The 70,145-nt window shown below is 36.8% G+C and overlaps 1 protein-coding gene across 2 annotated transcripts; it reads left to right on the forward strand.

Moving 5' to 3' along the window:
• The first annotated feature begins 27,025 nt into the window (after positions 1-27,025).
• On the forward strand, positions 27,026-52,471 carry LOC132557088 (monocarboxylate transporter 4-like). Of its 2 annotated transcripts, none has more exons than XM_060221574.1 (7): positions 27,026-27,140; positions 41,161-41,478; positions 41,858-42,001; positions 42,334-43,458; positions 43,721-44,002; positions 44,505-44,630; positions 45,164-52,471. In XM_060221574.1, the coding sequence occupies exons 2-7, from the start codon at positions 41,199-41,201 to the stop codon at positions 45,376-45,378; spliced, it is 2,172 nt and encodes a 723-aa protein (XP_060077557.1). In that variant the 5' UTR covers positions 27,026-27,140; positions 41,161-41,198; the 3' UTR covers positions 45,379-52,471. The 2 variants fall into 2 exon arrangements, with proteins under 2 accessions (XP_060077557.1, XP_060077558.1); XM_060221575.1 differs by lacking the exon at positions 27,026-27,140 and adding an exon at positions 32,113-32,152.
• Positions 52,472-70,145: the final 17,674 nt, after the last annotated feature.

Genomic DNA, 70,145 nt, shown 5'->3' on the forward strand with positions numbered 1-70,145 from the left:
ACGTTAAATAACCGTAAAATCTTGCGATAAAAAAGAACAGGTCCGCTGTATTTCACTACTATATCACAAGAGGTAACTTAAACCTACCTTTCTCTTTATAAGCCAAGTCGACAACAAAGAGACCAAAAAGCCTGGCTTCATTACAACTTTTTGGATCTTCATGTTTTCCTGACTTTCCTGTCTATTCTTTCATTGCTTTTTTCCATTCCTTGTGTCCCTCTTGACACCTCCATTTCTATGATTGACTGTTGCAAGGACGTTAAACTCGGTAAAAACAAAAACAAAAACAAAAGTAAAACTCTTACTGTAAAAAAATGTATGTTAGAATTCGAAGTGAAAATATGCCTGTCAGGATTGGGTGATTAGGATGAATTACGAAAGAGTTTAGCAAGTAGCATAGAAATTCACAAAAAACAGAATGACATGTGACGTGTCCATGGCTACACGGCCACCTTCATCAGATATATGACCAGTGAGAAGCGTACTAGCACTGACTCGCATCATGTCCGAGATGGTAAGTAATACACTGTCTTTTTCGGCTGTACTATACTCCTATTTAAGCGTAGGTAGAAAATAGTGTGACGAGATGGTAAAAAGATTATGGAAAACCAGTACACAAGATGGTACCAATATACTGTAGTCGATTCGGTCCCGTTTTGCTCGTTTGTAAATGTACAGCGTCATGTTTGGTTTGGACATAAATTTGATACCCTGTATCTGTTCAGTATTAACAGTGTTTGAAGGACTTTTCTCTTAAAACAACGAACAAAATAACCAATTCTTCTTGATATACACGTTTAGATAACAAACATCATGAAGCTGACAGTTGTACTACTGATAAATGGTACAACTGGAATTTTTCGCAGTTCTTTAACGATCCATGGACGTGTTTTATATTTGTCCCATTTTCCTGAGAACGTCAGAAGCATTTCGTACGTCTCAAAGCATGTTTGGCCACTTGACCTTCAGACAACTGAGATTTGTCGGTGTTTCCGGATAAACGATGTCGAACATACGTATGTTTTTCACTTGGCTGTGAATGATAGTATAACTTCTATAAGTTCTCTGTCGGTGTATTTTGTTTCATGCTGGCGTGAACATTCGTATTATTATGCATCATAAACATACCGTCTGTTCATCACAATTGATGCTATTGTCCTCCTTTCGAGGACGAAATCACAATTGAAAAAGTTGTAACTTCAATTGTACAAAATATAAAATGTATTGATCTACACGATAATGTTAAGCGTTAAGAATTTTAAGTCTGAGGTCATCACAACTGGAACACTTTCGGTGAGTTATTTCCGCTTAAAAGGAAACGGATTCCGGATTTCATCAACTCAAGGCCGACAACTTCCGGTAGGCCATTCATATCCCGCCGATGATATCACCAAGAGAACAATCACATGACACGAGGGTCAAAAGGTCAGGATTTTTTTTTTTTTGTGCGCACAGAAGGTGACTTTGGACCTAGACTATCCCTTTGTCCTGTTTTATCGATATTTGTTGTTATGAACAGTTTGCTCTCAGAAACACTTTGAAATATGTTGCTTTATATAGACTTATAAACTTGTTTTCTGTAAAGAGGTAGACGATCAAGTGAATATTCTAATTGTGTTTTTAGGGACAGAGACAAAAGACAAAAAGGACCGCAAAAGATAAACAAAACTATAGCGATACATGTAGACGTGTGGATCACAACAGCAGACATCTATGTCAATTACAACAACGATTTCTTTTATTCGTGATCTGTAGATAAGAGATTCCTATATATTTATATCCGGGTCCATGAAATGTTCAACTTAATAATTAATTTGCACCCTGAAGTTGTTTAACTTTATTTCATACATTTTTGCTACGACATAAACAACCTACACACAAACACGAAAGTATACAAACATATACAACCTCACCCTCAATCCACTATATACACATATAGACCCTCACCCTCAACCCACTATGCACATATATAAAATCTCACCTTCAACCCACTATACAAACATACAGACCCTCACCTTCAACCCACTATATACACATATAGACCCTCACCCTCAGCCCACTATACACACATATACACCCACACCCTCAGCCCACTATGCACACATATAGACCCTCACCCTCAACCCACTATACACACATATAGATCCTCACCATCAACCCACTATACACACATATACACCCACACCCTCAGCCCACTATACACACATATACAACCTCATCCTCAACTCACTGTGCACACATATAGACCCTCACCTTCAACCCCCTATACACACATATAGACCCTCACCTTCAACCCACTATACACACATATACAACCTCATCCTCAACCCACTATACACACATATTGACTCTCACCCTAAACCCACTATACACACATATAAACCTCACCCTCAACCCACTATACACACATATACACCCACACACCCAGCACACTATACACACATATACAACCTCATCCTCAACCCTCTACACACATATACACCCTCACAATCAACCCACTATACACACATACAGACCCTCACCCTCAACCCACTATACACATATATAGACCCTCACAATCAACCCACTATACACATATATAGATCCTCACCCTCAACCCACTATACACACATATACATCCTCATCCTCAACCCACTATACACACATATACACCCTCAACCCACTATCGTACATATATACCCTCACAATCAACCCACTTATACACACATATAGACTCTCACAATTAACCCACTATACACATATATAGATCCTCACCCTCAACCCACTATACACACATATACATCCTCATCCTCAACCCACTATACACACAGATACACCCTCACAATCAACCCACTATACACACAGATACACCCTCACCCTCAACCCACTATACACATATATAGATCCTCACCCCCAACCCACTATACACACATATACATCCTCATCCTCAACCCACTATACACACAGATACACCCTCACAATCAACCCACTATACACACAGATACACCCTCACCCTCAACCCACTATACACATATATAGATCCTCACCCCCAACCCACTATACACACATATACATCCGTACCCTCAACCCACTATACACACATATAGACCCTCACCCTCAACCCACTGTACACACATATACGCCTTCACCCTCAATCCACTATACACACATATAGATCCTCACCCTCAACCCACTGTACACATATATACAACCTCACCCTCAATCCACTATACACACATATACACCCTCACAATCAACCCACTATACACACATACAGACCCTCACCCTCAACCCACTATACACACATATAAACCCTCACAATCAACCCACTATACACACATATAGATCCTCACCCTCAACCCACGATACACATATATAAAACCTTACCATCAACCCACAGACGCAGGTGCTCATAAGCATTGGTATATATTTATATATTTTTGATATATTTGTCATGAGAAAGTTGCTAATGTGTGAAAATGTTTCAGAAAATGTTATTGTCGTGATCAAGATGGCGATAATCATTCACACAAAAAAGTGTATGCTGTCTGATCCATTTTTAGATATCATGATTTCAAAAGTCTACTTCACAAACTGAAAAACAACCCTTAGCTGTTTATTACATCTCCACCACGTCGTTATCAGCTTTTGTTAATCGATGATATCTGTACATTGACTTCCGTTTGTGATAGGTAGAGTGGCCAGTTGTAGCGTTAGGATCACTCTGTACAATGACATCCGGTTATGACACGTAGAGTGGCCAGTTGTGGTGTTAGGATCACTCTGTACAATGACTTCCGGTTATGACACGTAGAGTGGCCAGTTGTAGCGTTAGGATCACTCTGTACAATGACATCCGGTTATGACACGTAGAGTGGTCAGCTGTAGCGATAGGATCACTCTGTACAATGACATCCGGTTATGACACGTAGAGTGGTCAGCTGTAGCGATAGGATCACTCTGTACAATGACATCCGGTTATGACACGTAGAATGGTCAGTTGTGGTGTTAGGATCACTCTGTACAATGACATCCGGTTATGACACGTAGAGTGGTCAGTTGTGGTGTTAGGATCACTCTGTACAATGACATCCGGTTATGACACGTAGAATGGTCAGTTGTGGTGTTAGGATCACTCTGTACAATGAATTTCGGTTATGACACGTAGAGTGGTCAGTTATGACCCCTCTGTTCAATGACTTCCGGTTATGACACATGGAGGGGCCAGTTGTGATGTTTGTGATAGGAAAATTAAGAAAGATAAAAGTTTGAGTTTAATACTTTTTGAATTTCCATATCAAATATATATATAATGTATTTAGTCATTTGTAAGTATTCCAGTCATGTTCAAATTGATCCCTGTCCTTTTCGAGTATTTTGTAAGGAAACAAAATGAACAGTTTTTGTTTTAAATACTAAACCCGTCTGCACAATATAATGCTATTTTTATACTCTATTATCCTTCTCGCTCCTCAACTTATTACATTTCTCGGATCGATGATTTCCAATAGGAAAGTAGACTTTAGTATGGCGGGCAGATGATCGATTGCCTAATTAGACACTTGTGGGAACATGTAATAGTTTTATATAAAAACTGCTTCGTTATTGAAAACAGTGCTCGCTCGTTGTACATGTATATATATATCTGGCGTCATGCACAGTATCGGTCTATTGTTAGATATAACGCAATCGTTTCGAAGGAATGTATAAGCTAGATTGATCTTCCTTGTTTAGTAAGTGTCCACTGCTAAACCAATAGTATAGATGGATGCTTATAAAATCACTCTACCTATAAAAAATATTGTGTATAAACCGAATCGCTAATATATTAAGATCTTTAATTCAAGTATTTTTTATAATTATTCTGTATCAACAGCAATTTAAATGTTTTATCTGTTGGTACCATTTATAAATTATATTTGTTCGGAACGTGATATTTCATCAAATGCTTGCTTAATCTTGACATGCATATTTCAAAATCTCAAAAATGATACACACTCATACTGTCCTCGAGAAACATCATCATCCATAGGTTGTGTTTTACAGAGAAAATTGGCCATTGATCCGAATGGCTAAATATAAATACTTTCATTGGTCAGTTTGAGTTGTGTAGTTAACTACTACAAGAGGGTATATATTATACAAAATCTGGCATTAAACTCGTTTGTTATTTCTATTTGGAAGGATTCCTTTTAATTAACAGGGGCGTGGCATAGATCACATTAGGTAATGTATACAAAATCTTCATTCTGTGGTTCACAGCGATCCTGTCTTATCGTTAGCGCCCCCTCTGTAAACGATCTACTTCAATCTCGTCACCCATGTTTTTTTCAATACAAGCAATTCTTTTAAGTTGTTCTGAACATTATTGTAAAATTAAAATCTTAGAGGAAGACTCCGTACCACATAACGAGGTCCGTAACTTAGCAGAGCTGTCCAAACAAGTTTTAAATAACTTCTTAAATAGTTCGTCAAGATGACAATTCTGTGACAAAACCCGCTGCCATAGTAACGCGTTGATCTGTCCATGTCTGCGGTTTTCAAGTTGTTACGCACCAAGACTGATTCTACCGTAAACAAATTCCGACAAAAATAATTCATAGTTCTTCTGTCAAGTCTGATGCAATTCTGACACTCCTGTTGGGTGTATTGTTCTCAATGCTCGTGTTACTTCGAACGACTATTGGGAACCACAGGTGTCGCATGTTCGTTACACAAACGTCACGTGATATAACACACGATGGCCTTACCAGTATATTGCGTCATGTGTTTTTCTTTCCAGTCTGTTAAATTTGATCAATCTTTGCGTGTTTAAGAGTACAAGCAAACTCGGTTGATGATAAACTTTGCCGACAAAGTTTGTGTGAATTTACACCTTGACAGAACACTTCTCGTAAAGGAATGTCTATTATGATACTAATTTTCCAATGCGTTTTTAAAAATGTTGTCACGTTTGTTTTCAGAAAGCGATACAGAGTTAGTAACATATTTCGCTTATAAGTTACATTTCAAATTGAAAGCATTCATAATACTGTTTAAACAAATAAATAGATAATATTTCTTCTGACCAAGGCTTACCGTTGAATCGGTTTGATCGAAAGAGATCAATTTCCTTTAAAATGTTTATGAAAGTTTCTCCCATTATCTGTCTGCAAATCGTTAAGCACTTTAAGGATTTCAATGAAACATATCTCGATAATAAAGTCACACCTTTGTGAGATGTGTGACGGATAAAGTTAGTTTGTGACGAGAAAGAATTTTTCTCGGACAACCAGTCATCAAGCAGAGGACACTCGAACTTGATCAATGCACGAAAACGAGGACAGTCACCTGGTCAGACATCTGGTATAGTTTATACAATAAGGTTATAATTTTTTTCTTGAATTTGCCTCTCAGGTCTATCAATTTATTACAAATACTGTTAAATACTGTACATGCAGTCAGTCCTCTCTGCGGGAAAAGAGGGAGAAGAGTATTTAACTTCACCGACAGAACAAACTATTGACCAGTGTCAGATTTTTGTGGTGTGGACATTCTTGTAATACAAGTTGTGTTTTTTAACAAATGAAAATATTTTATAAAGTCTGTTAAATAGCGAGATTGATAAATGATCCTCCAAAGTTGATGTCCAGTCTAGAGAATGCTCGTTATCAGAAGTCAGGGCTTGCTTTGGTCGTAGATCAAAGATAAAAACAAATATATTGACCAAGGTCGATCACACGGTTAGATCTGACCACTGCGACTCTCGTTATTTCAGGTCATTGATATCATTTGTTTTGTGTCCGATGTATTATGCCTATGGTCGATGGTGGTCAATGCCCGGTCTGTTTACCTAACAGGTGAAAACGACGGTGCTTTATCGCAAACTGACCTCTTGTCATAGGAGTAGTCATTTACCATCTTTGTGTAATGTTAAGGCTTTGTTCCCGAGATAAACTTTAATTTTTTCAGCAAATAGATTGAGATTTTGCAGCGTTAATATACCTTCGATTTAATCTTTCTGTATAAAAGTTTTGCGTGTTTAAAAAATCCTTTGCATTTCACGGTGTGCCCGACTTTGCTGGAAATGTAACACCAACCAATTCGGCATCACCTTTTTCAAGATGTTTTTGATAAGTATTCATGCTTAAACAAAACTATTTTAAATATCTCCATGACTTCTTAGAAGCTTAATTTCTGAATTTCAAAATCTATTATAAGAACAAAATTGACAGAAGGTAACAAACAAATTATCTCGAAACTTTCATTTAATGTTTATTCTTCAATATGGAGTAAGTTTTGTAAAAATTGAACAACGTATGTTGCCTTCAAAGAACGAATTTAATCCAATTACATGTGTATTGTTCGGAGTACTTAATTTTCAGTAAAAGATAGATGAAATTTGATTGCATCGCTGTGAAAAAATATTCGGGCACATTTTTTGTAAACGAAGCCGGCTTGTAACAATCCAAAATTAGAACATTCTAGTTCCCATCAACCTGTGAAATGTAGAACATGCTAAAAAAAACCCAACGAAATGGAATTGTTGCTATGGTTTTTTGATAGGGTTCACAAAGAAACTGAGAAATCTCCAGCATTCAGTGTAAGCTGAAGAGAAAGGACAGACACATTGGATTAGACGATTTCATGTCATGAAATTGAATCACTGTCTGTTTCATCACCTCGGGTAAACACATCTACTGGTCATTCACTGGATTACACTGTTGTAAGCCTCTCTCTTATAGAAACCTTCAATAAATATTTAAGTAGAGATTATAAAATACATCAATACTGCGAGGTTAGCATTCGTTCATGACCTCGGTCTGAGTTCACCGTACTCAATCAACAGCGAACGTATTTTCTGTATACAGAAGTACAATTCTGCATACAAAACTAGTAGATATTCTCTTTGCCGGAATATTCTGATATTTTTTAAAATCACAGTCTACTCGGATATTCTGAAATTTGTATGCATGTATTTCATCTTAAAGTTAAAGTGTTTTGTTTACTACTGTACTCCCCACCAAGTCAGTATGTGCCGTGTATCTGGTAATATGGTGTTTATTTTGCATTCTGACATAGTAATGACGTAAACAATAACAAGATGCATGGTAAGAAATAATTAAATATAATTAAATGGACATTTGAGGTCTTGTTAGTTTTGTCGATTAAAGTGTTTGAGGTGTGTGGTTTGACTCTCCCTACCAGTAGTGGTTTGTGTTAAACAGGAAGCCGTGACAAAGTCTATGTTGGCGTGGTTGTGTCATGGGACATGTTACTTTGTAGTCTAACTGCTTTGTTTATATGAGACGGTCCTCCCGTACAGTGTTCTGTGAGGCAGCCAACCGCGCAACTACATTGAGACTCTGTCTTAAAATGACACTGTTTGTTCGCGGGATTATATTTGCTATACATAGAAATTCCCTTACAACTAATATTCAAAATCAAGACAGATAATCGCTAACCTGTTTTGGCTGAAATTGTTTGATCCTACTCAAAGAGAAAGATTTTCAAGGTTAACATCTATTTGGGACTATCCCCTTTGTCCTAAAGGGAGTCAAACTCACTGTTATTACAAATTCACTAATTTCAATTTTGCTTAAGACTAACTCTTAACAAAGGCCATTTATTCCCACAAATTAAAGAACGTGCCACAAACGGCCCCACCCACCAGTGATACTGAATGGGTTTCCCCTTCTCCCGTTAGAAGAAGATGCTGCAGACCATATTTGGACAAAACCACAAAAAAAATTCCTTCAGACAAAAACAAAATGGACTTTGAAGATTTAACACGGTTAACCATATCAGGCCCTGCCCCTGATGGTCAGACCCATCTTTTACACCGAAGATCGAGTCCCCTTGATAACTCAGACCGATTTCGGATCAAATCTTATCATTTCTACTGAAGCAGATCTAATGATTTTTTTTCTCTTGTTCTCAAAGACAAATTTTAGCACATCCTCAAACACTAGTTTTGAATTGAATTTCCCCTCACCAAATGTTAGGACAGGATACGAGAGATACAAGAGGGATCTTAACGCCCACCATTGTTTGATCTTTATTTGTTCTTTAAAAGTTGGATCTTTTTCCATCTTTTTTCTTGTCCTCTGTTTTTGTACTTTTTGTGATACGAACATTGAATATTCCTTTGCAAGAATAGCGATGATTATCTTTAACTGCCAAATCCAGCCTAGGATCGTCGCTTTTTAGCCATATTGTTTTCAATCAGTCCCATAATAAAATGGGTACAAGTACGGACTAAGGGGAACTTACACGTGAAATCTGAGAGATTCATCAAGTGTTTTTCAAGACAGCGATGACAAGCGATACATGTAGAAATCAAAGAAGATTGTCTGTCGGCCATTTTTTTTCTATGATCTGTTCCAAAATCAATTGGGGCACAACTTAGTATAAAGGGAAGCCCACGTATGAAATTTGAGAGAGAGTTTTTCAGAGCTTCTTAAGAAATAGCAAACTTTGCTTGGCAAAATCCAAGATGGCCGTTTGTCTGTCGGCCGTATTGTTTTTCATGTCAATCCCGAAATCGAACGGCCAAAACTAAGTACAAAAGGACACCAAAGTTTGAAATCTGATAGTGATCTATCAAGTATTTTTCAAGAAAACTATTTAAATTTAAGATGGCTGCCGGATGGCTATTTTTTTCTGATCAGTCCCAAAATTAATCTGATGATGGTGGGTTAAAATACTATTCAGACACCCCCAACTCCCTGCCGCTATATGTCCAGTTACCAAGGTGGTCTTAATAGTGAGGCTTCATTGTACTTGCTTGGATTGACAGGATTTACATGACAAGTGTCTTGGATAAAGCAGAAGACACCCATCCTTCCGGAACGCCCCGTCTTACTTTCGCTCTACTTTTGCTGTGTGTAAACTTTTCTTTTTTGGTGTTTCTCCATTTCTGTTTCTCCTTGTTTATTCGGATGTTAAATACTGTTACGAGATTCTCTTTAAAGTCTGACTAGTAAACAAAAAGCTTTTATCGTATCTTAAAGATAAATTAGTATGATACATTTTGATAAGAACTGATGTTGATCAATTCGTGTTATCTCACACGCTTGACCCATGATGACAGGCACAGATTGTAAAAATGTGTTTACCGACATCAACTACCAGTCAAAAGGGACATAAACATCTGTCATCCTATTTACTGTTTACTGATGCCGTAAACTGTTTGTTTTCTAAATTCCAAATATATATTGGTTTTATTTTCTAGACAACACTTATATGGCACAATTAGCATGACCTATGTGTACAGCTGTGGTAACGTAGAACGCAGCAAAAACTCCGTGCGCACATCTTAGGCAGATCGTGCGTACAAACGCTCGATACAGTATCATGCGCACAACGTGCGATAGGGTCGCACATTTTGCGATCTGGTGAAAGTGGTTGGCTAATATTACGGACTGAAAGTTAAACGGAAAATTGTGAGGTTATTGCAAAATAGCGATCACATGAACATTAAAATTGATCTCGTTTAGTCTTATGGTATAGAGTTTCAACATTTTAGAGTGGCAAGTAGTGGTGCGTCCGGCAACAAAGGTTTACACGTATACGGGTATATACGTGACAGGTCCAGATCCGTACTGGTTGGGTCACCCGTGTAATAAACACAACACTTAAGATTTAACTGAGCATATATTTTTTGTTTACAAATTGAATGAAAAACGAGAGTAATACAAAAGTAATGAAAATAAAAAGAGGTGTCCATTTAATGTTTACACGCACTAAAGCTGGTCACGTGTTGCTCTTTGTAAACAAAACACTTAAAATTACGAGTGTATATATATTAATGGCTTAATTAGGAAATATACTTCATTGTATTCTTATATATTTAGAAAATAAATCCTATCCCACACTTATTTATAAGTCGTTTCTAAATTTATATCAACCTTAGTAAAATAACACATTTGTGCGATAGAAGTGCACAAAGGCGTGATCGCTTGTTTCGTCCAATTTTCCTATCATGCGCACATCGTTCAAACATCTTGTGCACATCACACATCGTGTAATGTTGTGCCATGCCACAACTGTACTTATAATACAGTGTGAAGGTGTAGCAGATATCGTAGTTCATGTCTCATCATCTGTTCCACACAATAGAGATAATTAGTCCCGATGTTCTCGCTACCTGTCAAACAGATTCACCCCCTCGTAAAATGTATATATGCACGTGAACAGCCTGAACGCGTGCTGATAAACATGAATTAGATGTTTATCATAATTTGTACATAATAACACTCCCAAACGATTTTATGTTCGTTTGTCATGTGCGTGGATTATGAATTAAGAGTTTGATTGATTTTAAATATGTTTTAAAATTTTATAGTATATATTTTTTAAACTGAGCACAGGTTGTCTGAATTCTTAATATTACACGATTTCCACGTAAAGTTTTTCAATATACATGTTTACAAGATGACTTATGTTAGAAATGGAATACGCCGAAAATAGTCCGTACAACATAAGCACTATGACGTCACATCATTGTTGCGCCAAATCCAATTATAAGTTCATAATTACATTGACTTATCGTGCTGTAGCAATTAAACAGGACGGGCTGATATATACCTTTTTCTGGGGATCATCATAGGCATATTGTGTATCTCATAATCGTTTAAATAATCAGACGAGCGGTTTGTTTTTTTGGCTGATTGGAAGAAAATGCTTTAAAATCATTAATTTTTGTTGAATGCGTAGGTGCTCTAAACCCACGATTTTTTAGTCCACGAAATGATGACCAAATACAAATTAGTACCAGTGGAATTTGTGAGGAAGATTTATCCAAAAATATCTAGTGCCGATAAAAATCATGGTTTTGGGAAATCATGAAATTTGAGCCCCGCGAAAATGTATGATTTTACAGTATACAGATTACACTGAAACTTCTGGGGATTAATTATACATACCAAACATCGGAACTCTTATTTTGTTTTGAATAGCTGTAAGTTTATATATATTTTTACGACGGTAAAAATTTTCGCGATTTTACCAAATGTTTGGACCAAAAAGCACGTATTTTTTATTGGGATCTTGAAATAAGTATGAGAGTATGTTCTCAATTAGTTTCACAATTGATATTATTGGGGAAAATAGAACTCGAAATTAACAACTTTAACGGTATTTTTATCAATAATTTTGTTGAGAGAATTTATAATTTGGAACGCCACTCACTTTCCACTATTAAAGATAAGACCGCCCACTCTTCCTAGAGGCGGGAAGTGAAAGGCAAGGCATGTTTTTAAAAGCGACAGAAAACGAAGACGATCATGGTTCCACAATTGCTTTCGAGTTAATTAGAATTTTTAGAATCTGTCACCTGATGTACAAGGTTTCTTTTATAGGGTAGTGGTGTTAATGTCCTCCGTTGACACCTCAGTTGAAAGTCTTCTTCTTAAAAACCTATGCCGCAGGATTGTGATGAAATTAATTAGTTTCTAAGAACAAAATTCGAGAAAAATAAAAAAACCAAACAAGCAATTGTGTGAAATAGAAGACATTCAGTGAATCATATTGATGATGTTTGCTGCGAGGCTTTCTATCAGTGATAGCTTAAATATAGGTCCAATGATAGTTACAGAATCGTTGACGCAATGCCAGGTGTACTCATTGTTGTAAACATCACTCGTTGAGTCGTACTTCCAGAAGTCGGTGATCTAGTTTCCGGACGTACGCTTGATATTGGTGTATTTTTGGTTGCCTGTGCCACACAGCTCACGCAAATCTACACATGATAGCGAACAGGGTGTGGTGTTTTACATCTATTTCTGTTCTAAATATGGATTTATTGTTTATTTTTAGCTTACTTTGCATTGTAGTTAATCAGTAAACGACTACCTTTGAATTGCTAAAAGTTCCAAGGTAATGATATTTGCCCAATCTTGAATGTAAACATGTTTTTTTTTCTATACGAAGCTAACCAGGGTTCACCGATTTGGCCAGTAGCGGGATGGAATGAAGGACTGAGAATATTCATATAAAGGATAAGCCAAGCGTCAAGGTGAGGCGGTGAGGCCAATAGTTATAATGTTTGACTTAATGGATTAAGATTAAGATCAACGACCGAAATAACAAGAGAAAGTTGTGTGACAAAAGTTTGCGTGAACACATTCCGAGAGAGATGTGATGTAACTATCCTTGCCTGTATAGGTTAGAAAGCTACTAGTAGTTGACTAAGGCGGCCTATGGTGACTCTTATTTTAGTTGCATTCATTGAAGATTTTAATATTTTTGTGACAAAATGTCTTGTCCATGTACATAACTATACCATCACATTTACTCATCACTTCTCCTAAATGACACTACAGAAATGGGATTTTAGCTAGTGCAAAGAACATACTCTCTTCTGTGTCTCAAACAGACGTCGGACCCAGAAGAAAGTCAAGATGGCCGCGATGACAGTCACCGTTGAAATTGGATTTAGAATTAATAGCGAATGAGACTAATAAGTCTAAAGGGTTTGTGTCAATTGATGTTTAACTAGGGTATTTTAGGACGTGCCCGGTGGAGTAGGTAAGGAGGATTTCCCGGAGAAAAAAACGACCTTTCGCCAGTATCTGGCGACTGCTCCACTTAGACACGTGATCGGATCTATGCGGCATTCAAAACGGTCGCAATATAGAGAAAATAAAAAAAAAGTCTGTCAAGAGAGTTAGGAGTCCCAAAACGCAGATGAAATGAAAGTCGATAGTTCGAACAACACTTATCTATGATTTATGTAACCTTAGGCGGCCTTCCTTAATATAACAATCACTTATGGATAAATTGTGGTTCTCGTCCATCTCTAGTTTAGTTAGGTAGTTTAGTTTATTTTAGTTAAGTATCGATTAATGTTGTTTTACGTTCTCGAGCGGCGGAGGAAAGCCAAAGTTCAAAAAAACCCCAGCGACCGGGAGACATTACGTGGCGACAGCCTTCAACCCGCGACCCGGAGGTGAAAGGTTATAAGGATAAAGACAATCAGACGCGTCTTAAATTCAATTCAATTCAACTTTTTAAGCACAATTATAATTACACGTGCAATATAATAACGAACAACATAGAAACAAAGAATTAAAGTTGACAAACAAAGAAAAAAGCCAAATAATACTAAATCAGACTGGTGGCAGGCCCGTCTTCCTTAGTTCTGATGACTGGTTAATAAATAAACAGGTTTGAAGTATGATTTTCATATCGAATACGTAATATTTGTAAAGTTTGAGTGATCAGCGTTAAAGATTTCAGCAACTTGAGAGAGAACTTGAATTTTACATTTTTTTAAAAATGGAGCAATGAAAAAAGAAATGTGATTCATCATTCTATGAATCACAGGCTGTATATAATCTTTGCAATCCGGGAATGTTTTGTTTTATTCTACCATAAATCATTTCAAGGTCGTGTTCGCACAATCTAAACTTGATAAAAGCCTTCTTAGATAAAAATCATTTCTATTTTATAATGCTCTTTGATATGTTTGCATTGTTGTTGTAGGTGTTCGTTGATCACTATATATCTATAAGCCAATCACATAGAATACTGTTAAAACACTAAAATAAGAAAAAAAAACAAGATCGATATTATCACTGTGAGTTATTTATGTGTTAACGGAGAAGAAATGTTCGACAAAGCCCTCGCCTGATTGTCTTTATGTATATACAATACCACTGGTTTCATTATCGGACAAAGACTGACGCTAATGCGTCACGTGTAGATGACATCGTCTACAGTTCCCTTCGCGATCTTCCCTCATTGAACCGTTCGACTGGCAGTTTGATCGTCTGACAGAGGATTCTCGTATCCATTTTCAATTTAATTGAAATCTGACGACGAAAAATAGATCATGCGAGTTCAGATGTGTTTTTATTGTAGGTTTAAACAACACTTCATTTTTAAATTCTCAGTTAAAAAAAATCGTAGAAGATGACTTAAGCGTTTCTAAAGGAAACATTGTCAAGGGCACCAAGACTAGCCAGAAACTCTCGAAATTGGATTGTGTTACCATCCCATGTTTGACAGGTCTTCGTGCCCTCCACCTTTTAAATGACCTATAAGCATGTCATTATCAATGGTCCCTTTATTTCCCCCGATAGAACGACGAGAGCTGACTTGCTAATTGGTTTTTGTGACGTACCGGTATTGTTCGAGAGTTTGATACAATTAATGTATATACTGTAAAATCATTGTTTTTGTGAGGCTTAATTTTCGCAAGTTGAAAATAAAAAGAAAGCCCATTTCGTCGACACTTCATTTTCTGTGAATAGATACATCTCCTATATACATACTTGATACATATGCTTGTCCTAGTTTTAATAGTTCATTGACTTTGAAACGAATCCCAAATTATAATTAACGTTTTAATGGTGGATACAGAGTATACTGCGGTATATGACTTCAGGATCAGAGATATGTGTCATATTTCTCTTGTTCTGATGACAATACAGTAATCCCCCTTTTTAATACTTGAAATACAAAAATAGAATATCGGTGGAAAATCGATTTCCTGTTCTGTGTAACAATAACTCGGTGAGATGTATTAAAAATAATCATCTCTTGTTCATTTGATAGCAGAGAAGTCTCGTTATACAGACTGTATGGAAGACACGTGCGCCTGACATCGATAGTTTATGACAAGCATCGTCTTAAATATAGTGTACCATGGTGAGCTTTATTCTTCGCTCTCTACGGGCATAATTCTGTGATTGATCAGAAACCGGGATAAACATAACATAAACGATATTCGATTTTATTTTTATACTTAATACTTTAGTAAATAAGTAGAACAACATTGATCACCACATGACTCAGCTGTCAATAAATGGGTTAAAAAAGACTAACTTAACACACAGCATGAATTTATTGCAGAGTTGGAGCTAGTGTGTCAACCTTTACCTAAAGTTATCGCTCCTAACAGTCATAAGGTAGCAGGAAACAGTTAATTTGCATTTTCCTGAAAGTATTGGTCATGTTTGAAATATACAGGTATAGCAGCTTGGTTATGAAAAAATACATCATTACCTGTATATATATTTATAAACTACATAACAATTACATTAATAGCAGAGAGATGAAATTTGTGTAAATCAATATTTTCCTCTGATTTCTGACCTGTTACTGACATGGTTACCTACTGAAAAAATGCTAAAAATTCAAAAATACTGCTAATTCCAACCTAACACTACAACTTTAGAAGGAATTTAATTCTAAACACCTATCTTAAAATCAACAACACTGTCGTGGTAACAAAGTACCTACATTTCAGCAAATTCCAACTCGGAAATCCTTCATAACATGACCACTTGTAAACACCAGGAAAATTTAACTTCCTGTAAAGTTAGTTGTTGGTGCGTAGACACAGATTCGAGACTGCCCAAATAGTAATCTCCAACACAAATCTAAAATATTATTATGAAAAAATGAAACCTCACATTGTCCACTTTAACATGACAAGAACAATTTCAGCAAGGATTTATCTCTTAATTTTAATCAAAATCTCTATAACGGGGTAATCTAATGAGCAAAAATATCACCATTTCAACACCGAGACACTGTGTACTGCTACCTAATGAGTAGAAGGAACGATAACTCTGTATTAAGAATCGCCATTATTTCGTTGATGCTTCTTTTTTTTTCAAATGAAGCAATAGTTATGGATTATTGTTAAAAAAGAAAAGTACATTTCCGTTAAATGGAAGCGAAAATAAAACAAGGACAGTAAAGATAAAGAAATAACACAAACAAGCATCTATAAATCTGCCTGTTGCTCCACAGGTATGTTTCGGAACTGGTTTGAGCCAATCGTCGCCAACTACATATCTCATTTGTAGAGAATCCATCAAGAGTTACGATGGGTTGGGTCAACCCTTGTCTGGTCGTTTATGTCTCTGCTCCTGTAACAACCTGGCACCTGTGGCCAATCTCTGTCTCAAGGAGGGAAAATGCTTGACTAGGGAAAACTCGAACCTAGTTTGCAAATAGTTGTATCTTCAGGGATGAAGCTTTAGCACTACACTTTGTCAATCGTCAGCAACCACGTACCTCAACTGGTACAGCGTCTGTTAATGTTCGGAGGGTCTTGTATTCAAACCCCGGACTAACCTTTTCCCGTTCCTGATACAGGTGACATTTTTTAAAGGATTTACAACAAAAGTCACACTTTCATACTGAAATGTAATATAGTCGTCTAGAACTACTTAACTTGCATAAAAGATAAATGGTAAAGGCCCAGCGAGCCATTGAACCATGTCTATTGGAAACAGCCTGTCCGGGTAAAGTCCCAGCGAGCCATTCAACCATGACTATTGGAAACAACCTGTGCGGGTACAGACCCACAGCCATTCAACCATGTCTATTGGAAACAACATGTTTGGGTAAAGACCCAGTGAGTCATTCAATCATGACTATTGGAAACAACCTGTCCGGGTAAAGGCCAAGCGAGCCATTCAACCATGTCTATTAGAAACAACCTGTGCAGGTTAAGTCCCAGCGAGCCATTCAACCATGTCTATTGGAAACAACCTGTGCAGGCACAGGCCCAGCGAGCCATTCAACCATGTCTATTAGAAACAACCTGTGCGGGTACATGCCCAGCGAGCCATTCAACCAGGACTATTGGAAACAACATGTTTGGGTAAAGTCCCAGTGAGCTATTCAACCATGTCTATTGGAAACTACCTGCCCGGCTACAGGCCCAGCGACCCATTCAACCATGTCCATTGGAAACAACATGCTTGGGTAAAGACCCAGCGAGCCATTCAACCATGATTATTGGAAACAATCAGTGCGGGTACAGGCCCAGTGAGCCATTCAACCATGACTATTGGAAACAACATGTTTGCGTAAAGTCCCAGCGAGCCATTCAACCATGACTATTGGAAACAACCTGTGCAGGTACAGACCCACGGCCATTCAACCATGTCTATTGGAAACAATCTGTTCGGGTACATGCCCAGCGAGCCATCTAACCATGTCTATTGGAAACAATCTGTCCGGGTAAAGGCCCAGCAAACCATTCAACCATGTCTATTAGAAACAACCTGTCCGGGTACAGACCCAGCAGGCCATTCCACCATGTCTATTGGAAACAACATGTTTGGGTAAAGACCCAGCGAGCCATTCAACCATGACTATTGGAAACAATCTGTCCGGGTACAGACCCAGCGACCCATTCAACCATGTCTATTGGAAACAACATTTTTGGGTAAAGACCCAGTGAGCTATTCAACCATGTCTATTGGAAACTACCTGTCCGGGTAAAGGCCCAGCGAACCATTCAAACATGTCTATTAGAAACAACCTGTGCAGGTAAAGTCCCAGCGAGCCATTCAACCATGTCTATTGGAAAAAATCTGTCCGGGTACAGACCCATCAGGCCATTCAACCATGTCTATTGGAAACAACATGTTTGGGTATAGACCCAGTGAGCTATTCAACCATGTCTATTGGAAAAAAACTGTCCGGGTACAGACCCATCAGGCCATTCAACCATGTCTATTGGAAACAACATGTTTGGGTAAAGACCCAGTGAGCCATTCAACCATGACTATTGGAAACAATCTGTGCGGGTACAGGCCCAGCGAGCCATTCAACCATGTCTATTAGAAACAACATGTTTGGGTACATGCCCAGCGAGCCATTCAACCATGTCTATTGGAAACAATCTGTCCGGGTAAAGGCCAAGCAAGCCATTCAACCATGTCTATTAGAAACATCCTGTGCGGGTACAGGCCCAGCGAGCCATTCAACCATGACTATTGGAAACAACATGTTTGGGTAAAGTCCCAGCTAGCCATTCAACCATGACTATTGGAAACAACCTGTGCAGGAATAGACCCACAGCCATTCAACCATGTCTATTAGAAACAACCTGTCCGGGTACAGACCCAGCAGGCCATTCCACCATGTCTATTGGAAACAACATGTTTGGGTAAAGACCCAGCGAGCCATTCAACCATGACTATTGGAAACAATCTGTGCGGGTACAGGCCCAGCGAGCCATTCAACCATGTCTATTGGAAAAAAACTGTCCGGGTACAGACCCATCAGGCCATTCAACCATGTCTATTGGAAACCACATGTTTGGGTAAAGACCCAGTGAGCTATTCAACCATGTCTATTGGAAACTACCTGCCCGGATACAGGCCCAGCGACCCATTCAACCATGTCTATTGGAAACAACATGTTTGGGTAAAGACCCAGTGAGCTATTCAACCATGTCTATTGGAAACTACCTATCCGGGTAAAGGCCCAGCGAGCCATTCAAACATGTCTATTAGAAACAACCTGTGCAGGTAAAGTCCCAGCGAGCCATTCAACCATGTCTATTGGAAAAAATCTGTCCGGGTACAGACCCATCAGGCCATTCAACCATGTCTATTGGAAACAACATGTTTGGGTAAAGACCCAGCGAGCCATTCAACCATGACTATTGGAAACAACATGTTTGGGTAAAGTCCCAGCGAGCCATTCAACCATGTCTATTAGAAACAACATGTTTGGGTACATGCCCAGCGAGCCATTCAACCATGTCTATTGGAAACAATCTGTCCGGGTAAAGGCCAAGCAAGCCATTCAACCATGTCTATTAGAAACAACCTGTGCGGGTACAGGCCCAGCGAGCCATTCAACCATGACTATTGGAAACAACATGTTTGGGTAAAGTCCCAGCTAGCCATTCAACCATGACTATTGGAAACAACCTGTGCAGGAATAGACCCACAGCCATTCAACCATGTCTATTAGAAACAACCTGTCCGGGTACAGACCCAGCAGGCCATTCCACCATGTCTATTGGAAACAACATGTTTGGGTAAAGACCCAGCGAGCCATTCAACCATGACTATTGGAAACAATCTGTGCGGGTACAGGCCCAGCGAGCCATTCAACCATGTCTATTGGAAAAAAACTGTCCGGGTACAGACCCATCAGGCCATTCAACCATGTCTATTGGAAACAACATGTTTGGGTAAAGACCCAGTGAGCCATTCAACCATGACTATTGGAAACAATCTGTGCGGGTACAGGCCCAGCGAGCCATTCAACCATGTCTATTAGAAACAACATGTTTGGGTACATGCCCAGCGAGCCATTCAACCATGTCTATTGGAAACAATCTGTCCGGGTAAAGGCCAAGCAAGCCATTCAACCATGTCTATTGGAAACAACATGTTTGGGTAAAGTCCCAGCTAACCATTCAACCATGACTATTGGAAACAACCTGTGCGGGTAAAGGCCCAGCAAGCCATTCAATCAGCACTATTGGAAACAATCTGTAGAGGTACAGGCCCAGCGAGCCATTCAACCATGTCTATTGGAAAAAACTGTCCGGGTACAGACCCATCAGGCCATTCAACCATGTCTATTGGAAACAACATGTTTGGGTAAAGACCCAGTGAGCTATTCAACCATGTCTATTGGAAACTACCTGCCCGGATACAGGCCCAGCCATTCAACCATGTCTATTGGAAACTATGTTTTGGAAACAACCATGACTATTGGAAACAACATGTTTGGGTAAAGTCCCAGCGAGCCACTCAACCATGTCTATTGGAAACAACATGTTTGGGTAAAGACCCAGTGAGCTATTCAACCATGTCTATTGGAAACTACCTGCCCGGATACAGGCCCAGCGACCCATTCACCCATGTCTATTGGAAACAATATGTTTGGGTAAAGACCCAGCGAGCCATTCAACCATGACTATTGGAAACAACATGTTTGGGTAAAGTCCCAGCGAGCCATTCAACCATGTCTATTGGAAACTACTTGCCTGGATACAGGCCCAGCGACCCATTCAACCATGTCTATTGGAAACAACATGTTTGGGTAAAGGCCCAGCAAGCCATTCAACCAAGACTATTGGAAACAATCTATGCAGGTACAGGCCCAGCGAGCCATTCAACCATGACTATTGGAAACAACCTGTGCAGGTACAGGCCCAGCGAGCCATTCAACCATGTCTATTGGAAACAACATGTTTGGGTAAAGACCCAGTGAGTCATTAAATTATGACTATTGCAAACAACCTGTGCGGGTTAAGGCCCAGCGAGCCATTCAACCATGTCTATTGAAAACAACCTGTGCGGGTACAGACCCACAGCCATTCAACCATGTCTATTGAAAACAACATGTTTGGGTAAAGACCCAGCGAGCCATTCAACCATGTCTATTGGAAACAAACTGTTCGGGTACGGATCCATCGAGCCATTCAACCATGTCTATTGGAAACAGCATGTTTGGGTTAAGACCCAGTGAGCCATTCAACCATGTCTATTGGAAACTACCTGCCCGGCTACAGGCCTAGCGACCCATTCAACCATGTCTATTGGAAACAACCTGTCCGGGTACAGGCCCAGCGAACCATTCAAACATGTCTATTGGAAACAACCCGTCCGATGATATCCATCCTACGTTTCAACTCCTAGTCAGCCACCTATACGAATCTTCATTAATCCATGAACTTTTTTTCAGCTCTCTCCTTCGACTCTTCAGTCACCCCTGTACTCTCCGTCACCGCCCTCGTCGGTCCCTTCAGTAAGTTACCCTCTGTACTCTCCGTTAGCGACCTCTTCGACCCTTCAGGCACCTGAACTCAACGACCTTTACGTCCTCTCAATCACCGCTGTACATTTCGTCTACGACCTCTTCAACTCTTTATTCACACCAGTACCTGATGAACACCGCGCGTGTTCTGATGTTATTGTGAATAGAGGACCATGTTATCACACTTCCACGTAACTTGGCGGTATGCGATGTAATGGAATCAAATGATCACTAGTTAGAGATAACCTGTGAAACCAGTAAGATCTCTGTGGAAAGTGTTAATAGAAGGTGATTAACGAGGGCATGGATTGAGTTCACGACTTGTTAGCACTCGCCCCCGCTCTCCTGTTCATCCAATCGACTCTTCGATTCAGTTCAGTCTCTCTCCACCTCTGATTTTCCTTGTATACTGTTAAAAAATTCCTTTGATTTCAAGACATGTATCGTCAATATTCCCTAGCTGAGTAACGGAAAGTCAGCTCGATGAGTAATGAAGCATTTCTGATATTTTGTCCAAAACCACACGCGGATTAGTTGTAACTATGGTGGCTGATTCGGGACATCGTAATATCGCTTCGTTTAATGGGAAGCGATATTGCGATATCACGATACCACGATGCGATATCACGAAAGCACGATGCTATATTACGATAGCGCGATGCGATATCACGATATCGCATCGTGCTATCGTAGTATCGCATCGTTCTATCGTAATATCGCAATCTCGCTTCCCATTAAACGAAGCGATATTACGATGTCCCGAATCAGCCACCATATGTAACAAACGGTCAAGAACGGCTGACATTGTGGATATTTATTTCGGGTAATTAGGATGGAAGGCAAATCCTTCGTGGACTCATTGACCTCCACTCAGCTCTTGGTATCCTCCTGACGAATTCAGAGAACAAGATGGCCGCCTTTGCGCAATTAACGTCTTGTAGAACTAATTGAAGTGCATTTTGTAATGCACATTCTCAAGTATTTGATTGTTTATGATACGCCGTAAACATCGAGTGTGTGTTTTGTTCCCCGCCATATGAGTGCTATAGATTTGTCCTTGGCCATTATTCAGGTTCCTCCATCATAATTTGGTTTCCTCCCATTTTCGCTGACGGATGGAAATAAGTTATGAGTTATGGCCCTTGAAATAAAATATAAAACCTGAAATAATAATAACTGTCAGTTGTTTTGCTTTTGTTTTGTTTTGATTTTTTCTCTCCATTTGCTCACAGCTGGATGGTGATATTGAACTGAAATTTGACATATACAGCATCTTACACCCGTTTGCAACAAAACTTCGTCGAGCCCCTGACGAAGAATAAAGATTATATTTATCATATGACTGGGGAGTTTTAAGTGAAAAAAAGGAGAAAATAGCATTTGATGAGACTTAACCAAAACCTATTTTATTGGTCATATTCTCGGTCTATATCTCTTTCTTTAGAAACGTAACAATATACATGACGTCTTGAAGTTATGACGTCACAATGGAAACGTGCAACACGTGTGTCATAACAACAAAATTAGAATGGATATTAGGACACCGACAATAGGATAGTGGTTTGATAAGTAATAGTATTGTTAGTATGAAAAGAATCATGTAATATTTTATTTGTTACGGTCAACTTATCATTTTCAGAGTTATAGCCCTTGGAAAGGAAAATTTCAAGAATCTCTCAATTGCTGTTAAATTTCTCGATGCCGAGTGGGAATTTGTACTAAAATTTGATCAGTAACTGTATTTTTGCGTAGAGACAGCTATCAGTTAACATTGATTCCCAGCTCTGATCATCCTACGCCTGACTATAATTTTAAGTACACCTCTAAAGATGCTAGTAACACTAGAGACCTTTCTACAATCTACTGAATGTCGACTTCGACATTCGTGTCTCAGGGACACAATGGGTTCATCTTGTATCATTGTGAAGTCAGTGTCCGGCGATCTTGCCGCATGGCACTGTTGTTTAATGAGGTAGCAACGGCTACTACAGAGATCCCGCCCTGCAAAACTCTGTTTCGGAGATTGTAAGCACAGTGAGTTTCGCCGAGGGTTTTTTTTATGACACGCAAAGATATTATCGGCATTTCGTTATCCTTACATATTAGGCGAAATTTCGTTATCATATTAACGAAGATAAACTTTGACCTTTCATTCCATATGAGACTAGTGAAGCGAGTTGAATAATTGATAAAAAACTAATTTTACATTTGTAGCAAATTTTCCCCCTCGTTATCCGTGAAGTAAATTTCCGGGTGCGACTTGCCAATTAATTTCGTCCTATTTACTTTTTTTTTCATTTTAAGCACATTTTCTTGTCAAATTAGGTGTCAAAATGATTGGTCAGGAAGTTTAACCGACTTATAGGCGACTTCCCCCTAAATACAGGTATACAATTAAACAACACAATAACAACAGTCACGTGATTACGAAATACATAGCTCTAATTCTAATGAAGGGGCGTGATTTCTGCCATAAATAAATAACCAAGAAACAAAGAGAGAAAGTCACGAGATGCTGTAGTGAATACAGGTGTTCAGGTCGGAGGTAATTTTTTTCTTCTTATTCAGAACTTTTCAGTTAGATTTTTAGATAATGTTTATTCTCAGCATCTGAAGTTATGAAGCTTGCAGCAATTTTGTCATCATTTGTTCCAATAAGTGACTTATCTAAGGTTTTGTATTCTACACCTGAGAACAATGGCTTCCACTGAGAGCGAGAGACAGGTAAATGTACAGGTGCACGCTCCACCAGAGACCAACTGGTAAGCAAGAATCTTATAACACTTGACCAAGCTCGTCAATACTCGTCACCTGTGACGTTAGATCTCAAAAGACAAACTTTGTTGGAAAGCGAATCGGATGGGTTTTTTTTACCTATTAACCCAACCGAAACTTAACCTCCCAAAGTTTTCCAATGTTATTATGAAATCATGCGATCCGGAGTTTTTCAACAATCTGATACATGTATTGATTGAACTAGTCAGTGATTAATAATCACCAGTATTGCACAAACTTTGACTGCCGACGTTCAGCCGAAACTCGACCAAGTGATGGCAGACATAATCAACAGTGAAACACTTAATTGGATAATGTGTAAACACAAAAGTTAGCTCAGTTGTCGATGACAAAGTGTCTTCCATGGAACGATAAATCAACATTCAGAAAAATAAACTGAAGGTACTGCATGGCAAAATTGATCAGATTCAGAACAATGTTAACGAGCATGCTGATATACCCGACGTCCATGAGCAATACTCACGACGTACGTGCTTGAAATTCCTAAATGTACCGGTCCCCAGCGGCCGAGATGCTCGGTAGCCCTTTGACCCCTAACAGCCGTAGCACATCTTAGACTTAAAGTCCAAAACCACGATCGGTTTCGCGTTGTCACATTCTGGTACCAATGAAGAATGGGAAAGCTTCAATCAATATCCGGTTTCCAACAGACTCTACCAAAAAACAAACATTCTTTCTGGACACGGGACGGATAGATATTCATTAAAAAGACACCAGATGATAGAAGTATGGTGACGTCACGAAAGAGCATCGTCGCAGTTTTTCCATATAAGTCTAACTAGTTAATAGTGTTGAACTGATCACAACAAACTGGTCCATTGAAGCAATCTAAATATTACTGATATCTAATTGTAACCATTTGATATAAATCTACCTATGAGTATTTTGCATTATATGTCGAGACCGTTTTTAATACCAGTAATAGGTAATTTCCCCTCAAAATTTGGCTCCATTTGTTTCTATAAGTATTTTTCCTTGTTCGATCTCAATATCTACCCTCCAAGTATTGTCTGATTGTTATAGAAAAAACTTTTCGCTGTTTTCACTGTGGAAAAAAATCGAAAGTTTGTAACTTGGTAATTTTACGAAATTCCCTTTATGGGAACTTATACCATCCCTGTACGTAAAGAAAGAGTAATTATTGGAATGTGCGAGTAAGCTGCATGTGCAAAGCACTTGTATGACTGTGAGAAAATGTATATTTCCGTTGTCTTGTGTATCTATGCGCCGTTTCTTGGACAGTGTCCTGTATTTTATCCCCAAAATATTCCATCGTGTAGGATTACGGTATGAATCGTACATACACATGTACTTTAAGCATGACGGGTTTGCCTTGTTAAACAAAACCCGTAACATCCTGGTTTAATATAGGTTCGCTTGCCATGTTCTAAACACATCGTCGGCTTGTTGTTGTTGGTTGATCGGGGACTTTTTTGCCTGTATGTTTGTAGACCTACCCAAATGTAACAATTTGTACAAAGGGTTAGCGTGCAGAGTCAATATCTTGGCGTCCACGTGATTCCGACACGTTCTCGTGTTAGGTAATTCAGGTCACCGACATTTTATTTTTTTATTATTATGCTCTCGTTATCCGTGAAGTAAATTTTCGGGGTCCGATTTGCTAATTAATTTCGTCCTATTTACTTTGTTTTTAATGTAAGCACATTTCATTGTCATATTAGATGTCAAAATGATTGGTCAGTAAGTTTTACCGACTTAAAGGCGACCTCTCCCTAAAAACAGGTATACAAATACACAAAACAATAACAACAGTCACGTGATTACATATCAGAATATGAAATACATAGTTATGATTTAATGAAGAGACGTGATTTCTGCAAGAAATAACCAAGAAACAAAGAAAGCTTAATGCTGAATTATTCGGGTAACATCGAACGAAATTTTGCTGTAACGATCCAATCATGGTTAATTGCGTGTCGTCCTTATGTCCAGTAAACGATAATATAACAAAAACGTCACTTGATACTGATACGACGGTCCGAAACACATGCCGTTCATTTTGGACCAGATATATTTAAATCGAAGTCTAGCTATCTAGATATATTTACTATGTCAATGATATACCCTTGTACAGTATTATGTATGCATTCGTTGTTTAGCTTTCACAGATACATATTTTTTTATGAATGTGATATATCATCAGATTTGTTTTCAATCATACAGATATATTTTACGTAGCATGCACGTTGTTAGATATTGCAGATCAGGGTCAGGGTTTTCAGCAATACACTTAGAGTCGTTGTAACATAAGCGGATGAAATGATGTAAAATTACAACATACCGAAATAAAACGGACTGTCTGTGGATACTAAGTGTTTACAGTAGCGCTTCGGAACATAATTACGCTTCGCTTGGTTAGTGAACCATTACCGCTTGGAGAAATGGGTCAGTTCGCATTTCATAACCGGCATTGAAGCCGACCAGCTCTCTCCAGCAAAGCAACTTCGTCAAGTCGTAAGCAATAAATCTTTGTGATGCATGCAAACAATAATGATTTATAAACGTCCAAAATCATTTTATGCATTCGTAAAAAGTCTTATTTTTGCAGGATTTCTTTTCTTTGTTAGCGTTCAGGTAGGTCACCGGCATTTCTAGGGTAATATATGTAGTATAGTGCGACGTCACCGGTGGTATAGCCAATCAAATTGTCGGAATTCGGTTCACTCCCACAAAGGTCGAGGTCATCGCTAGCGATCAGCTGTTCGCAGTCCGTGAGTGTGAGAACAGGCAGGAGAGAAATTCATCCGGTGACGAAGAATGAAGGGATATTATTGTGTTTCTAGAACGTATAAGGGATTATAAGTACTGAAGGAACATATTCAAACTAAGGGGTATGTATGTCTAAATCCATTTTTCTCAATTTCGATCCATTTCAGTCCGATCTCTTTGTTCAGGTTTTGCAGCTGACTTGGAAAATGGGGTCGATACTCGGGGGCTACATGTAGGTTGTTTGTCAACCAAGTTATTCCCAATTGCAGTTATGTTGGATTTTAACGAAATCAAGAGTTGAATTCAAAAGCATCCTCAGGTAAATTAGAAAAAAATACGCCGAGATATTTTTACAGCGTTTGTATTAATTGTGTTTAACCAGTGACATTAATTTACATGAATTTTAATAAATTTATTGAGAAACGATGACATCATTGTAAGACTCGACTTTCATTTAGCAATTTTTGGCTGATATTTTGCAAGGCAGCATTCCTCTTTGTAATAACATTTCATGATTTGATATGTAAAATGATATAAACAGTAATTAATTAATTATTTTACTCTACGTAAATATATGAAAAACTTCCGATCCCTTGTGTAAACGTAACCCAAAGCCATCGAATAAATATTCATATTCAATACTTTTCGATATCAGTTAAGATATTCTAGAAAAATTAAAAAAAAGAAAGATATTGATACCGACTGAAATGAATGGAACAACAACTCGTTTTATTAGAATGTAAGCGTCATGATAACCGTTTAGAGAAACGATAGAAATCGGACATTCCAGCTACTGAAAATTCTCATTTGAGCATTTAAAGCAGTAAATGAATTGATGGACTCATATTGATACTGAAATACTTGAAGAGCATTGTATTAAGTAGAAAAAAATAAATTCTTCTGCTGAAAGAACATTATTTTAATTGCTCGGATATCAATATGCGATTGATATCGGTGTCTTGTTTATTCAATGTAACCCTCCAGAAATACTTAGAAGTTACTGCCTAGAGAATACAGGAAACCGCTATGCTGACTGGACCTAGATAGTCTTTGATTCCTTTGCAGTATTTTCATAGTAACCATATATATATATATTTTTTTTTGTTGCATGTCCGGAAATCGAAATAATTATCACCTGACAATGCATATTCGGTATATATTACCCATCTTCACTGCAACAAAACTTTTTGTGGGGTGATATAATGAGAAATCTATTATTAGCATCCGCAGCTAAAAGCAAGAGGCCCTTACGAGGGATACATTGCTTTTTATCATGAATTTACCGAAATTTAGATCTACGATATTTTCTTGTTTTTTTTTCTCTCTCTTTTTTTGCAGTTGAGATTGATAGTTTTCTAGAATTCGCCTTTGTTACCTTTCCGCCCTAATGATCATATCAAAATTGCAAGAACAGAGTTTAACTGTAGATTTTATAAATCTTGCTATTTTTGATTTGCAGTATCTATTTATCAGTAAATAATCTCCGATAGTTCATTATTCCAGTATAGCTCCATTGTATTGTGTATTTGTTTCTCTGGTTTTGCGACTCTTTGTGCCTGAGCTGAGGTAAACCTGCAAGTTGAAACACATCAGTCTGCTTTTTCTGCTTCGCTAATTTCGGACAAATCCATGTGACGGCATCTTTAAATATTCTTATCATTACAGTTTCTGTTTACAGTTTGTTCAAAAATGTTAAATTTCCAGTGTTATAACGGTACGGGCTCAGTAAGTTTAAAGCCGATCTCCATTCGTATCTTTTAGATCTCTTCAGGAATATCACTCTTGTCTGCACGTCCCGCACAAGTCCGAGTCTATTAACACTTGAAATCATTCATAGAAATGATAATAACCTGAATTGTCCGTTTTTATGGTGTAAAGTTAACGCCTTATTCGAATTCAATATTTCCGACTAAAATGCTGTTGATAGTATTCCAAGATACCCCCATTTTCGATGAAAAAGTGACGTCATGGATTAATTTGAAGAGGCGTGTTCAATGTGACATCACTAGTGCTTGTACATTGCAGCATACCATACCCCGGGGCGGAAAAAAATAATTAATAACTAAAAATACTTACGAATCAATGAAAGGCGGGGAAATTTTTGTTTCTCTGCACGATGTATTGATTTGAAGGTTCAGAACCGAAACGATGTCTTAAGCCTTACTGAAGGCGGACATGACAGCCTCGCTTTAGGATGATGGTATGTACCATCCCATCATGACCTTTTTTTCTTTTCCAATAAACTAAAGCCATTCATTATTTATTGTTGACATATAATGTGCTGATTGAGATAACAATCTGTTCTGTTTGACGTGGAAACCAACACGTACACATATCTCTTAACTAATTACTTATGTGATTGGATTGCTAAAACAAAACAATCCGGTTACCGTATAGTTTAGGCTCAAACACCATGTACTTTTTCTTTATTTCAACCACAACTTGTTTTCAAATTTATAATATAAATATGTAAATATAAAAAAATAGTATATATACTAGAAAAACGGGAGTGTAACAAATTGGCATGTTCTTTGGATCGGATGTCTAGATACGTGACGAAAGGCGGGTATGTTTCTATTTGTGCTGTGACAACACCATGAAGTTGAGTGTGACGTCAGAATTCCTCGGAATGTGCTAATACTGTCGATAAATGATGATTAATTGACACTCTGGTCAGATTACGGTCGATGCGTACAATTTTTGAGATCAGATGTCTAAAAAGTCGCCATTAGGATACATCTGTAACCTTTATGATTAACCGTCATGTTTTCCTACTCTCCTCTTGGATGCACTTGGAATTTCTAGCGGAAAATCCGTTTTAACAGAATGGCAATGAGCCATGTTCATACAAGGTCAGAGGGCGGATTCGGAATTCAATGAAAATTTACCTTTAGTCTAAACAAGTCGTTATTTTGCGTCTTTGCTGGTCCGGAAAGCGCCCGATTAGTTTCCAATTTCTTTGTCATTTTAATTTATCATGATTCGCGAACGATAACTTTTAAAGATATCTTCTAAATATTGATTGATTAAAGTTTTCATGTTATGTAACATTGAGTGTATTTTTTAAAACTACAGCGTATCTAATGTCGATCAATACGCGATATTAAATACTCAGCTGTCATGTGTAAAAGCAGGATGGTCAAGTACAAAATCGGTCAGTTATTGAAGATCACGTGACACGGCGCATAGTCATCTAACTGCTAAATGTATTAAATGAATGAATACAAACCGTGTTAGTGCAATTCATCCAGTTTAATACTTTTGAAGGAAACATTCTTTAGGTGTATATAGATTGGACTTTGAGCTAAAATCCAACTTAAACCGGATCTTTTTCTTCCTCTACGACAATTTTGATAATTTTCGTTCTAAATTTGTCATAATGTTAGGACTGTGATTTTCGGTCAAGGTCCTTCGCCCGAAATAACAAGTAAATGCCGTTTATATTTTTGATGTGAAACACGTGCTCATGCGCGGCGGGTAAGCAGGCAACATAGCATTGGTAAGAATTCGGTCAATGGACCAGTACCTTAAAACCACAAACCGCACACACAGTGACCGACATGACGAATTCTCTGTCTCTCTTGTCTTGTTTCCTCGTCTAGTCATATGACTCCCGATGTTGTGAAATAAACACCAAATTATGTTTTTTATTGTCGACAACAAATCTGAATATTGACGGATACGGACAGACGGAGTGGAGTCTAAGTGACATAATTTGAATTTGTAGTTATAAAAATATATATATTATTATTGAACATTTATTCAGTGTGGCAATTTTATATAGTAATATGGTTGTTGTTCTCGTGGAAATCGGTAACTCAATATGTTCGGAGTGCAATTTAGGGAACAATGATACTCGAGCTAGCGGGGAATATGTTTTTTTGCTCCACAGAAGGTTGAGTATGAGGTCGGGCGTCATTGAGGCAAATCTATACTCCGACTAACCCCGATGTCAACAACTAGAATTTAAAAGGTTTAATTTGGGTCAAACATCTTCTCCAAATGACACATACCAAATACCCCCATGTTGTTGACTACACAGACAATAGATAGGTCAAAAACATCTCCCTGACTTGATCATGTGATAAAGATAAACATTTAAAAATAGCGGCGGTTTTACCTTTGTGTTACCTTGGTTTGATTAAATTTCCAAAAATATGTCCGTGTTATCAACACATGTAACCCGAACTGTCGCGGTGAAAAGTTATATATGATGAACGTCACAGGGATCTCTCTAATCACAAGTATGGTTCTGTTGTGCAATGTCATGTATCAATGTTAAGTTTAAACAAAAGGATTGGGCACAAGTTACAAAAACTTTATTTACGCTCTTTCCTTTAGATGAAATACAATAACATACACACATTTCAAGATGGCTCAAAATAATTATATACATATTATTTTTAATTAAGAAAGAGAGAGAGATTTACTCAAATTTCTTGGCTAAATAAATACGTTTTTACAAAATACATTTTAAATATATATTACGCTATATTTTACATTTAACCGCCCCAACCGAATCATGTTATCACACAACACAGGCTAGCTCGCAAGCCATGAAAATTCGGACACCAAATTAAACTAATTGGAAAGAAATAATGATGCGATTTCATAGAAAGACACAAGAACATGGAACGTGACCTATCAATGTGCTCTTATATATGGATTTGTGTCTACATTGTTATATATATGATATACACGGAAGAAAAGAGACGGAAAATGCTATCGGTTTGGTTGGGTCTTCCCAAAAGCATGAAAAACCCAAGCACTTGATACGTGTAGCAACACATGAAACAGTATGGACACACCTAAATGCTCCACGAACTTTCTTAAACTGAAATTAGTTTAAACTATAAACTAGCAAATTTTGTCACAGATAATTTTTCCCTTTTTCTCCTTTCTCGATTTATCTTTGAAACACTTTTGAATTACTAAAATCGTGCGGAAAGTGTTCGTCCTGTTGGGATAGGAAAACCCCGTTGGTGCCTCTTACTGTACTTATCACGATGGATAAGGTCAAGGCCGGCAGATGTGACTCACAGCGTAACGGGAAATACGCATGCGTGATCAACTGTAAGGCTACCATGCTTAGGGAATACACAGACATGAAGCTATGGAATAGGACAAATACCGCGTACGTATATTTATTTTATTGAATTTAACACCATTATATGTTTCCGGAACATCGTGTTCAACTGTAGGTCACTATGTTATATTAATTTAGTGTTTACTGAGAGAGAATTCAAGGAAATAACGTTTGGCGTAAACAAGTCTTATATCGGCCATCGGGATCTATTTATAGTAAATGGGTCGCTTCAAGTCCATCTCAATACACACATGTACCATATCGACGCCGGGTCTTAAATCCAGAGCAATCTTATTTCATTATTGATTATGTGTGAAATAAGGCCTGTTACAATGACTGACTTGAGAAATGTTGTAATAGTGAAATGTACATAACATAGTAATATTTTGTTAGGGATCCACGTATATTCTAAATATATCATCAAAAAATGCTTATCTCATTCAAAACTACAGAGTTTCGCTTGTCTTCGTTACGAAGAATTAGGTAGATCTGCCGAGGATAATTTTCTCTTACCGTTTGAAATTCTGTCTCAGTCGTCACAGAAGAAAATGGTTGGATTTTCTGATGTAATTTAATTTCAGTTAAAGTGAAGGAAGAGAAAAAAATGTTATTTTTGTTTCGATATCAGTGAAATTTTGATGTTAGAGACCAGTTTAACCTAAGTGACATGTCCGAAAACATTCGTTAGATACATATGTGTAACTTAAAGCTACACGCTTATGTTCAAACTTTTATAAAACTTTAAAAGAAATGATTTACACAAACAAAAAAAATAAGAAAACTATATTATGCAATTATATGATATTTAAGCACGCTGATACACTATTTTAGTTTAATTTTATAGTAACACAAGTCAAAAACATGTCACCGTCTGTCTAAGAAATCGGCTGACTCGGAAATACCGTAAATTTCCAGACAGGTCTTAAAATGACAGCTACGCAATACTAGCCTGTATGTAAGCTATTTTTAGTATTTTTTTGATGTGGTCATCGTTGGCGTGATTTGTGTAATGGATTATTTGTATTATGTGGTCGACGTCTCGTGAGATCACTACCGTGACGGTCTAGTACTCTCGGCTATTCTTTCACTGAATGTTGAAATCCTAAGTAGGTTATTTGTCTGTGATGTGTATGATTTCCAAAAGATCGAGTTATTCTCCTGTTGAGCCACGAGTTCACACCGGTTATATTATCATCTCCTAAGAAAGGCGCTGTTGTTTATTACTCGACATAATTTGGTGAGTTTATATATATATATATTTTTTTCAACATTATCAATACGGTTTGAGATTCAGTAGCAGTACCTGTACCTTCGGACAGGAAACCGTGTATGTCGATTCATCTCTGTATTAGGACTTTCCATGACATTTAAATATGAAATAGATAAATATCCCGTATTTTGTACAGGACTCGGACAAAAGGCCTTGTTTCAGATCTAGTGTAATATTCGATGTATTTGTTAGCGCCGGCCAGGGCGCCGATGATATCTCAAAGTAAAAACCGAGATGATTTGATTTTTTTTAAAAACATTTTGCAGACCTTGATATGATGATGCAACTTTGATGAATGGAATATTGACACTGAATCTCCCGGATCATGTTTGTAAAGAAATGAAAACACTTTTACAGTAAACATGTACATTATTGATAGAGGTTGACTGTTATACAGAGAAGTTGACCGGTATGTGACCTGATGTCTGATCGATTCTGATTAAAGACCGTCTACATCCGTTAGGGAGATAATATTTTTTTTTTATTTCGTTATCAATATTATTAGTACATATGTGTTGATAAAATAATGCCGCCCTCGCCCGGAGATATCTCCGAGCACACAGTGCACAAAGGTCAACACAAAAATAGAAGAGTAACCTTCATATTGGGGAAAGAAAGAAAAAAAAAGAAAAAAAAAGAGAAAAGGATGATGATGATGATGATGATGATGATGATGGAGACATCAGTAATATTATGAACGAATATTATAGCTTAGATCTAAGGGAAGTAGGCCCGCTTAACGGAGAGGTAATTTAAGGCTTTATCAAGAACTTAAACATTATTGCCGCAGGACTCCGAACGGATCTAGAAGGATGTAAATTAGAAATCGGGATTCTTTGAAATCTGTTGAATTCCAGGGGTATAAAATGCTGGGCGTAGAATTTCTTATTGATAAACTTGTAACATGGTAATTGATAGTCTGCACCTTGAACTCTTTTTATCAAGTAGATTGTTTTATGGGGTTCATTATATCCGTGCGACATTTTGAAACCTGAAACTCCAGGCACGTGATCTGTTGACCTGGGTCATCCGTAGAGTTACACGATGTGTAAAACCGTTAGAGGGGTTCTGTATATTAATAAATAATCTCGGCAAACAGGCACGGAACAACATCTGTTAGGTTTCGCTAGACGATACTGTAATTAGGTGCATACGTACCCAGGCTGACACGAGACATATAACATACCTGATCAGGGAGTGATATTGATTAGGAAATGTATCAGTAGAGATCCGTACAGGTTATATACTGTCTCGATCAACTGTTTCACCTGGAAACCTAATTTTCATAGATATTAATCGGATAGGCGTTTAAATGTGTTGGTTCACTTCAGGAAAATATCTGTGTTAATGTATTTCGTGTCGAGTCAATGAATTTTAAGTTCATGGTGCAGAGTTACCTTATGTTGTTATATAAATCAAGTCGCCATATTAACTGTAAGTACTGTGTACCCATTACAATGCATTTATAAGGTGCTTGAAGCATTCCCAGCCCACATCGGCTGTCAAACTTATCGCTGTTCAATCTACCGAAGAGTGAAAACAAAGGGCGGTAACTCTTGTAGATCAAAATACTGAGGTACAAGAATTGAATTCACCCATATGGGGAGTTTTGTACCCTCATTCAGGAATAATGGGGAACACAGTTCTTAGTTTGATAAAAGTCCGTTTCTCGTGGTGCGTGAGAAAATGAATGCATTTTGTTTCATGAATCCAAACATCTTTGACTTAGGATGTACATGTATGATAAGATAATTATACTATACGCCCCCGAAAATCTAGAAGTTGATGTTGAATGAACTCAGTATCTCTGAGCGAAAAGTGAGATACTGAAAATGTTACCTTTTTTCCGAAATCGTTTTCTCGATAAGATGACGTATTTGTGTTGAACAACTAAGGCCACGTGGGTGTCGGGAGTCGTGACTTCTCACTCAGAACGTGCTTAGCACTTTCTGAAATGGTACATATATGCCTTAATTTCATTGGACTTGCGCCATTCTGTCAAAGACCTGTCGAGGTAGGCCTGTGATACTGTAACATTGCCAAGACGTATATACTACTAATAAAATTTTTACGTGACTGTGTCCGACCGGTCATTGATAGTAGTGACCGGGCCAATAGCCACTAAAGGACAGAGATCAATGCAGACATTGTCCGTGTGTTGACCAATTCAGCTGGCAACACATGTCGTTCGTAATCTTCGACCGGTTAAAATATCTTGGTTTTGTTTGTTGACATCGTTGTACTAAACACGACACTTCTTTTCTTACACCGGCTGAAACCTTGTCGACCCGTTTTAGTTCCAGATATATTTTCTATTACAGAACAGCTGAAAATTAGAGAAATATAGAAAATGTTTTGTTTGCGAAACAGTGTTGGCACGGATTTCTGTAAAGGCGATCGTTTATTATGGTCAAGTCATGGCCATCTAACGATTTATTTATGCTTTTATGACGTATGTGTTGACAACTTTGTTACACGAACTCTTTGTTTTCGGACTTTGTGAGACTGGTTCTTTAGTTTTCGGACTGTCCCGTCTTAATCATACGAACTTTTTTATCGCACGTGCTTGAAGGATTACCAAACCTTATAAGCACAACGTCCGTCAACCGTCCTCTGTCGTTCCTAAAAAAATGGTATGTTGGATATCTGTGGCGAGGTACTTGACAATGTAATGTGTACGCATTAATATCGCGGCCTCGTTCTTGCGGAATCACGGACTATTGCTATGATAGTGGTAAAAATAAAGTTTTCATCCCGGATCTGTTCATATAGCTGGGTCGTATTTCAGATTAGGTACAAGCGAGAAGGACGAGGCGAGCTGTTCGGGTTACTAGACACTCTAGAATACGATATCTCTTTGTGTTTGGAGACAGTAGGTGACCTCTCGCGTCGGGTCACTGTTACCGCTTAGGGTCTAAGGTCAAGGCTGCCTGCGTTGTCGGCCATTGCTAGCGATAACGACTATTTGTCGGATTGCCGTGTATTCGGAACAGAAGGAACTGATTTGTTTGTTGCCAAAAATACATCATTATTCTATTAATTGGACTTATTAAATGAATGAGATGAACTTTGCTAAAGCTCATCTTTCAAGTTTAATATAAAAAACGCGTTTGAGCAGAGTTCTAATATATCATTATATAGGTTGGAATTTGGCATTTTGTCTAAAGGTTTCCTATTATTTTTAACAGTGATTAGCAGCTATGGAGGTGAAAGTACTCTTCACGGAAATAAAGTTACCAGTAATATAACGAGATACGGGACTGGGAACGTATACAACTCCCGCTGGCTCAGTGTGTAGCACTTCTCTCTCGTAAAACACTTCCATAATGTTTGAGTTGGCAACAGTAGTATATACCCTCGGACAGAAGTTTGGTTAGCTTAAACCTTACTATTTACCATTCCAGTTGTTTATTTCTGTCAATTCCTCGTCGACACCTTAATAATTTAGCCTTAATGTCACTTAAAAAAAAGACTTCATCAAGGAAGGATGCGTGTCATACTAAGTAGGTATTCCATCACGATGCTATTAAAGCTTGGCCCAGGCATTGTACACGCACTAGAAAACACTAAGTGTATATTGGTACGTAGTACCGTACCGTAGTAGAAATCTACAATGCACGTGCACAAAGCTATATTAAGGTTGATGTAGTGCATTTGTTCCTATGTGCGTAAATGATATATTGATATCACAAGACCATAATTCAAAACATACGATGTACGAAGAAATCTAGAAGATGTGGCCAGCCCTTGAGAGGATTTTTCGGATCTAAATGTGTATTATCAAGTACACATACTTTCAAGATTACACGCATGACAATTATTGTAGGCACATATTAACGTACGTGATTGCGTAGTAAGTGTTCTTTGCGAATTGTTTTTTTAGTTATCTCAATCGCTTCCTTTTTGTTGAGACCGAGACAGTCGTACTCATCGCTTAAGTTGACTACAAGATACATCTCTCCTAAATATCGCTATGAAGCACTTTGCTTGAAAGCACTGCTTGATAATATTCAGATCTCCATGGGCTTCGTCATTGATAATTGACTTTACCTTTAAGAATGATCGATTTGGTTTTGACTAGGTACATATTTTTGTTCAAATAACTAAATCGTCTTCATATTTTCCTAGCTGTTCCAAAGAAAATGACAACATGTGAACGGACCCTTTAAAACAAATTCACGGGATAGGGGTTATCTTGTCGTTAACGGATGTTCTTACGTCATGCACAGAACTAACAGAGAAGTGCCAATATTCTTCCTCTAGTAGACTTCCTCCTCGCGATGTCGTCAGTCAACCACGTGCAGGAGGTGACTATCGTCTCCCCTCACTCAGGGACGTATAATAATCAATTAATATAACTACATTTATCGAAGTATACTTTTACATTACTGCATTGGGCATCAAGTTAATGCTTCTTTAATTAAAAACGTTTATTGATGAATAATTTCAAAATGTATCGGTACACACTGTGGTCGGGTTACGCATCTCTCTTATACACGTGACCGTGTATTAAATTATTTTTGGCCCAGCGACAGAGCTGTTCTACGGAGCCCGGGAAGGAACATCGGGAAAAATGTTAATCCGTGGCCTCGGTTTAGCAATTCGTGGCCTCGGTTTATTAATCCGTAGCCTCGGTTTAAATACAGCCTTTGTTAAACAATTTTACCATTTATAAACACGTAAAGAATATGCACTGGCTGTTTTATTTAACTGGAATAATGGTTTACTTAATGGATTTAGCAGCGATCAACCTCAAGTGTGCAACATGACAAGTCTTGAAATAATCAAAGGAAGATAATTATAATAACACATAATTACCAATTATCTTATTTTTTGTTCTTATTCCATGCATATTGATACTAGCTACTGTGCTTCATGCAAGAAATTTGTTGGAAGAACAATTAGAGACGGGGTGTGGACAATGCATTTGTCCTATGATACAGGTATAATCAACACCAACATAAAATGATACAAGAAAGCCATAATTTATAAACTTTTATTGAAATATCAACACATCTGCAGTAAAATGCAAAAACTTATTTTTAAAAAAATCATTCAAAGGCACTTTTCTATGTGATAAAATAATAGATTTGGTTGCAGAATATGAGCCACAGAGCCACTAAACCGAGACCTCGAATTACTAAACCAAGGCCACGGATTAGTAAACCAAGACCACGAATTACTAAACCGAGGCCACGTATTCCTAAACCGAGGCCTCGGACTTAAGAAAAAAAAAACCCGGTATGTCGCTTCCGGGTCTCCGTACTGTTCTCTTTACGTATATAGGTATATCATATTCTGTGTCGCCAGTGAATTGTTTTCTGTACATTGTAACACGCGTTAGCCACGCACTGAGCGGACCGGTCCAACATATATTATAGGCACGTTAACGTTTGTACGATCGAACACTTAAAAATACTTTGAACTTGAACTAGAACCGAGCGCTAAATATACTCTCAAGGCCGGACGTATTATACCTTTTGGCGCTTAAACAATAGAGTGATTAACTGATAGTTATATATCAATATGCATTCATATTGATCTTTTGGATTTGAAAAATCACGGTACGATCGTAGGACTTCGTACCTATGTACGATAAAATCGATTGGTCATCATGCAAAAAAATTAAAGTTAAACATATTTTATTATGTCACAAACAGTTAATGATTAAGCTTTCCAATTAACCTTAAACGCAACATTTTCAGATTCAAGACGAGCGACATGAAAGACTATCTCGAGATATAAAGTGTGTGTATGATGATACCGACACATGATTGTGAAGGACACGTTTGAATATATATTGGTAATCTAAGAATGTATATTGAATGTTTATATAAAATGAATGACGAGAGTGTAATAGAACTTGTAATCCTTTAAACTTGACAGGATGTTAAAGCGACAGGTCATGGTTTCGGCCGCTCAGCCTTCCTCAATATCTTGTGGAAAATTTTCATTGGAGTACTCTTGTTAGATGTATTTGTTGAAATTCTTAGTGTAGTTGACGAAGAGTGAAAAAGTCTGACAGAAATATTTAGTAAAGTTTTCTCGGCGAACGGACTTGTAATGTGTATTAGTTTGATGTCAGTAAAACAAATCAGTCGACCGTGAAGACAATTCTGTTATGTAGAAATATTAAAATGTATACAATGGACGATTTTCCTATTTATACGGCATAATGCGAGCCTCGTAAATCATCTACATTCTTACTCCGTTTTGTATATAATAGTTTTAGAAGCAAGACTATGTTCAAGGGAGGGAGTTAGTTTCTTTTTCAATCTGTTCGTCTCATCGTCACTCATTGGACAAAGATTCATACCAAATGTACCTGATGCTTACTGACTATTAAGGTCACAAAAGGTCATGTGTTCAGCCTTGTCAGGTTGACCCATTTCAGCTAATTGTCTAGTTAGACATCTAATTTAGCGCCATTTCCATAAAAAAAGAAGAGTGAAATCTTTTTTTTTTTAAGTCATGATTTATTTTCTTATTGTGGAAAGAGACATTGACGTAAAGAACATATTGGAACTCGTTCAGGTGAACGATTAGAAATATCGTCTGCTGATATTGACAGAATGGCGGGAAATTTACGCGCGATAAAGGTGTCGCCTTTGTGTGAATTCTGAACGCTAAAGCAGTATTCATCATCTGATTATTTTTCTATAAATTAAACAGTTTGTGTGAGTTTTGTGTGATCGTAAAGTCCGCGGACGCTGTATGAGTCTAACTCGCTTTACTTTTAGAATCTTGCTCTTCAAACTTCAGATCTCGCTGTCTCATAGTACACCTTCCGTGTATAACTGAAACGTCTGCTGGGATCTGTTCAACAGACCTCTGGACACGCGTGTTTTAGCCATGCTCAGAGAACCTCTCTGTCCGTATTATCTGAGGTCGGGAAACTGTGCTGCTGACTTGGCGAAAAAAAACGAGAATCGATTGCGGTGACTAATATACTTCGAGCTCGACCTACTGAGCAAGGTCTTCGCTGGTGGCCTAAATCTCTGCTACTGACCACAGACATATCCCTGTGATTATCATGGATGGTAGATCGTCCTGTACCAAAATTAAGAGATTAATAGTTCATACCAAGTCCTTGTGGTATATAGTTATCGGTCTTACATGTTTTGGGGTTATAACTGGACCATGGACTTTGATCTACGTGTACAGGGTATGTTGCTAGTGACGTAAATTCGTAGCATACCTTACTGTTGCTATGGAGACGGTTAATTGATCAGAAGTCGTGTGACAGGGACCTTACAGATTTAGTCTCTGACCAATTTTGACCGTATCAACGTTATGTAACTTGACCCATCCTTTCTTCCTCAATCCTATCCACGGCTCCATTATTTCACTATATAACTGTATCCCGTACCATCACGAAAACAAAAAAAAATCGTTATATTATATGTTTACATGATTTACATCTTCTCTCAATTTCCATAGAATATTTTTCATGTTTGGTTTTATCATTATCATCCTCTTTTGTTAAATCACAATCTCTATGAAATTACTTATCCATTGAAGGATTGAAAACAAAGTAATTCATAGCTTTCAAATTTAACTTTTAAAAATTAAAAAAAAAACTTAAAAAAACTTTATAAACTGTTAACACAATTAAGCCCATCTGTCCATTAAAAGTTCTTAAATCATTAAGGTTGGCTGATGTTTGACTACATCTGGTTGTGTGATTTTGTAGGTGAAAATATTTGATATTCTGTAATGTTTCGGCGAGTTGATAAGATCATTATGGATATTAAAAAAAAAATAACTTTGTTTATTTCTTTTGTAGATCTGATCATGTAACTCGAGAACAAGCTGCAGTAGCCAATGGCTGTAGCTGCTACGATGAAGGTCACCAAATTTGATGAGTGCAGCGAGAAGGACCTTGAGTTCGAGCCGGAGCCAGAACCGCGCACGAACTCACGATGTCCAGATGGAGGCTGGGGATGGGTGATTGTGTTCGCCTCATTTATGTGCAATGTTATTGTTGACGGTATATGTTTTACGTTTGGACAGTTTGTACAAGACATTATAACGTACTATGATGCTGGTCATTGGAAAGCGACACTTGTCGGGTCGCTACTGGTGGGATGCTACTTGTTGGCTGGTATGTACAACATTCTGTCAATTTTTTTTATTCAATTTGTTGAACATTCTTGTAGAAACAATTTTTTGCAGACATCTTACAATTTTTCATAGCTAGAATATATACATTCAAAAAAAATTTATGTAAAAATAAAAATAAATCAATTGATTTTTTTTTTATTAAAAAGTGTTGGATAAGTGATACAGTTTTCAAAACTAATTAAAGTAAATTATGTTACATGCAACACAATTTTGATGCAATTTTGTTTTTTATAATTACATGCATCATCTCTTAAAATAATTTTTTTAATTTTAAGAAAAACTTGATTTGGTATAACAAATTTTTCTCCTGCTTCCGAAGTTCTTACAAGATTTTAACACTGAGGATTTTCCGTTTACAGGACCGATTGGTGGTGCCCTGGCCAATAGATTTGGGTGTCGTAAAGTGACAATATTCGGGGCAATTCTGGCTTGCGCCGGGTTCCTCATCAGCATGTCTGCGCCCTCAATAGAAATCCTGGTCTTGACCTACGGCATCATTGCTGGTATGTTGTTGTTTGGTTGTTCTAATGAATACTGTTGGGAAAGATGAAATTGTCACTAAATTTTATTTCAAACATTGTATTGGGGATAGTTGTATTAATTTTCAGAAATTGTGTTGGAGAAATCAAGGATATTGAACTTAATTGCAATATTTGAATGAAAAAAATATTTAAAAAGGAGAAAAGAGTAATATATTAAGACAAAGGGGAAAAAAAAAAAAATTAAGACAAAGGGAAAAAAAAAAATTTAAGACAAAGAGACACAAAAAATAAATCATTTTGATATTTTCAATATCTCTTAGATTTGTCTTACTATGTTTTTTGCGAAATTACAGGTGCAGGTCTGGGATTGATTTACTTGCCAGCCATAGTTATCATAGGTTACTGGTTCGAACGCAAGCGTGCATTTGCAACAGGTATTGCACTCTGCGGGTCAGGAATCGGCACCTTGATCTTTGCACCTCTAAACAAATACTTACGGGAGGAATATCATTGGAAACAGTGCACAATGATCGTGGCTGGCATTGTTTTACAGTGTGTCATTTGTGGTGCTTTGTTCCGTCCACTGGAGCGACCAACAGTAAAACGTATGAAACGTGGTGTAGTGCAGAGAGGCTCTATCATGAAAGCTCTCATTTTAGAGAAAGAACGACAGCGAACCATTAGTAACGGCTCTCTAGATAATTGTATCATCACAAAAGACAATAGACTTATCAAAATTGACAAGATAGACTTACGAAATAAGAGTTCTTCATATATTAATCGACTCAAAGAACACTTAGGTTACAGCTCTCGCAGTTTGCTGCGGAGTAAAAACAGTCTTATAATTCATGGGAATGGAGTTACCAATGGTAGTGTCAGTGGAAGTGCATGTTCCACACCCCAGAGGACGGGAAGCTTTGTTTCAACTCATCCATCACTTGTAATGCCATCCCCGGAAACTCCACCGTCTGAAGAACCTAAAAAAGTATCCCCTCAAAAAAGACGAAAACGGGATTATGAAAGACGTTTGGAGAGAAGGGACAGTGGTTGTGGAAGTCTGGAGTCTCCAAAAGCAAGGAGTTATGACGCTCTGCCACAAGACGACCCATGGGAAAAATTATCTCAAGAAGGATCTTTGAATACAAAGAGCCTAAGTTCGAACACGCTGAACAGTCAAGACAATGTTAGTCTGTCATTGCCTAATGGAAAGACAAATGGAAGTTTTTATAATGTTGCTGATAATAATGGCAACTCTAGATCTCAATCCAACAACCATTTGTTGCCGCCCCAGTGCATTCTGGGATCGTCTGTAATGACTGTACCACCACAGTACAGTGCTAGTGTGCAGACGATTGAGAATTACGAAGAGAGAGACATACCTGTTTGGATACAGAGTTTGAGTACGATGTTTGACTTGTCGCTGTTGAAGGAGAAAGCCTTTGTATTATACGCATTAACCAGCTTCCTCAACATGCTTGGTGAGTAACAGACTTTTTATATTATTGAATGGTGGAAAGAAAGATTTAAAATTTGCTTCTTCATGTTGACATTTTGGAGAGACAGTTTTGCAAATATTAATGAATTTTTAATGGCACAATCTTTTGTTTTGATTGTAAATATTTGGGTAAATTTTTTATTGATATAAGAATTTAATGAAGAAAAGATGACAAGTTAACCCGCTAAGGTTTTAGATTTAGCTGTCCCAAGTTTATTTACCGGTATTTCTGTTTCATATTACAGGATTTTTCATTCCTTACTTTTTCTTACCTGAAAAAGTGCGTAACATGCCAAAAGAAGACAGCTCGACTCCTGACCCAGAATCATTTGTCCTCGCTGTAATTGGTCTTTCCAACACTTTAGGCAGAGTTTTGGCGGGATGGATCGCTGACAGACCATGGGCGAACTCAGTGCTCATTAACAACTTAAGTCTCGTGCTAGCTGGTGTTATTACAATTCTTTGTCCATTCTGTAACACATACTCGCTGATGATTCTGTTTTCTTGTGGATTTGGCCTGACAACAGGTGAGAAATTTAAAAATATTTTGGTAAAAATTGATGAAATGTCTGCCAAAGTCATTAGTGCTGTTTTGAGGCACTTGGAAATGTAGATAGTTTACAATGAGATCAATGGAAACATTACTAGCCACTAATCCATGCTGTCTTCTTTAGAAGAGAGGTTTTTTTTTAGATATTACCGATCTCTTGGTAGCCAGTGACCATAGCATTGTGTGGAATTAGATATGAAAAGATTGTGTGTTGATCTTAAAAAAATACGTTGAACTTCAACAAAATATTTATATAATGGTGAAAAAAATGTCGGTATTTGAGTCCCTGCTCATAAAAATTGAATCTGAATCATCAGAAAGCAATTTAATTTTATTGAATGTAACGGTGGTAGTTTTCAAATGTAATTATTGATAAAACCAACTTCTTTAGGTATGTTTGATAATTGGTTGAAGTGATTAAATGATGGTTTTTGGTTTGGTGCTTTATTATCAATTTTTTACAAACTTTCTGTTAACAGCGGCCTTCTTGTCATTACGTTCCATTGTCCTTGTGGATTTGATCGGGCTGGAGAGACTGACCAGCTCATTTGGTTTGTTGATCCTGTTTCAGGGTGTCGCCTCCATCGTAGGATCACCATTAGCTGGTAGGTATCAAAGTCATGGATTATCCCCCTTTTGTGTATATATATATATATTCCTATATAAAAGTTGAATTCTCAGTGTCTGGAGAAATATATTAGAATAACTCAAAAAAAAAAAAACCGTCGAATTAAGCATTAGCAATTTCACTCCTGTTATGATGTCACAGACATTGTATCTAGGGAATTTATTAAGCATCATGAAGATTAAGTAATGAAAGCACTAATGCATAATTTGACGTGTTGTTTTAAGTTCATAAGTTCAAGTTTATAATTCAGGAGTGGATAGCTTTTCAAAGTCTGGCAAAAGGAATATATAATGCCATTTTTAAGAAATAGGGTTCAGAAGTATATCTACATACTTTTCAATGTCATATGCCTTTCTGTGTCATTTTGAAGGGAAACAAAACAGTCCAAAAAACAAAATCTATTTTGAAAATCAAAATTACTTGTTTTATAGAAAATGTAAACTTTGTTTATTTTGTTTTGTTGAATTTTAACCTTGAGTATGCCTGATTTGTTGTCTTCATTTATTTCAGGTTGGCTCATGGACGCCACAAATCATATTGATTCTGTTTTCTACATGTCTGGAAGCTTTCTCGCATTGGCTGGAATTTTGGGATATCCTTTAATGCGGATGAAACATCGCCAACCTGCTTTACCTCCCCCGCAGGATGACGTAGAACAGTATGGCGATGTGTCACAGGCACAGATTGAGTATGTGAAGCTTGGACAGAAGGAAACGGCTATGTGATTGTATTTTGTGCTCCGTCACAAGGTGACATTTTTAACTGTGGTTTGCCTGTGTTGCGGAATTTTTCCAGGGACGGAACAAGACAACAGATACTAGTCTACTTACTTCGTTGTGTATGTGCGTTTATGTATAACTGACGACCAATATTGACTTGAATGTTGTGAGGGTCTGGGATACAGAAAGTCAAATACCAGAATTGGTTGACAGTGAATTACGGAAACAGAAATGCCAGAATGAAAACAAAGTTGTTGGATCTTTTTTGTTACCATGGAAACATGTAGAAATGAGGAAAACAAACCTTTGTTGAAAATACTTCATGGAAACTACTTGAAAACTGAAAGATGAAATCTGACTATGCTGTTCAAGTGTTGTTAACTTTCAGAAAAGTTTGGTACATTTTAGTACCAGTGGGCTGAGAATATCGGTAGAATACCGAACAATATTGTGTCAAGCATATTAATGTTTGTTTACTCTGTTAAATAGGGCTGTATATCATGGACAGGCAATTGTGCCAAGGTATGTAATGGTTCTGGAGACAGGTGAAGACTTACCATGTTAACGTGGTTATAAATAGACTAGATTTTGTTGAGATATCATCATATATATATGTGTGTACATACAGAATCACATTTTAACTTTGACCTCTTTGACAATATATGAACTTTGACCTTTTTACCTCTCACTGAAGATCAAAAAGTGGACTAGATGTTCGCAGTCAGTCCATGTATTCTTGTTATATTGAATGTTGTGAAAGAGGAAATGTCATGGTCTGGCTGAAAAATCTGTCAGACTCGAACATTTTTGTGGAGGTTACACTGATCAACTATCAAACTTTTTTCATAGTTGAGGTTTAATGTGTTATCTCTTAGGGTCGATGGATAAATATGCTTACGGCAGGGAACTTTTTTCTTTTATTGTCTGGTGCTGCTGCACTTGGGTCAAGGGTCAAAGTTGAAGGTTTGAATTGATTTGGAATCTAAGTTGTGATGTATTAAGTGATCGAGGTGACATCAGCTTGGAAGGACAGGTTGGAAGTTTTGATGAATGTGATGAATGCTTTAAGACTTAAAATGTTTATATGATTCTGTCCCCCCCCTCCCCCAGTCTCTGAAACACTTTTTAAACAGTTTTTTTTTTCTTCAAGTTTCTTTTAATGGAAAAGCTGTTTACATCCACTATCAGCAGACAACAATATGTAGATATGTATGTTTATTTTAAGATACTGCTTTGAGAAAAAGGAGGTGAAATATGTTATGGATGGACTTACTGCCTTCCTAAATATGCTGTTACATAAATAGTAACCTCATCAAAATTCTGGATGTGTTATTCAGGTTTTCATTATTCTGAATTCCTTAATTATTGCCATTGATGCATTTTCCTTATCTAAGAGCTTGACTTCCTCTTGAGTTACTAATGTCTTTTTATTTGGATTTTTTAGAGAAATTCACTAAAAATATATATATTCAACTAAAAAAAAATTAATTCAAAATTCATGATTATTTATGTTAAATCATGCAGTGAAATTTTTTTGACGTAAATTTGTTCTGCAGATTTTGTATATGTTTACATGATTGTGTTACTTATGTTGATATCCAATGAAGGTGAGTTTAGAACATTGTTTGAAGGTCAAGGTCATGGAAGCTTTCAGCACATACAACAGTGCCTTTTGTGATGTGAAAATGGATCTGTGCAGAATGTTGGTGTGTTGGTCTTTGTGACACAGAAGTACATAATGAGATTTTGAGGTGAAAAAAGAACATGTAACTTGGCATTATTTTGTGATGTTTACTCTGTGAGATAGATGTACATGTTTTTGATAATGAACAGAGGCAGACACTTTTTGCTAGTGTTGGGGAAGTGATGACAGAGACACATCAGACATGGAGTGACTAGAAAGGTCCTTAGTATGGAATTGTAAAAATAAAAAATCTTGTTGCGCATGCAAATGATTATCACACTCGGGACATTTGTACAAATTAAACCATACAACACTTATTGAAAATATTTCAAAGGGAGACAATAAACTGAATGATAGCAGCGGCTATACTTTAAACTTCTCTGAAGAATGTCGACCTGTTTGATATATTTGAAGAACATGACTTTGAAAGGTGTTTTGTGTACTAGTTGAAAACTGGCATTTTGCACAGATTGTGATGAGAGTGCGGGTGTACTGGTGTAGTTGTGATAGTACAGTCTGTGCATTGTTAAAGTATACATATATATATATATATCTTTTTCAAATATACAATTATGAATGATAATGAGTGTATTAATGAATTCTGATATTCAATTAAGCAAACAAATGTTACATGACTTCATATGTTTTGCTCATGTGACTATTTTTACATTTCATTGACCTTTAACCTTGAAAGGTGTGTAGGACAGTCCAGGTCAAGGTTGTTTACAAACTGCAGTGAAACAAGCAGTATTGGACTTGATGAACTTTGATAACCTTTGACACCAAATTTGATTGGACTGGGCCTGCTCACCTGAAGGTCAAAGGTTACTGAACACTAAAGAAGGATATTTTGATTTGTGTACATATAAAATACTTTGAGTAGTGTAATAAATTACTAGGCTGTTTAGGTAGATGTTGTTTTTTGGTATAAATGTAGCATTATAAAGCATGTCTATTTCATATGTTGTATTTCATTTATATTGTTTTACTTTGATATTCAATAGAACAGAATCTTGTCACAATCCAAGAGTTTTACGTTTGTCCAAAGCTTATTTTGACTCAAGTTTTTGGTAATTTCTTTTTCGCGTAATCTAGGTATATATATAAAATATCTGTATTTATTTTTCCGTTGAAAAGAAGTAAACGTTTATGTTGGAAGATTGAAGTTATTGGACTAAAACAAATCCATGTCTTAAAGAGTAATAAATGATTGAATTGTGACAAAGTTCAAATTGATTTGAAAACTACTTGAAAATATTTCATGTTTGCTTGAGTATTTTAGGCTGTAGGCTGTTTTGCTTGTGATAATAAGGATGACTGAGAATTAGTGCTAATCACTGTATGTTAATTTTTATGTACCTTCAAATTTCTTTTTCTTATTTTATTTGTTTTTAAAACTGTTTGAATTGAAGGCCAGACAACCTTTGTTTTACCCATTTGTGCTTTTTGTATTTGTAACCTGTTTTTACGCTGTGACACACATCATCAAGATTGTTTCAATGGCCTTGTGAAAATGGTACCAATAGGACATAAAGATAATGCTTCTAGAGGTTTCTAACAAATCTGTGTTCTTCTCTATCAGAGGTAATGCAGTTAAGTTTTGTAAGCTCAAATATGGATGAGATGTTTTTCAGACATAACTTGTCTTGTTTCAGTTATATACTCACATATTCCTACCCTGACAGTATCTTTCAGTTTCTCCACCTTCATCAACACTACCAGGCCTCACCTGGTTACCCTAAACTCACCCCTCCCCTACCTCACACCTATCCCACCAGATCTCCCTCCCTTTCCCTCGACATCATCCCTCCCTCGACATCATCCCTCCCTCCAATCCCTCCCTCGACATCATCTCTCCCTCGGCATAATTCCTCCCTCCGATCCCTCCCTCGACATCATCCCTCCCTCCAATCCCTCCCTCGACATCATCCCTCCCTCAACATCATCCCCCCTCGACATCATCCCTCCCTCCAATCCCTCCCTCGACATCATCCCTCCCTCATTCCACCAGGCCCTGTTTCCCTAACTACTGTTCCCACTCCTTCACCCCATCTAGCATTACTGCTTTTACACCTGTCCATTACAACCCCACTCTCTCATAACACTTACTGTTTGCCCCTCCATAGCAGCTCTCCTCTCCATCCAGGTCCTCTCGTACTTAGCCTGTACCCAACCCCCACCCACCTACCCACACCTTCCACACACCCCCAGCATTATCTTTAACACAATATCCCCACCCCTACCTCTTGTACTGGTTTGATATTCACCCAGGCAACCCATGTGTCACATTTTCACATTTCTTGTCTGAACGCACAGTTTTATACTAACGATATGTTTGCTTTGTAATGTGAATCATGTTTGAAATTGTGCTGCAAGGACCATTTGTTAATAGAATTGTAGATAGTTGCACTGTTTGTCAGATTTCTGCGAAGTGAATTTTAGCTTACAAACATTTTCAGGATGACAAACACTTTTGGTGTGTGTGCATGGTGACATCTATCAACAGTTTTTTTGTTGATAAACTATTGTGAAGTACATATTCAAACTATGGTGAAGTACAACTATGGTGAAGTACAACTATGGTGAAGTACTATGGTGAAGTACAACTATGGTGAAGTACAACTATGATGAAGTACAACTATGGTGAAGTACATATTCAAAAGAAATAAAAATCTTGGATACATTTAGTGCTATAATTTAAAAAGTGGGGGTAGCAAAATAATTAGACTTATAACTTTTTCCTTTTTATAATTTTTTTCTTTTTTGTTTTAAAGATATTTATTTTATTTAAGATGTACTTAATAATTCCAATATAAAAGGGTTCTTGCATGGCTTTATGCAGCTTGAGAAATTGATTGGTCAGTTTGTTTAAAAGTATGATTGATTAGTAGAATAACGTACATACCTGGAGCAATCATTAGTTAGATAACGTAGTGTTAAGTGTAAGCTATAATAGTAAGGTGTATGTTTAATTGTGTTTGATAAGGTACGTATGTAAGAAGTGATTTGATTGGTTGGTTTATTAGATAGCTATGTTGTATGTTATTTGATTGGTGGAATATATGTCTTTTTCAGTGTGAATGTGCTTAATTATGTTTAAAAAGTTCCTTGTCAGGTGCTTGTAACCATAGAAACACAAACTGGATGTTGACCAGGTGTCATGTCAACCCTTCCACCCCTACATATGCCATCAGCTGGTCTAAGATGAAGCTAAGTCTGATACAGACACAAATATCGAAGTGAGGTTTTCTTTCAAGTTCTCAATGAAATTTGTGATATATCAAATAGTTTTGAAAATATGCTTTCAACATCTTCTCACACAAAACTTTTTTTTTAATCATTTTGGAATCTATTTAATACAGGTATATTTCGCTTGGTATGGTTGGATTTGGAACTTTAAGGTTGTGTAAGTTGCTGTTTGATCTTGATATGATCAAACGATGTGGTTTTCGTATTTGCTTTCATAATTGTATTTCGGGAATTTTTTTGTGAAATGTCTTAAAATCAGCATTCTGATAAGTGTAAAGTATACTTTGTATGACTTTTGAATTAATGATATTCATTTATGTTAAATATCTCCAAACTGAACATTTAACTGTTTTATAAAGATATTTTGGACAGTTTGGAAGATAATGCTGAAAAAATCAGTTGGATTTTCCTCGAAATATGATTATTGAAAGTGTTGTACACAGAATGAAAAACAGTGACATATGTCATATGCTTCATAGTAGAAAATAGTGGATTTTTTTCTTCTCATCATTTATGCAGTTACCAGCATTTGATTTCCGCTGCCCGTAGTATCTAAACATATAGAAGGCTAATCATTTACAGGACGTTTCTGGGTACGTTGACGAAGGAACCAATCCATACACTAATATTTCAAAGTCGATCTATAATTTGACATCTTCATATTGCATATCATTTGAATTTTAGACCAAATGGATTAAATGTTCCCTCAAGCGATCCCCGAAAAAGTCTTCAAAATTTTGAGTTATGCGACAAATCTGACTAACATAGGGCATTAAAGTTAGATTACATTAAGTTTTTCTCCAAATCTGAATATTCCTTTTACAACCGACCTTTGATTGATAGTGAGAGATAGTTAATTTGAAGATGTTTATCATTTTGTTTTTTGATTGGCCAGTAGAAATAATTACAGAGCAAAATGACAAAAGTTATACGATAAGGTCGTTTGTAGACAGAAGTTTGGTTTGGTGTTGTTATTTGCATTGATGGGTTTAAGAATTTGGTAACAGATTCATTTTAGTATTTTCCTCAATGTTGTATTGTTTCTCTGATCTCCTCTTGCTTTTGAGTGTTTACTGGGAATTTCAGAAGTATAAAAGTCCTGAAAAAATGTAGACATTTCAGAAACTTCCATACACTGAAGTTGAAAACATTTTCTTGATAGGTCTATTTTCTTGTATTCATTTTGTTCTTATATTGTGGAAAAATCTTTATAAAGTATAGGGCATGTATAAAAGACTCAAAAGTGTATAGGATCTGTCAGTACAAATAGATAGCGTATGATAAATTAATCTGTATCATACAGATGTTTTAGATAGAGTATGATAAATTAATCTGCATCATACAGATGTTTTAGATAGAGTATGATAAATTAATCTGCATCATACAGATGTTTTAGAAAGAGTATGATAAATTAATCTGCATCATACAGATGTTTTAGATAGAGTATGATAAATTAATCTGCATCATACAGATGTTTTGGTTTTTTTATTGGCTATTATATAACATTGATATAATGGAAGAATGGAACTTTGTTAGATATTAGAATTAATCCTGATTTCAAGTTGTCATTTCAAAGTCGGAAATTTATAAACGTCGTAGATTATCAGAAGTTCTAAGAGTTATTTTTAACAGGAGATTGTATTTTATACAAAGTGAAAGTACTTTCTCATCCAGGTAAAAACTATCTTTTAAAGGCATTTTATCTTCAACAATATTGTCCACCTCCTTAGTTGAATTACAACACTAAAATATGGGCTGTTTACATTATAAAGACCCAGGATGTGTTGTAATTCCTCTGTACTATAGAGTTTTAAACTATCAAACACTCCACTGTTATCGTTCATGTCTGGAGTGGAAAAAATGTACATGTCATGTTTAGCTGATTGGGTTCCGAGCAGCATAGCTTGGATTTCGAACTGCAGAGATCTGTATGTGAGGATTAAATGGACATGTTGCAGCCCTATACACTCATGTTAGTTTTAGTCTGGTGTAAAAGTCGAATACAGTATTCCTCCCCAATTGGGTTTACTGTGCTGTAAGCTTTTCAATTTAAATACTAGGTGGCGCTCAGGTATTATATAGATGGCGCTTTTCATTCAGAAAAATACAAACTTATTGTCAATCATGTTTCAAGTTACATTGAGAAATAAATTGTTTAAAAAGATATTATTTGTGTTTGTTTTATGTATTCATTATCAATTTGGTCCTTTTAAGGAGATTTAAGATAATTCATAGACAACACCAATTGATTATGGAATATTACACTTCATTTCTGTAAAGAATGATGGATGTTCTAGAAACATCAAAGTCCAGTAACTGACATGGATCCACGGATACACTTGCTAATGGTTCATTTTGTTTAAGATTTCATTGAGATACTACTACACCTTTGGACAATTGAACTACAGTCGAAACTCATTATCTCGAAGTCAGTGGGACCATGGGAAAACTTCAAGTTATCAAAGTATTCGATTAAAATGAGTTTGAATGTTTAGTGTGAAATTTGGCCGGGACTGACAGAATACTTTGAATGTAACTGAGTCTTGGAGTTAAATGAGTTGGAGATAACGAGGTTTGACTGTACACTTATCCAAGCAAGGCAATGTATTCATGCGGAGAGTGAATTAACCAGTTTATGTCCTTGTACTTAATTTGTCTAAGTCAAAATTGCTACAGTAGAATTACAGTTCAAATATGTAAGAGTACAGTAGTTATTGGAATCGGGATTAATTAGGGTTTTTTTGGTCTCTTTAACTTTTAACTCTGAAAAATATCTTTTTGACAATGAAAGTGCACGTTTTATTTTAATCTTTTGTACAGCGTCATGTGATGTAAACTTTTAACATTTTTGACTTCTTCTTGAAAACTCCTGAACCATTTTTTTTTTTACAAAAATCTTCCATGGCTTGTCACATCAAATTGTAAATTACATGGTTCCCAACCCCCATAAGCCTGAGGGGCGGGGCTAAAAAGTCTCAAAATGATTGAAATTTCAAAAAACTTCTTCTCATATCCCAGTTATGGTAGAAACCTTGAACAATCAGGTATTATTTATGGATGGTAAGGCCTTCAGATACTTTACCAAAATTGTGAGTTTCATGGCCCCAGGGTCTCACATTTCCCCGTGGGGAGGGAGTAAAGTTTACTATAGTTTATAAAGGAAAGTCACATTTTTTAACACTTAGTTTATTTTCTATTGAAAATAGTTCAAACCTAGATATATTTTATTAGTTTAAGATAACAGTTTAATGAGATGCACATATTGACCTCGGCTGACCCCCATGGGCTTATGGGTGGGGCAAAAATCCGGTCAAATTGACTGAAATTTCAAATTTCTTCTCAAATTGCAGGTGTGGTAGAATCAATTTATCTTCCTGGATGAAAAAGGCCTTCAGATGCTTTACCAAAATTGTAAGATTCATGACCCCAGGGTCTCACATTTCCTCCCAGGGAGGAGGTAACATTTACTATAGTTTATATATATATTATTTTGTTTTGGAAATAGAGTTATTAGGTTAAGATGACAGTTTAATAAGATGCAAATATTGACCTTGGCTGACCCCCAGAGGCTGATGGGCGGGGTCAAAAATGGATCAAAGTGACTGAAATTTCAAAATTCTTCTTCTCAATACCCAGATAATATAGAACCAAGTACACTTCATTGATAGAAGTGTCTTGCGGTGTTCTGTAAAGATTGTAAATTTGTAAATTACCATAGGGGCTCGAATTTCCCCCTGGGGGAGGGGGAAAAATTAATTTTATGCAGGAAAATTACATTTTTGAGCATAATTTGTTTATTTTCGTTCATAAATAGTTCAAATTTGGTTAGAATTTATTTGATGATCTGACCTATTGCCATCGTGTTTCTTCTGCTGTCGTGCGCCTTGTGCCGTGTGCCGTCCGCCGTGCACAGTCTGCCGTGCTTAAATTTGCCATTCAAATCACTTCTTCTCAATAACAAAAAGTCTTAGGGTACTGATATTGGGCTTATACATGATTGGATGAGAGGCTATCAAGTTTGTTGATATGAATAACCTTGACGTACTTTCAAGGTCACAGGGGTAAAATATGTTTAAACCTTTAAAGGACTTCTCAATAACCATTAGGCCCATGGTGCTGATATTGAACCTGTAGCATGCGGGAAAGAAGGGCAACCAAGTTTGTTAATATGAATGACCTTGACCTTCTTTCAAGGTCACAGGGTTAAAGTATATTAAATGTTTAAACAACTTCTGAATAACCAATTGGCTCAGGGTACTGGTATTAGGCTTGTACCATGCGTTGTATTAGGTCTACCACTTTCAAGGTCACAGGGGTCAAATATGTTAAAATGTTTAAATGACTTCATTTCAATAACCAAAGGGCCAATGATCTTGATATTGGGCCTGTACCATGCTTTTCACCAATCAATATGTCAGAAGTAATGACATTAGTTTAGTGTGTAAAGAATATGTTTTCAAGTTTGCAGATAATGTCTTTATAAGCAAACCAATGTCTTCTATGAAAACTGAGGTGTAGTTCAGCAATTTGCTTCAGGCCTATTTTTGTCTTCACGGTCAGATGATCCGTGAAGGCCCATGGACCTCTTGGTTTTTATTAGTATAAGCTGATTGTCTGACGAGATGCACATAATAACCTTGACCGACTCCCAGGGGCTGATTGGCGGCGCCAAAAGTGGATCAAATTGACTGAAATTTCAAAGATGTTCTACTCTTCCTGGATGGAAGATTTTATATAGGAAAATGCAAATCTTGAGTGAAATTTCTTTTAATTCAAACTTGGTTAGAAGCCTTAGCTTAGGGCAACAGTTAATGTATACATAATTCACATTTGCATTATGTGTACAATATAGTTAAAATTACATTACCGTTTTTATCAAAATCATTTCTATGACATGTTACAAGAGCAATTGTGACTCCGGTAACCGTTAACGCCCTTGAGACTTTGTTTTAAAACATCTCCCAGCAGCCATTAAATATATACATGGTACAAAGATTAGGAGCTGCTGAACAAAACCTGTTGTGATCTCCAACAGACATTACAAGGGAAAGGATAGTCCATTATTATTTCATATGTTCATTTGAAGACGATGTCCACGAATGTGGAGGCTTTGTGCCACGAGTCCGTCTTCTTTTAAAAATGTCAGGTCGCTATTTCGCGAAAGTGTTAACATATATCTTTCTTAAATCTCCATCAACATCATCACTATGGGCCCTAATTGTGTATGCCAAGTTGTGAGCGTCATCAAATTCGAAATAGACTCATTTTTGAAAGACACTACAAAGATCTTCCGCGAATCCGGCTTGGATAATGCCGAGCTTCTCCCTGCTAATAAGGTACATTTTTATACAATGAAATATTTTTATTTACAAAATTGCTCAGAGAAGAGAAAAGAAAAGACGAAAAAGAACTATTTCAATTTAAAACAACTTTACTGACATAACATATGTGATGAATGGGTTGGACACCAGTCAGCTCCTAGTTATTGCCTCCCTTACTGAAAGAGATCTTGCGATCTATTGCAAAGTGAGATTTCATATTTAGGACATCATGGGATGACATCTGGCCCCACTTGTATAAAACATCTCAACTTGAGATTTCCTCAAGTCGAGATTTTCCTCAGCTAATATTAAATTCAGATGTTTTATACAAGTGGGGATCTTATAAAACTGTTAATGAAAAGATATTAAGGTCATCTTAGTACACATCCGTCAGATTTTTATTTGTCACGGGTCTGACTCTTTATCTGTCGTCCAGATTCTGAATGTCATAACCTAAAGAATGTGACGGAAGTGTGGACATATCTCCTTACGGTTCTCGCTATCTGTACTACTAAAGTAATGATTAGATGACAAAAACACTCAGGTCAGAACATTTGCTTGGCACAACATTGTTCAGGACATCAAGGACATGTAAAGACAATGCATGATGATAAGGCCAAATAAATCTAGATAAAAAACACTCCATTTATAAAGATAAGGAAAAAAGGAGGACAAATTATTATTATCTTTCTTTTATTTGTCATACATCTGTTGTAAGATAAATCCCACGTTTGGTGTACCGGTATTGTTGAAATCTAAGTCAAGTAGGCTAATGATATTAGTCATTCCGAGACAATGGTAAACCATCTTGTAATCCTATTGTGTCCGGAGGTTGATATATAGGTTTATACACCATGACATCGGTGTATACCGAGTCTGGCCTCGTGATGTTATCGGCAAATACATAAACGTCACTACATTTCAAAAGGATTCGTATACACAATATATAATTCTATTTTGTTTGACCTAATTTTCTAACGACTGAAATAGGTTTACAAGGCGATCGGTTATTGTAGCTTTTAAAATTCAACCATATCAGTTCGTGGCCCAAAAGAATTCTTTAAGAATAATATTGTATCTGCATGTATATGTACGGAGCCCGGGAAGGGACATCAGGAAAAATGTTAATCCGTGGCCTCGGTATAAGTAATACGAGGCCTCGGTATAATTAATCCGTGGCCTCGGTTTAAATAATCCGTGGCCTCGGTTTAAGTAATACGTAGCCTCGGTTTAAGTAATACGTAGCCTCGGTTTAAATAATCCGTGGCCTCGGTTTAAATGCAGCCTTTATTAAACAATTATACCATTCATAAATACGTAGTCGGGGACCACGAAGGATTGTGGCACGGCCGGGAAGAAACATAGGTAAGCTGAAAGATTTATACTAATATTTGAACTAATTACTCTTGTGTTGTTGTTGTGTTAGATGTGCATGCAAAGGGAGGGTGTGGAAATTGAACCTATGGGTTCGATATCTTAAGCTTCAATATGAAGACTTCAGTTCTCTCCCTTTATATCAATATATTTCGATTATACACACTTCAAGCATAGGGATTTTTCTACAATGTGGAATTTGATACAATACCCCCCGCCAAATCAATGTTTTTGATTTACTATTATTGTAGACCAATCCCTGTGCTTTAAGTCCTTGGTACCTTATTATTTTACCATGTATATTCTATCAGGGGCGGATTTAAGGATGAGCCGACACGGTCCCAGACCTTCCCCACGCCACACCAATTTTATTGGCGAAGAATTGATCACTTTTTCAAACATAAATTGATCACCTAAGACTTTTTACTTGCCTAAATATATTAAACGTTAACGTTACCTGTGGTGTATCCAAGTTACCCAAATTCCTCGTGATTCCTTTTGAACTTCCCTAGGGTACAAAGAAACTCTGTGAACTTTCGTTGAATTTACAACGATCACGACTGCCCTATTTGTTCGGCTTTAAGCTTCAATTTGACAGCGATTCATGTTGTCGAGGGAGTACGACTGCGAAATTCTTTTTGTGGAATAACGGCTTTAACGGCTCGTTAATGAAAAAAACTCTGCTCAGAACAGCCATTTAATTGTTCCGCAACATATTCTCTCCCAGCACATGATTAGTGATACTCTTTTTGGCGTGTCTTGATTGATAGTGACACAACACCACTAAAAGCTGATTAATAAGTTAAAACATGACGAGATACAGCGAAATCATATCTCTTGAGAAACATCTTACCTCTATCCGCTTTAATCCGTTAACGCCCTTTATCTGCTTCAATTCGTGAACGAAGCCAAGCCGACAGACAGTTTACTAAATTAACCGAGACCTCGAATTATTAAACAGAGGCAACGAATGACTAAACCGAGGCCTCGAATTATTAAACCGAGGCCACGGATTTAAGGGAAAAAAAACTGTGATGGCCCTTCCGGGGCTCCGTATATATGTCTATGAATGTATCTACATGCTCATTTGTATAAATCTATCTCCGTGTTTATCTACATAGAATTATATGTGTTATGTGTATGAATCTATAAGCGTATACATATATATGTATAGAAAAAAAAGTTAAAGCACATGATGTAAAACATTTGAAGAAGAAATGAAAGCGCTTATGTTTTTTACATCATGTTTTTTCCCAGTGTTTCAACTTTTTCTGTATTTACTGGGCACGGAGAATTCACCACATTTTCAATATATATATATTGATTGAATCTTTGATGACAAACGGGGAGTGAAAGTTTGAGGTTGGGGGGAGGGGGGCGACACTTAATATTATTTAAAGACGGTAGACTTTTTATATCGGGCCAATTCAGACCATCTCACAGGAAGCATTGTGAAATATGATTTCAATCACTCAGACACCACATCTCTACTGATATAATTAGAGCTTCCTTGAAGATCCCATTAACAACTGAGCGACAGACTTGGGGTACCAAGTATTAAACCATATTCTAATCATATCGAACAGAAATACCCACACTTCCGCTCCGCTAAAGATGTCTCTATCTTGCCACAGTCAGACAGCCTGCGCTCACAGAAAATAAACACGTGCTAAACCGGAAGTTGTAAATTTGAGATGCAGTTGACAGTTTAAGGTAAGTATGATATCATCTTTGATCTATGCTGTTCTGTAAGTTGAGTTAGTGGTCTAGTTTGTGCGTGGAACTGCAAGGGATCATAATATTGTAACTATTTTATGTGGAGCTGTAGGGTGCGTAGTACATTACAATTTTGTATGTTGTACTGTATGTAATGCTTTGAATTGAACGGGGTCTTCGAGTTATGTGATTTCGAGATATCGAAGACCGACTGTATTGTTTATTCGGAACCTTGTAGTTGTTTCACACCTCTTATGTCGGAGACCGTGTTTTTTCATATGTCAAACACATGTCCTTTACAGTCACGCCGTGTGATTTTTAAACAGCACAACGTATACAATAATATGACTTATCGTTTGAAAATGTACTGAAATAATTAAGTTGTGGTTTACACTTTAAATCAGCAGACAGTGAGGATGACGTCATCAACGATATTGTCAATTTGTACTTCCGAGTGATAAAGACAGTGCATATCCTGGTCCTAAGTCCATTCGGTACAGTGCACTGAATGAGATCCAGGAATTATTGAAATAGATAAGCGTTTGTTGTGTGGATAGCGATAAGTTAGGATCCTGGAGCGTACCTCGTTTAATTTAAAACACCAACATTTATGTAATTGTAATGTGTCAGCTAGTTAACGAATCTTCAAATCGACATCGATGAATTTCTACTGAGTATTGTTAGCATAATAAAACTTCATGCTAACCTTGGTTTTCGTTGATTTTCAGTATTTCTGAAAACTTAAAGTCACAAAAGTTAAAAATAACAATCTTATTAAGATAAAATATAAATAAACCAGAAAATTATTTAAACATCGTTTAAATGCACAATAAATGAAGCCAGACGTTTGAAAGCAATTACCTTAAGCTGTGGAAGTTTGGATTCATTAAATGTCTTACTAAGATGGTTACATGCATTACAATTTGCATGCAGATGCACTTTTACTTAATGGGTAAAATCATGATATAGTTGTTTTCGATGTTTTGTCTCTTCAGGTGATATTTTAAATTCTTTTTGAGAGGGGTTAATCGGATTGGTAGGTAAACGATCTCTGAAACAAGATTTTTAACTTAACGACACTAAAAAACCAAATAATTTCTTTGTTGTGAAAAAGAATATTGCTTACCGAAAATGCAACATTAAAAGGGAGTAAAATACAGGTGTAGTAAACAATGAAAAACACATACTGTGTCTGTGTAAATTTAATTTCAAAATACTGTAAAATTACACATTTTCGTGGTCACTCAAATTTCGTGGATTCCAAAAATATACGTTTTCATTGGCACCAGATTTAATGGTAAATCGTGACCAACACGTGCGTTAGTACTACAATCTATGACAATCTTTATCGGTTTACTAATCAGCGGGCATTTAAATTAATATCTTTGGAGTAATCACGAATTTAACGAAAATACACCCCCACAAAAATGTAAAATTTTACAGTAGTTCCACTAGTTTGTGTTAAGATAAAGAAACATAGTCTGATTCATTTAAGGGCTACCTAGAGTTCATACAGTAGTTCTGTTTTATAGATTACAAAATAAAAATAACATTGAAAAATTAAATTAATCCTTATGATTTAATCACACTGCAATATTTTCGAGTAATGAAGGACTCTATTCTTTAATAATTTCGGCCAATCAAACATGACTTTAAAACACGTCAGTGCCATAAGGACTGAAACGTAGATATTTAAGTGTGTTTTTCCGACCTTCCTCATTAAACTGTTAAGATACAAACATACGAGATTTCACTATCAAAAACTTAATCAAATGATGAAGCAAGTTTACGGTCCACTTTTTCTCTCTCAAAGTGAAAGAATGTTTAAATAAACCAAGAAAACTATGAAAAAATATAGAACTTATTATCGATAAAATCTAAATGTTCAACAATCCTCCAAGAAAGATTGAATTAAATGATTAGCCAGTTGTTCTTAAATATTCTATCCAAACATCTTTTTTTATTGCTACAATCAAATTACAGACTATTTAGACACATTGAACTCCTCATACGGAATTAACAGATTGTGAATTTTAAATTGAACCCGTTTTTTCCCAGAGCAGTTGATTTTCAACTGTGTATCCTGCGACACCAAAAACGAAGGAACGCTTCTATCGCTTTCATTGCCGCCAACGAAATCACAAATATATGGTCATGACCTTATATGGGTGTAGCGGAACAGAATTGGATCAATCAAGTCAAAGGCCATGTAATACAGTACAATAAGGATGAAATCGTGATAATTGCTTGATATGATGGCAAAAAAATTATCCATTTTTAACTTTCAAAGAATTGGTGACGCAGAAGACAAAATTTCAGAACACTTGGTGTAAAATGGCTTTCCTGGAAATTCTTAGTAAGTAATTTTATCAGTTTTAACTCAAAGTTAAGAGTGTAACCTTCCTCATGCGGATGATATCGTAAGAAATATTAGTTTGACTAGATGTCAATCGTATTCGATGAACTGTTGTTGTATCACCGGGAAGTTGTTTTATAGCATGAATTTATTCCGCTTTATATCACATATCTTTACATTAAAGGCAACATTGGTGAAACACGAAGAACATTCCAGAATACTAACTTTCCATATGCTCTGTAAAAAAATAAAAAACAATTAAACCATGTTATCAATTCTGAATTCTGAATAAAATCTTGACTTCCTTATTTTATTTCATCAAATTTTATTTCATAATAATCTGAAAAAGAAAGAACAGTAAGCGTATCCTGTTTAAGTTCGCTGTTTTTTCTTCTTCGCCAATGATTAGCGATATACTGTATATACTGAAATAACAGGTATTCGTTTATATCACAATATTTCATAAGTATTTTCGAAAGGGTGTCAACACACACTGTTTATATACTTATATGTCAATCAAACAGTGGGTATTCATATCCATACTCTCACTGCTTGGATTCGATAGCCAAGGACCTGTTTCCATTCCCATGGTATTCATGAAGAAGTCATCAGCTGAAACTGTAACACAGGCTTTCAAAAGATGCAGGTTGATTAAAATTATGAAGACATTTACAGTCACCATAGCGATCTCATTGAGAAATACTCTTTTTCTTTGTGTGATACGAGACTGGGCGTTAGTTTGCCTGTTGGTTCCGTTGTTGTATACCTTGCTCCCATTTGAGAACTTACTGGGATGTACTTAAATGGCGGGTGTCGTCGATGAAGCAGAAGACGCTTACTCTCCTTCTACATATGGATACTCCGTGCAAATCTTTCTTTTTTTTTTCAGGGTTTCCCCAGTTTTATGAAATTTGAGTTCAAATTATGATGGAGTTGATATGTTGGTGTGTTCTTGTTGTTTTTAAAGAAAGTAGAAAAAACCATATCATTAAACAATGCTTATGTTTGTTTTGTTTATCGATCAGTTATCGATATGACAGTCCTGTTAATTCGGAATATTTTTTTCAGGTTGGTAATGTCAATAGAATAGAGGTTTTTATATCACAATCATTAAAAATTGAGTGTGACGTTTCGATGACTACACGATCATCTTTAAACATCAGACCAATGAAAATGAGAAAACATATCTGTACACCGTATAATTGATTGTTTTCACGGAGAGGATATATTCGAGGTGGGACTTTCACGGAATCGTGAAAACATCATCCGTGAAATATTGAGACACGTGTTGACGATATCCTTTCACGTCCTGATCGTGAAATTTTTATTCGTTAAAATATGATGAAATCGGATTAAACACGAAAAGTTTCACTATTGAAAATCACCAGATGTACCGTGTGTTATTACATCAATAACATGATAGGTTTCATGCCTGAAACAAAGCGCAGCCGAATCTACTACAGTACAGCGTATGTCAGTGCTTGTACGCTCTACACAGGTAATGTGTCTGGTGAAGATGACCATGTTGTCATAGAAACGCCTAACTTTAATCTTCTATTGGTTGTGTCATAATAACTTCTCTTTTGTTGTCCTTTCATTGTTGGTCTGAATTTGGAATTAAATATGGCGAAACTAACAACATAGTTGAAAATATTTGAACTGGATATGATACTAAGGATTCGTTTCAACCCCGTGCAGCCATATTCGCTAATAACGAATATACATAGACCATGAAAACCACTTTTGCATTAGAATGAAATCAACACAGTACAGAACATCCATTTTAAACATACTTTATAAACTTTTCACTAGTCCGAGTTACATTTTCTTTAAGATAAACAACGTTGTGTTGTATTTAGTTTCTTTTGTGTGTTTTTAAAAACTAAATCCGGTTGTATGTTGCGACATGTATAAAGCTTGTATTTTATTTCTTGTGACCTTCACCGTACTTGTCCTTTAAACACACACACGCATATATATATATGATTCCTTAGGTCGTGTTATTTATTTTAACACGACATGAAATAACTTATAACACCAACTTATATATATATATCACGGATGCCGTCTCATACACATTTACATTCATACATTTGGACATAACAAATAAATTATACATCGACTCTTTGTCTATACACATGGCGCTTATTGTGAAGAATTTCTGATGTAGGACTGGAATTCCGGATGGTAGCTACACTGGAAAGTCCCATTGTTATCAGAGTGACTGTCGAACTGTACGGGGCCTACATCTCGCCTAGATTCAACACTCCGACAAATCGTCTCTCTAGTTCCGTACCTCTGACCTATGACTAGAACCAACTTACATAAAAAATATACCGCAACTAATATTAGCATCATGGTTTGCTTATTATGCCGATGACCTAACATAGCATCATAAGAGGACTGACGAAGGAAACTTGATTCAATAAAAATATGTCCTTATTAATCATTATAGCTGAATTACAGAAAGGAAGTTATTGAATGACCATAGCGTGAAATATTATATATACATATTAATCTTTGGAAATAATTCTCTTTTGTTCTGCTTGACAAATATAGCATCTATACGAATAAATATGATAATTTTAACGCGTTACTTTCATCTATATCCCATATAGGGCCTCTTTTATGAAGCAACCCCAGAAATCAGCTGATACACCGCAGCTAAAAATAGGTATCAGGTTCCCCAGTTGTTTACTACACAAAACACCTCTTTTACAACATAAACACTGGTTTTCTCCACAGTCAATGGAACCTTCAGGAGTTAAATATTAAATTCTGATGAAGAGATAAACACACAAACGCTGTATAAAGCATGGAAACGTCGTCTTCTTTGTTCTGGGGGGAAATTGATAGTCCTGGGCCAGGCCAAGGTCATGTTGGCCAAGGTCATATCCGTGTGAGGCATTGAGAGGGGCTTGATAAAACACACAAACACCATGTAAAATTGCAAGAAGATTTTGTAATTTCAAAACACAAAAAAATGTTCTTAAACTGTGCGCTCAAATGCAATAGAAAGTATTTTAGTTGATGTTTGAAAAATTTGAAAACACCAAATAAATGCTGCTTAACAATAAACATGAATGGTTAGATGAAAACTGCTTTTAATGGTAGATTTTTCCACAACATGTGCTATAATACTGACTACATCATTGTTTAATTGATTTTCTGTAAAATTAACCTTTTCGCAAAATATTATAAAACAAATGCTAGCTTAAACATAATTGTTGAATTTGACTGCATATTAAGCAGAAAATACTTATAGTATAACACATATTTATCAATTACTTCCTATAATTTTTGTTTCGTTTGACACGTGAAGGTTGTTTCAGTTCTGTAACTTTGATTTTAATAGAAGGAGTTCATTACAATACGATTCCAGACATTTTTACAAGATTTTGACGGTTGGCCTCTAAGCTGACATTACCACGTATCACATACAATATAACACGTGATAGGAAATATAAATACATAACATCTTTCAATATATATTTCAATACAATTTAGTTAACAATGAACCATACGGATATTTCGTCCCACTAGGACTTGTCGGTGATACTATATACTGATGAAACCTAGGAGCCAACATAGAAAACTGAAAATAAGCTGAAATTTCACGATACAAATAGTGGATATCTCAGAATTTCTTTATAGTTCCAGTATTAATTGATTTCAGTCGTAGCTTTAAACATGATCTACATATAAAAAGGGGGCTCTTATATTGTGTGGATTGACCTCTCAAATGTTTTACATATTCGTCAAAACATTTCCATTCTTCGGATCTAAAAAAGCCTTTCCAGCCGTAAAACTGGATATAATATTCTATATTGTTGGACAGATTGGTATTTCAATCAAAATTTTAACCTTACCTTCAATGGTTATACGTAACAATTTCTTATTTTTTTATTTTTGCCGACTAAAGGATAGCCAGGCTGTAATCTTATTGCTATTTTGATGAAGGACCCTTACACACTGACATACACTAATGAAGGACCCTTACACACTGACATACACTAATGAAGGACACTTACACGGTGACATACACTAATGAAGGACCTTTACACAGTTACATACACTAATGAAGGACACTTACACGGTGACATACACTAATGAAGGACCTTTACACAGTGACATACACTAATGAAGGACCTTTACACAGTGACATACACTAATGAAGGACCTTTACACAGTGACATACACTAATGAAGGACCCTTAAACAGTGAGATACACTAATGAAGGACCCTTAAACAGTGACATACACTAATGAAGGACTCTTCAACGGTGACATACACTAATGAATTACTCTTCAACACTGACATACACTAATGAAGGACCCTGATACAGTGTGATACACTAACGAAGGACTCTTACACTGTGACATACACTAATGAAGGACCGTTACACAGTGACATACACTAATGAAGGACCCTGATACAGTGTGATACACTAACGAAGGACTCTTACACTGTGACATACACTAATGAAGGACCGTTACACAGTGACATACACTAATGAAGGACCCTTACACAGTGAGATACACTAATGAAGGACCCCGACATAGTGACATACACTAATGAAGGACTCTTACATAGTGATATACACTAATGAAGGACCCCGACATAGTGACATACACTAATGAAGGACCCCGACACAGTGTCATACACTAATGAAGGACCCTTAAACAGTGACATACACTAATGAAGGACCCTTACACAGTGACATACACTAATGAAGGACTCTTACATAGTGATATACACTAATGAAGGACTCTTACATAGTGATATACACTAATGAAGGACCCCGACATAGTGACATACACTAATGAAGGACTCTTACATAGTGATATACACTAATGAAGGACCCCGACATAGTGACATACACTAATGAAGGACCTTTACACAGTGACATACACTAATGAAGGACCCTGACACAATGCCATACACTAACGAAGGACCCTTACACAGTGACATACACTAATGAAGGACACTTACACAGTGCCATACACTAATGAAGAACCGTTACACAGTGACATACACTAATGAAGGACCCTTACACAGTGAGATACACTAATGAAGGACCCCGACATAGTGACATACACTAATGAAGGACTCTTACATAGTGATATACACTAATGAAGGACCCCGACACAGTGACATACACTAATGAAGGACCCCGACACAGTGTCATACACTAATGAAGGACCCTTAAACAGTGACATACACTAATGAAGGACCCTTACACAGTGACATACACTAATGAAGGACTCTTACATAGTGATATACACTAATGAAGGACCCCGACATAGTGACATACACTAATGAAGGACTCTTACATAGTGATATACACTAATGAAGGACCCCGACATAGTGACATACACTAATGAAGGACCTTTACACAGTGACATACACTAATGAAGGACCCCGACACAGTGACATACCCTAATGAAGGACTTACACTGTGGCATACTTTGAAAGTATGTCATCAAGGAGATCACAGACGGCGATCTTGTTATGCTGACTTCTTAACGCCCATGAATGAGACACTAATCAAGAAAATAACAGAAGAATGATCGCATGGAAACGTTAAAGAACGTAAAATATTCGGCCTATGTATTTGAAGTAGATCAATTTTGGTTCCATAAATGATTCCTGAGTTGAGCCATGATATAGCCACCTTCAATATTATAAGATATAGGCAAGTTTTTATGAGTTAGCTCACAAACCTTTGCGGAGAAATCTTTACCCTATTCTAATACCTGTTTACTTTTGAGGATACATGGAAAATTTATTACTCAAAAAATATTAACTTATTTATGATAAAATATATCGGTCACTTCGTCTTTTTTTACTTATTTCAATATTTATGTATTTATTGAGAGGATGAAGCAGACGATGTGATGGCACCTTCTGGCACAACAAATCAAGATTGATGTAAAATTCAGCTGTACTACAACAAAACTCATATCTAGTGCAGCTGCACGTAATGTTACAGGACAAGGCCACGGGGCATGATAAGTACCGTGCGTAGCATAACTTCTACTTCATTTACACCTATATTTTGGTATGTATGTCTGGTGTGCATGAAAATTTAAACACATAAAATTATGGAAGTGAATTTTATTATATCAAATTAAAACAATATGACAAACGCGCAAACATTTTAGTGACAGCTTGGCTTTATCTAATAATGGTGGTGTTGACAGTTGATTGCTCTCGGGTTTATGCAGTTCAGCAGCATAACAGCTATTTTTGGTATACAAGGTCATAAGTCTTTTAACGACAATACCATCTCATTGGTCACGAGTCACTGCTTGTTAAGTAATCCATGAACGTTTCACATCAATTTAGCAGGCAATTAGGAAAGGCATGTTTCCACGTACCTTGTACTGAAATAGGGTACAACGTATAAACAGAATCATATTGACAAATTTCCAGTTACACGTGGATACAAGATTTCAGCTGACTTATGTCCTTATTGCGACGTAGTAAAACAATAACTTAATTAATTGAAAGATATTGTGACCATGATGATCTCAACACTCCTGACGACCATTAAAATGATAATCTCGAAATGTCAGTTTTTAAGACCACCATAATATAACTCCCCAAACGTGTGCTCTCCCGATATCGTTAAAATGTATCACTCCAATTCTGTGTTTTAGATGAACATTAAAATGTACACCTCCAAATCTGTTAATGGTGACCAATGAAATCTACACATCCAAATCTGTTAATGGTGACCATTAAATCTACACATCCAAAGTTGTTGACGGTGACCATTAAAATGTACACATCCAGATCTGTTAATGGTGACCATTAAATCTACACATCCAAAGTTGTTGATGGTGACCATTAAAATGTACACATCCAGATCTGTTAATGATGACCAATAACATCTACACATCCAAAGTTGTTGATGGTGACCATTAAAATGTACACATCCAGATCTGTTAATGATGACCAATAACATCTACACATCCAAAGTTGTTAATGGTGACCATTAAAATGTACACATCCAGATCTGTCAATGATGACCAATAACATCTACACATCCAAAGTTGTTGATGGTGACCATTAAAATGTACACATCCAGATCTGTTAATGATGACCAATAACATCCACACATCCAAAGTTGTTGATGGTGACCATTAAAATGTACACATCCAGATCTGTTAATGATGACCAATAACATCTACACATCCAAAGTTGTTGATGGTGACCATTAAGATGTTCATTTCTATATCTGTTTATGGTGACCATTAAAATGTACATCTCTTAATCTGTGCTTTCTACGACCGTTAAATGTATATTTATATATCTGTGTTTCTATGATTTTTTAACGAACATTTAGTTATGTCCCTCCTCAACTGTTGTTGCATGCTTTTTTATTGTCAACACCGTTGCCTTATTCCGTGATATAGAGAACAAGCCATTGTAGATTAACATATATGCAACATGGACAACATCACACATTGAGCAACTATAATTATCATTATGTACAAATGAAATGTCAAGAATTAATCAGGCTCCACTGGTCACGAGACATGCCATATTAAATGGCAGATGTCGACAAGTCCGTAGTACATTGATAATATGAAAAACACATGACGTATCCCGAAATCCGAAGTTTTACGAATAAAATACAAGTCAATAGCACTTTTCAATACAAATTTAGCTATGGATAAAGTATAGCCAAATAGCACAATAAAATGCATCAGAGAGCTGTTTTCTGAACGTCTAAATTGTTATAATCCCAAAAGCGACCGAGTACAATCTAATACCCCGAAGTCTGAAATAAATGTAACAAAATAAGACAAAATGATAAGCTAACCCCAAAATTTAAAGAAATACATAAAGTATATGTGTATACTCTGAACCTGATCTGTGTCACCATTGGAAGGTATTGAGACGTGGCATGCAGGTTACGGCAAATCTTGAAGCCCAAAGTCATCAGCGATGTTTACCACATAGTAGTAGTATTCGGTTATATATCAGTTTGGTCCCCAATGTTCCACTTGGAAAGATATCACATTTGACTTTACTCAAACATGTGCCATAGTAGGAAGATTATAATTGATGTCTTCTGACCGAGACAATTCAAAGTTTCAAAATGTGTTACATAGATATTGTCAGTAGGGTTAGGCTATCGTCAGCATAATGTGTCTACGCTATAGCATTTCGGTATGATAGCACTATGTTTTTAAAGAAGGGCCCTCCTTTAGTCCAACAACCCGCTGATGTATCTTTGTAACGTTTTTTTTTGACGTTCCATCCGAGCACTAACATTACTAATATTTATTTCTTATACTGGTTACTGATCTGTAAGATACGTCACGAAGTAACCCATTGTTTTGTTTGATGCTACTTGAGAAAATTGTCGTTTGGCCTTATGAGCAGCGGTTTCAAATACGTAAAGCACACAAAGTACCCCTGATTAATACAATATAGTTTGAATTCAGTTACTGCTTCTTTTTTTTTTTTGGGAGGGGGGGGGGGGTGGGGGGGGGCGCGTTGGAGGGGGGCAACCTGAACAGTTAACCTGAGAGTTCCTATGAGGCGGATACCTCATATTATGGGATCACTCCGTCAATTGTGGCTAAATGTTGACGTAACTACCAACAATGCATGTCAAAAACATGCATTAAGATATGTCTTAACGATTAGAAAACCATGTAGTAGCAATTTATTTATCTAACATCAAAATAAAAGGAAGAGGTATGCTTATCTTTAATATCAGTGTGTTGTGTAGCTATATACGATAGGCGTCTACATGTGATTAAGTGTGGAATTGCGCGGGAAAAAGGTTAAAGAAAGCATCGGATAGAAGGTTTAGAATTGTTGTTGTTTGTGGTGTGGGCGCACTCAACAGCTATCTCTAATGATATCTATTGTGTAGCTATACGGGTCACGAGAAGCAGTGTGACCTTGGTAGCTGCATTCTGATTGGGTAGAATATAGCACACCCTTCGGCTGTTAAGTTCAACAACAATTCGAAGTAAACAAGAAAATTAAGACGAGTTTTCCACACTTTCCTTCATCAGTGTAGTCACAAGCTAACGTATGTACATGACGA

This window comes from Ylistrum balloti, unplaced genomic scaffold (assembly GCF_031769215.1).
Source record: "Ylistrum balloti isolate Yb309-2 unplaced genomic scaffold, AGI_CSIRO_Ybal_v1 Utg370622, whole genome shotgun sequence".
Classification (NCBI taxonomy): Eukaryota; Metazoa; Mollusca; class Bivalvia; order Pectinida; family Pectinidae; genus Ylistrum; species Ylistrum balloti.

What these genes read in the sequence shown, in the direction of transcription:
- LOC132557088 (XM_060221574.1), top strand. Translation starts at nt 41,199, where the DNA reads ATGGCTGTAGCTGCTACGATGAAGGTCACCAAATTTGATGAGTGCAGC. An exon ending in GGGATGCTACTTGTTGGCTG is followed by an intron (nt 41,479 to 41,857) that starts GTATGTACAACA and finishes TTCCGTTTACAG; the next exon opens with GACCGATTGGTGGTGCCCTG. An exon ending in CGTAGGATCACCATTAGCTG is followed by an intron (nt 44,631 to 45,163) that starts GTAGGTATCAAA and finishes CATTTATTTCAG; the next exon opens with GTTGGCTCATGGACGCCACA.